The following is a 71,474-nucleotide window of genomic DNA, read 5'->3' on the forward strand; positions in this document are numbered from 1 at the left end:
AGTGTTAAACTCTATGTTTCACTACCCATGGTACCCTCCTTAGCTAACTTAAATAAAACATTAATACAACACTTCTACATCACATTCTCCATTAGCACTACCCCCCCCCCCCCCCCCACACACACACACACACACACACACACAGCTTTGTCTATTGTCACAGGCAGAAAGATGCCTTGTTATATTTACTTCCAACATGCCTAGGAACTGGCAGAAAGTTGTCAGTTTTTTGTGAATGAATGAGACCGCTACATGCAGCACACGCTCCTCTGCTCATACTTGAGATGACAGCTGCTCACGAAAAGCAAGGCCGAAGAGTCGGGGCTGCAATAATACCTACGGCTCAGCGGGCTCCTCTTTCACCGTTCTGTAATGCAAATTGTGCTGGCGCCCGGTGAGAAATGTAATTCATTTAAGCCTGCGTTACAAAGGAATGTGATGAGAGGTCTACGTGCCTGAAGACTTAAGTAAATCAATGTGCTGTTCTTTAGCTGTACTGTACTGCGGCTACAAGCATCGCATTTAGGAGTGTGTGTTGATGAGCAAGCTATAAGCTGCCGTAATTACATAACAGAATGCTAATACATTTTAATTCAGTGATACACAGTGAGGGCATTGAATGGAGAATAATAAATTGCTACCTTTTGTGACACGGCGCGCTGCATTGATCCGATAATGTACTAACAGGACACACTATGGGAGCTGGCCATGTGTTTGGGGTTATTACATAGTGAGAAATGCGTGGGGAGTAGGAGACAGAGAGCAACGTCCAAGCTTGTGGAACAAGGGATCAGAGATCAGTCACTTCAAACAGATCAGTGGACGCTGGGACGCCTGGCAGCGCTGACTGGCGGCTGTCTGACGGGGAAAACAAAGAACATGCAACACTGCAGGGCGGAGAGATAAGGGAAGGGGGGGAAGGAGACGCTAAAGGAGTGAAGAAGGAGGAACCCAGTGATGGACAGCGGAGAAGGCAAAGTGGGGATCTGGGTCAGAGAGGCAGAAGATAACAGACATGGGAAGGGAGCAAACTGTACATGCAATGTATAGACAGCTAGCTATAAAAGTGGTGGGGAAAAAGAGCAGGCAAAAAATAAAGTGTATGCAGATTTACAAGGAAATTAGCAAGTTTTTATTTTTATTATTTTTCTGCATTATTTATAAAATAATGTGATTGGCTCCTAGCCAAACAGACATCCACAGCCACTTAAAGAGGTTACCAAGAAGCTACCCATCACTTCCGCCTATAGGGACTTCCCTCTTTTTCTGCCACTTCAAAAAGTTTTTTTAAAAAAAAAAAAAAAAAAAAAAAACAAAACAGACCAAATCTTTCATTCATCAGCATGTCTTTCAGCTTATTATTTGTTCTAATTTTGAAACGGTCATGCCAGTACTATATAAAAAGTAAAACTAATTGGCAAAAGTGTCACCATTTTGCTATATCCTAGAGCTTCTGAAAGTCCAGTCCAGAGAGACAATTACCTGCACCAGTAAAGCCCATGGTTTACATCCTGTAAACTAATTAACTATTTTACACTAAATTTCCAAATGTAGTGGGCCACCTTTACAACTGTGAATGTAAGCAGGTGACATGAGACAGTTTACAAGATGCAATCATCTTAGGATATTAAAAAGAGCTTGAAATAAGAGCTTTTTTTGAGCCTGTGTAAGTGTATGACTCTAGGATCTGGAATTCAGGGACAATTATATCATACTATTTCCCTCCCTTTCATATCCCCCACCCTCACCAAAGTGAAGACAAAATTAAAAAAACATATAAAAGTTATTATAAGTCATAACATCACCATTATTATTACTACAAACCAAAAATCTGTCCATTTGTCCAAATCCATTTGACTTTGTCTCGTCCCAACACAATAAGAGTTACTGACTTTCCATGGGCAGGATGAAGGTAGCGAGTGACGCCTGTTCTTATGTCTTTCAATCTTCACATTTTAATCAATGCAAGGAGCATTTTACACTATTTCCATTGCAACAGACCTCACAGTTGCTTTGCCTACTTGCCATTTCTCAAGTTGCAGATTTATAAAATAAAGGGTCATAAAAAAAGCAAAGCAAAAAAGCATTATGCACATATCAATATCTGCTTTAAAAAGGAAGTTCCAAATTTCTGCTAAACAAAGGAAAATCACCATTATAAATCTCTTTATCTTCCTTGACAAGCTTTTATACTTGCATTTTCTTCTTAAAGACTCCTGAAACATGCCGAATTGTGAACGCAGACAAAACTCCACACAGAAGTCAGACCAAAATAAAAACAAGCCATTTCAAGCCAGACATGAAATTCATTTGAGGTTTAAGTGCTCACAGTTCCAGTTGGCCAGAATAATCCGGATAATCTGCCTCATCATCACATCTGGATCAAGTGACTTTCTATAGAGCAGAATGAAAATTTAAAATAATAAAATAAAAAAAAGTTTTAATAGAACTGTTAAGATGACAGCTTATAGAAAAGTGTCATCTGTACCTGTAGGTTTCTACTGTTAAGAGGAAAAGGGGTATATAGATTTTACTGCATTAAAACAAAAACTATACAAATCTGTAGCGTCTCTGGTTGTATATTTAGACTTTATAAATAATAAAATTATTTGTGGTTAGGCTTAAAGCTCTTCTATCCAACAACATGCTTTGTAGAGTTCACAAAATCAGCAAGGATGCTGTAAAGCATGGGACTTTTATTCGATGGACTATGCCAGTGATTTTTGAGCCATGTAATGATTGCATTTTTAAGAAACTGCTGACCAAATGAAAGACTCATTTCCTTGGTACTCTGAGCAGTGTTCAGCTGTACAGCGCTGCTCTACGGAGTGCTAAGCTGTGACATACTGTTCCACTGACCAGCAGCCATCCTTCTTGAACAGGTTCCTGCATGACTCCATGCTACATTGATTTCAGTGTCCTGCTTCCGCAGTCCTCCACAGCTGTGTAACTCTATGCTTAGACTAATAAATTAAACCAATGATTGCTACAACCCCCATAAAGAGGTTAACAATGAATGTAACAAACCACAAAAGTAGACAAAGTTAAAGCAGGAACTAAATAAACCCACAGTATGCTGAAAATTAAACCAAGGGGAAAAAAATCTCAATAATTAATCATCACTGTCCATAAATCAAAACTAAATAAATACTGGGGAGAAGTGGACTGGACTTCATGTGTTGGCCACAGCGCTGGTGTGCGTGACTCTGTGGAAAGGGTGTTCCTGCTGCCACCAACCCAGAGACAGCGCAGCCCGAGCACAACTGGTATCTCCTTGGGGTTTCCATTTCCGCCCGGAGAAGAAGTTTAAAAAAGGAGACAGAGAGCGCAATGGCTCTTCAGTAGTCATTCCTCTTTCTTCACTGTTCCTCAAGGTCCCTGCCGTCTGTCCCCGGGCGTTGCATATGTCCTCGTCTCACCCTTCCCACCCAAGCCAACCACTCTCCAGTCCTGCTCCCTGAACCTCTGAGCCCTCCTTCACTGCGGTGTGGATTCTCCCACTGTCTCAATTCCATGCTGCTGTAGCTGTGCTCTGAGCAGTGCGTTCTCATTCTTCAGTTCTTCAATCTGCAAGAGAAACACAAAAAAGGCTGCTTAGTAAAGCACAACTACTTACAACAGCTGAAACCAAGCTGTCAAATCCACACCTAAAATAACTGTACAAACACTGTAAATTAATGACTACGAAATGTAAAGTACCTGCTGCCGGAGAAGTTCGTTGTCCACCTGCATCCGCTCCACCTCCTTAAAGCTCTCCTGCAGCCTCTGGTTGTTCTGTCTTAGCTCCCGAATATAATCGCATGCCTTAGACAGGATGCCTCCTTTACTCTGTTTGCAAAGGGGTAGAAGGATGCCTTCAGTCCAAAAACTTGTTTATTCCCCGCCCCCCCCTTCCAGGCACTCTGATACACTTTTTCTCAGAACATGACAGGTTACAAGTGTACTGGAGTGACATTCATTTAACTACTCAAAAGCCCTTTGATATAAAGATATATTGGTCCATCTCAGTCAACACTATCAGTTATCCTAAATAGTTACATGTTGCTACAACTTGAGGAAATTTATTTCCTTTTTAAGCCACAGGCAAAATTCTTTTCATCGTTTTGGATCCTCAGATAGTTGTACATGACCACATCTTGAAATACAGTAATGGCTTGCACTTTTTATGTATGTACAGTGGCAAGAAAAGGTATGTGAACCCTTTGAAAATTACTTAATGATGCATAAATTTGTCTTAAAATCTGGTTTTGTGTTCATCCAAGTCAGAGTAATGAACAAACACAATCTGTTTTAACTAAAAACACACAAATCATTGTATTGTTCTTGTAAATATTGAAGATATTCCAATATTCACAGTGTAGGTTGGAAAAAGTACATAAAACTCCAGACTTCAACAAAAGCTAATTAGAGCTGGAAATTGGCAAACCTGGTGTCCAATGAATGAAATGAGATTGGAGGTGTGGTTTACAGCTACCTAACTTATAAAAAGCACTCAAAAATTTCAAGTTTGATATTCACAAAAAGCATCTGCTGATGTGAAGCATGCCTTGCAAAAAAAGAGCTCTCAGAAGACCTGCAATCAAGAATTGTTGCGTTGTATAAAGACAGAAAGGGTTACATCTCAAAGAGCTTAGATATTCATCTGTCCACTGTTAGACAAACTGTCTATTAATGGAGACGATTTAGTACTGTGGCTACTCTCCCTGGAAGTGGCCGTCCAACCAAGATGACTCAAAGGGCACATTGCACAATTCTCAATGAGGTAAAAAAGAACCCTAGAGTGACAGCTAAAGACTTGAAGAAATCATTGGAACTGGTTAACATCTCTTTTCATGAAAAACTAAGGCTGAGTTGTTTAGGAAGAACACGCAGCACTATGTATGGCATAAAAAGGGCACCGTATACCAACATGAAAACACCCCCCAATGGTTAAGTTCAGTGGAGGAAGCATCATGATTTGGGGCTGCTTTGCTGCTTCAAAGCCTGGACCACTTGCCATCATTAAAGGAAAAATTAATTTCCAAGTTTATCAACATATCCTACAGGATAATATCATGGTGGCTATGAGCCAGCTGAAGCTCAGTAGAAGTTATGTGATGCAAAACATGGAAGTAAATCCACTGCAGAATGGCTTCAAAAAAAGAAAATCTGTTTTTTTGGAGTGACCCAGTCAGAGCCCAGACCTCAAACCCAGAGAGATGCTGTGGAACGACCTCAAGAGAGCTGTTCATACCAGACATCCTAAGAACATGCTACTGAGCTGAAGCAGTTCTGTAAGGAAGAGTGGACCAAAATTCCTCCTGAACGTTGTGCATGTCTAATCCGCAGCTGCCGGAAACGCTTGGTTGAGGTTATTGCTACCAAAGGAGGTTCAACTAGCTACTAAATCCAAGTGTTCACTTACTTTTTCCACAGCACTGTGAATGTTAAATGGGATGTGTTCAATAAAGCCATGAAAGATAATTGTTTGTGTGTTGTTATCTTAAGCACATTGTGCTTGTCTATACTTGTGACTTTGATGAAGATGAGATTTTATGACCAATTAATGCAAAAAACCAAGTAATTCCAATGGGTTCACATACTTTTTCTTGCTGCTGTATGTGGATATATTTGCAATATCTCAGTGTACTGTAGCAACCCAATCGATTCGGAGAAGATCCCTGCCTTCAACCTCCATCAAAACAGTGAGAAGCATGAGCAGAAGACTCACCGCTCCCGTCTTGCTGCTGTCCATGTTACAGTCAGGGATGATTTTGGACAGTGTGACAATCCAGTTGTTGATCTTGTCTCTTCGCCGCCTTTCCACTACAACCAACATATATGAAAATAACTGATACGTACGTGAGTAATAATTGCAACTTTCGCTAACAAAAGATATCAAACATTTTCATTCCGTTTAGAGAAAGCTTTAGTAGTAGCGCCCCCTGCTGAAGCATTTTACATTTTTCATGGACACAGGTTAAGAATGTCATTTCACTTTTACAATGCTAGTCATACTAAGGACTTGTAGCAGTGACTCTAAAAGCAAACTGTAAAAAATAATGCTCACCTTCATTGTGTTGTGCTCTCCTCCTCTCGTCCCGTGGCGTCCGTGGTCCATCCATTTTCCTGGATATCAATAACATATGAAGAGATTCACATCAGATTGGCAGTTACAGTTTCAACCTGTCACATACTAAAAGTAAACCTTTCACATTGCAATTACAGATCGAGTTTTAATTCTTGTAACAGGTTAGAAAAAAGAAATGGGCGAGGTGACAGCAAATGGCACACCTTGTGTACTCTGCTGAAGGGGACCAACGTGACATTCTTTTTTTAACTGATTTCTGCATCAAATGTGTGAATGGAACTCAAGGACTCGTTTGAGCATGCACACACAAGCACGCACATACACGTACAGAGGTATATTGGCTTGCATTTGTTCTCTTCTCTATTCCTGGAGGACAGTTATGAATTCCCCAAATTTATCATGCTCCTGCTGCAGTGCACACAAAGCAGATGCTGCCTTTGTGAATCTGCAGGTCTGACTGGCGATATAAATCTGCTGGCACTCCACAGCACCCGTCCCCATGGTATACTTTTAATTACACCACAGCTAAGATTAAACCGGGAACGTCTCGCACTGCACCTGGTGTGCACACAGTTAGCCTTAGCACAGGCAAATGAAGTAATACTGAATGTACAATAAACATGACAATGAACAAGTGGGTCACATCGTTGTTACAAGAATGCTATTTCTAGCCAATGTCAGCAATAGAGGAGTCACCACAGGGCTATGGAGGGAAGAGAACATGGTGGAGGGACTTATTCTGTATTGTTTGGTAGCAGGGTTTAGTTTGGTTACAACTGTTAGGGGTGTGAAAAGTTGTCCTCACCAGTTTAAACCGTCATGTTGCAGCATCTCGTTTTCTTCTCTGCGGGTGGCAGGTAAGGTTGTTTTTTTCTTTCATTTCAAAGTTTGGTTATTCATATTTATATTTAAATTCAACAATGCAGTTGTTGAAGATAAGACACATTACAAAGGAGCAGAGCAAAATAAAAAAAAAGGGAAATTAAAAAAAATAAATAAATAAATAAAATTCACAAGCAATGTTCCCCAGTACAGAACATGGCTTACTGCACAGTGGCTTCCCACCACATTTGTTGTGTCTGTTTAACTAAACAGATTACTAAGTGAAGGTGAGGTACACTGTACAAGCCCAGGAGACATAAAAACACACTGGTGAGATTCAGGGATGACAGAGAATCAGCAAAAACAAGAATCTGACTTTGATGATTCATACAGATGTGGTTTGCATAACCAGTATAATTTCAACCAGTGTCAATTCAGTCATATACTTTTTAATCCAAAGACTGACCAGAAAACATTCTTTGTGTAATTTTTAAAGAAATCCCTGAACATAAATGCAACAAATATGTATTAAGTATGGCTGTACATGCTTATTGCACAACTGCGTGAATGATAAGTCAACATGATTAGTTATTTAGCAAGGTCAATTCAGTGATGAGAAAATTCAAACGAAGGTATGTAGAATTCTACTGTGCTGTAAGTTCACTTGCAGTGTTTAAACTGAAATTTCTACAAAAAATTAATAAAAAAAACACTTCAGTATGTTCATTCACTGAACTAATAAAGATTAGAACCGCAGTGAAACTAACTTATACAAGTCTTAGATTCAAAAGTCGAACTGAATTTCTCAGCACACAATTCCACTAAGGGTGTCACATTTAAGCGTATCCTTTGTGATAAAAAGCCTCCTTTTCTATATGGATACAAAAATGCTGTATTACTCCTAAAGAGAAATACTTGTCATAAATATTACTCAGTCTAATAGTCTGTCTTCTCACATTAAATCAAGATGAATTTCCAAACCCTTTCCCTTTAACAAAAAAGGGTTTTTGTGTGGGGGGTTGGCTCAAATTTCAAACACAAACACACATACAAAACATTATTTACAGACAAGTTTTACACACAAAAATCCCAAGGTCACCCCACATCTGCTGATCCATAGGCACCCCAATGTCCAACAGTATTCACACCCGTGTGCTTTCTCAGTGCAAGAATAATTAGAGGTACCACATGTCAAGCATTTCAAGACAGAAGCTGTTACCTTGTTACACATTTTGCTCAATTATGAAAGCAAACAAAGCTGAAAGGTTACCTCAACAATCATGTCAGGAACACAGGGTGTGAATACTTTCACCGTAACTGAACATGTCCAAACTGCATTTTGTGAACATGCTTAGTAACATAAGTGCTCAAGCTATCATAAGTAGGCACAGATCATATTATTTGTGTAAAAAAGGGCATCATTAAGAAAGTTTATATATGAATGTGTTATTCTTCAACTACTGGGCAAACGTAAGATGAAACAAAAGGCAGCCAGGACACGCTCAGAAACACTAGGCCCAGAAGTGACATGGACACACTTCTTCATAATACCCCAAGACACGGGGCACTGCCAGAGTCATTTCAGGTTCTTTCAGCAGCAGCGCATCATGAAGCTGTCACACAAATTCAGTCTAATTTAAATCCATAAAAGCATTCCAGGACTAGAAGACTAAACCAAAAGGCAATAGAAAAACATACACCATAAAAAGATAGGAATGCCAGCCACATGTACAAGGGATATACAGGAAGAGGGTCTCATGGCTCAGGCAGTAAAAACCTCCAATGACTCAAAGAGCTGTGTCTGTGGGTTCTAAGTACCACCCAAGGGGGCTAATACTCACGCAGAGTAAGGGTGTGTGCGGGGAGCGATGGTTCGGGGTGTGCCGGATGGCAGAACGTCAGGTGGTGTCATCATCACGTAGAACTGGCCTGGAGTGTAACCAATGGGAAGAGGAGGACGAGGAAAGAAAGACGCCACAAGAGACAGAGAGGATTAGAAGCGAGATGAAAGAGCAGGGAGAACAGAGGTACATTAGAGGAGGTCGCACACTACTGCTGCTGCTGGTCACAAGGCCTGAATAATGGCATTAGGAAAGTCTGAGTGGACTCCAGAGATACCCACACAATTATGCAACATAGGGCCCTTTCACAGAGGCAGGCAGTCTGAAGCCATGCAAGAACCAGAGACAATCTTTGCCAGTGTTGATGTTATTGGTTTGTTCCCCTCCTGGGATCCTGACCATGAACCCTGGTGCTCACTAGCTCTATATAATGTAATGTCAGTTTAAACTGGCAAACTTTTGCATCTCCCACCTAAGCTAAAAAACACTGGATTTCCCCTGTTTATATTAGGAACAGCATGGGTTGCCTAAGTGCTTCCTTATCCTACTTAAGAACTATAGCACATTTTCTTCTGCATTATTCTCCTTCTGTCTTTGTGGTTTTAACAATTCCATTGACTCCACTGACAGTATAAACCTTAAGTCATACTGCTCAAATCATCACACAAAGGCAGGCAATGAGGCACATCTGTCTAAAAATTTAAATTTAAACCCATCAAAGTCACATCACCCACAGTTATTCATTTAGAAGATGCTTTTCTCCAAAGCACCATACATGTCAGAGAAAAATACAATGAGTATATTACATCAACAGGAGGAAAGATTTGGATGCAGACATGTGATTCTGGAGTACAATTTGTCACAATCCCCCATATAAACAGTATACATCACATAAGTAGATGCATGAATCTAGAAATGTAGTACGAGAATTTGACGGCTGATGGTAGTTCTGCTCACTGCCAGTCATTCATTTAGCACTTCTGGGTAATCGCCACTCATACCAAACACTAAAATGGATAAGTACTTTTCCTTTAATTAGGTCCCTCTGCGTTGCTGGGCACACCATATTGTGATTAGTGTGTACAATGTACTACTGCATACTCTACGGACAAGACAAAGGCAATAAAAATCACCATGGTTTTAAAAGATTGAACTGGTTACTTAACTGATGAGTTTATTCAAAGCAACCATGAGAATTTCACTAATTTATACATTTGGGTTCATTTACTGGAGCAAATTCGGGGTAAGCACCTTGCTTACAATTACAACAGCAGAGGGGAGTGTGATGTGCATCATAAACCTTCAGCTTGTAAGTGTGTGGCCTAAAACACTGATACCTACTGCCCTTGTGAAAAGAGTTAAGGAGAAGCCTAATATGGTGTGTACAAGAATTATGTTGAAATATTTCAAGTGTCTGGTGTTAAATACATTATTTAAGTAAAGACGGTATTATATTTATTTTAGAGAAGTACTCTACAAAGACAGCTGGGAATAAAGGTCTGTTGTAATATCCACAAACTATTATTCAATGCCAACTGCTGAGCATTTCTCATGTTTATGTGATGAACTAATCATCTTCTTGCCACTGTAAACATACTTTTACTATATCCAGGTAACAGGATGCCTCTATTCACTAGTGCTGTTTAAACCAACACTTACAAATCAGATGCAAACTGTAAAATCTTAGGTGTAAATTAAAGTGGACCCACATTCATATTTGGTTTGTGTGCTCTACTGCCATCTACTGGTGTGGATGGTAAGCATTTTGCCTTCACTACAAACAAATTTCAGAACGTTGTTGAACAAGAAACTATTAAAATTAAAAGTAACTGGGAAAACATACTCACTCAGACACAGGCTGAAGCTGCTTGTCCCAAGCGGGGTCACGGCAAGCCGGAACCTAGCCCGGCAACACAGGGCGTAGGGTTGGAGATGGAGGGGACACACCCAGGACGGGACGCCAGTCCGTCACAAGGCACCCCAAGCGGGACTCAAACCCCAGACCCACCAGAGAGCAGGACCTGGCCAAGCCCTCTGTGCCACTGCACCCCCCTCTGGAAAATATACTATTAATATTAATGAATTAGCTATTCCCAAGGGGGGCGCAGTGGCACAGCGGGTCTGGCCAGGTCCTGCTCTCTGGTGGGTCTGGGGTTCAAGTCCTGCTTGGTGTGCCTTGCGGCGGACTGGCGTCCCGTCCTGGATGTGTCCCCTCCCCCTCTGGCCTTGTGCCCTGTGTTGCCGGGTTAGGCTCCGGTTCCCCGCGACCCAGCTCGGGACTAGTGGTTGCAGACATTTTGTGTGTGTGTGTGTGTGTGTGTGTGTGTGAGAGAGAGCTATTCCCAACCTGAGAAACTAGTGTAATATGTTAAGGATCACTGCATTACAAAGATGATTAAATGACTGTTTTTTGCAGTGGGTCATAAAATTACAAACAACTGGGACCAAAGTCAATCTGCAGCTTGATTTGTTCAAAACTTTATGACAATGCAAAAATTGACTAATCAATGAAAGATGAATAATACATACATGCTTCTATTTATTGACTATGTAGGCTATGTAAAATCATAAAAGAAACCTATAATATATTTTAATAAGTATTCTGTAACGCTTCCATCCATGCATAACCCCTTGTCCAAAGTGGGGTGACAGCATCTGCTGTACCCCAGAAGTATGCAGCACAACACAGGTCACTCCTCCTGGCCAAGATATTAATGCATAACTGTGTAACACTTATTGACTTCAAAGTACATTAAAATAAAAACTTTTAAAATCAGTGAATTTAAAAAAACCTTTTCTCCACAACCTCCTAGTTTCGTTAACTACACAATCAACAAAAACTTAATATAAAGCTTGCCCCTCTATTTGTGGGTAAGGTTATATAAATATCACGTTTATAGCTATACTTTGTAAGGTTTAATTTAAGCATTTTCATGAACTTTTAGTGGAAGCAAGCTGAATTAGTTCTCCTCATCTATTGTGTTTCTATCCTTTCGGAGTACACTTTGCTGCTACCTAACAGAGGGACACGGAAATGCAGGTTATTTTCGCTCCGCAACAGACAGACAGGTTAGAAAACAAAAAAGGTTAACTGCATAACAAATTAAATTGGAAAATATTTTCACCTTCCAAAAATCATTAACACCATTGCTTGTAATGTGAGAAATCAATGTGTTATTTCAAGTGGTCCTGAATATCCTGTTTTGTACCTTGCACTGTTCTAATCTTGAGAGTTTTCCAAGCAAACAGTTAATGTAACATGGCACACAGCAAGTTTAGTGCATTTAAAATAACGTGTTCCATGAAAAAAAAAGTTACACTCAGTTCATAATGTATGGTAAGAACATTTTGCTTTTCTGGCAGGTGGATGCTCCTGGTTTGTTTTTATCCCTGCAGCATGAAGACAGTGTTCACAACAAAATTATGCATTTCGAAACTAGGAAAAATCCTGGGCTCTGTAGACGTTCCTGTTTGTCAGTGCTGTTTTACAGTATGGCCAGCTGTGTGTTAAAAAGGTCCGGGCTGGGTTCCGTGCAAACTCACCCCCTGCTTGTGCAAGCGTTGGGTCAGCAGCAGCTTGCACCGAAACAGCTGTGCCGTCGCTCACTGCTGCGGCCGGGAAGTAGGCGAAGCGTGTCTCCCCTCCAACTGAGTCCCCTGCTGGGCTGCCACCATTACTGAAGGGGTTCTGGATCACTGCCTGGGATGGGTCATAGGGGCAGAACCATGGGGAAAGAAGGGAAATTGCATGGTTAGCTTTCTTGTCCACTATGAAAACGAACAGGAAAGAAAGCCATGCCCTGCTACCTGCGCAACTGCCTGTTGAGCCCCAGCAAAGGCAGCAGTGGAAACGACGCTGACTGCCCCGCCCCCGTCGTCCGCTCCTTCCAATTGCTGATCTGTTACTTGAACAACGCGGTAGGTTACCTGGTGATAGGGGAGGTCGGCAAGACAGCGGTGAGTCCATGATGTGGACCATCTAGACCCAAGCCACTTATCAAACACTCTCAAAATACCATGCAGGCATACTCTCCAATTAGCTGCAGTCATTCACATGGAAATCAGTAGATAACCATTACCAAGTAATCTGTTAAAACTGCTTTCAAATAAATAAGCATCTGGACAGCAGGGTGGCTCAGTGGGTAGCACTGTCTCCTCAAAGTGCATGCGGCTATTTGAGCGTTAGTCTGAAACCACTGCAGGCCACATGGAGTCTGCACGGGTTTCTCCCAGGTGCTCTGTCTGGTTTTCTCCAACATGTAGTTCAAAGGAACTAAACACTCTGAATTGATCGTATTGTGTGCCCGTGAATATGTGGCTACCCTTCGAGGGACTGGAGTCCCATCCAGAATGTAATCTCAGGCAGCCCTATGCCCAGTGATTCCAGGATAGGCTCCAGACCTGTGACCCTTACCAGTAAAAGTGCTTAAAGGGAAGTGAGGTGCTTGAGTAAACAGGGATCCAAAAACTTCTCATCTCAATGATGGAAGACAGCCATAGTTCAGGTGAAAAAGTCTTATTTGCAGGTACAATCGGAAGCCCTTGAAATGGTTGTCCTTTTTACCTTTGCTATAGCTCACTTTATTTGGCATCGGTTACTCTTTTTGATTTAGCCACATACGTTTGCTAAAATAACATTGGCCAGTATACACAACTTAGTATTACACTCCTTACATTACACTCCTAAATTGCTCGCCAATTAATATTCCATATTCCACACTAAGTTGATTTGTTTTATCTTCAAGCACTCGAAACTTCAGTCTAACCAGTACTTTAAAAGCTCATGGAATACGTATAGGAAAGACTGTCTGATTTAGTGTCGCTACATTTAAAGAATATTTTATCTGAAACAGCATAACTATTTCTTTAAAAAAAGATTCAGCTATGCCTAGAAGTAACACCACCACCCGTACACATCATGTGACACCCCCCCAAACATGTGACACTATCCACATGCCAATCCAGGAGAGGAATTGGAATCACATGACTTTTCATACCAGCTGTGTTTACAGGGAGCAAAAAGAATCAGCTACTTTATAACACTGCCACCCCCAACATCAGTATCTCCTCATCTCTAGTATCCACTTCACTAACAGAACACACAAACCGGCAAAATTAGCCAACTACCAGTAAGAACACGACTTGTCTCCAAACTGCTACTTGTCCTCTACGCCTCATGCCTATTTAAAGTTAAACACAAACACAAGGTTTCCAATTAAATTGATGAACTGATATTAAAGAAATAAAGAGCTGAGTTTCCAGGGACAGAGCATCATGGTGAAATTGACCTTATATACTCCACACAGGATTTAATAAACCCTAAATTACTTACTCAGGACAGAATAAAATGTGGCAGTCCTGAGCGCCACAAAACTATCCTGGAGTACAATTACTATCTACAAAAAAGGTACAGAAAAGGTTTCACCTGTCCACCACTGTTCTCCGTGCGGAACTGGTACTGGATGTTATGATCGCCGAATGCCGCTGCCTGCTGTACACTTGCTATGGTAACCGCCGCCTGTTCCCCTCCCCCTGCACTGTCTCCTGAGAAGACAGGACAAAAATGAAGGAGGTCAACTGGGGTGCTGGGACAGAAAAAGAGATGTAAAGATATTTACTGGAAATGCAAGAGTTCACAATACCTCAATCTTCCACTTTACATAAATATAATATTTTTCCAGCTTTAAAGACACTTGCAACAAATAATGATAACCAACAGCCCCGCATGCACTCCTGTCCCAACTCTTTCTGCATCTCCAGTTCAAGTTTGCCACACAAGTCACTTACTTACCCTCAGATATCTGTACAACCTCTTCTTCTTGTTTTTCGTGGCTGCAATAGAAAAAGAAAGACTGAAAGCCACTATTATAAGGGAAACCAGCAACAAATAATTTTTTAAAATAAAAATTATATGACAGATCAAGTGAGCCAAATTACACCGCCCGCAGTAGGCAGTAGCTGTGCCATGGCGAATTCCTTACGGGACTAAATCCAGAGCCCACACAGCAAGAGCACAGTACTCTGTGTAAGAAACGCACGCAGCACAGAAGGTAAAACTGAGCGCTGAGTCCAAGTGACAGTTAGACAAGAGACGTTGCAGAAAAAGCAGTTTAGGTGCTTGGGGGTTCTGGAACCTCCCTCTGTCCAAGTGATGGAAAAGTAACCACTTAAAAACAACCATATTAATAATAATAATAATAATAATAATAATAATAATAGGGCAGAAGAGATTCTTAATGCGTTACGTATCAATTGGACAAAACAAAGTGCTAACAATTAACGTCGACGATAACACTAGAGGTTTCCCCTCCACATCAACTCTCTCCCGGTCTCTACTATCCCCATTTCGGTTCGCGCACATTTGCTGAGAACAACTTGTGAACTGATGCCAGTTGCAGTTCTGTAGAAAACGGAGTGAGGCGTGAACAGCGGGGATCGGGTTCAAATCCCGCTCGCGCCCCTCCTGCCCTTGACAAGGTACCGACCCTCAACTTCTACTACTGTAACAGAACTGAACTGCCGCTGTTGTTGCAGCTGAGCTATGGAAATAATTCTAACGAAAGTTCACCTACACGTGACGGAAAGTCACCCTGGCGTGAACTAATAAATTATTATTAACAATAACTTTGCAGAGATTAGTGTCAACTCGCTGACCAGAAGAAGAACACTTAGTACGCCGCACGATTAATACAGCTAAATAATAATTATTACTGTATAATACTTCACGTCGCCGAAAATGACAGCAGCAGACCACTTACCTCGGGAAATAACTCTGCTAGTAATTGCTTATTAACGTGCGAATGTTGCCCTGCAAGCTCGTCGACTACCGCGAAGAAGGCAGCACTAAACTCTGCCCGTTAATTTCCAGATGTTTCTCTCACGCGTGCCCATACGAATCCGAGCGACCGAAGCGAAGCGCCAACGTGTATTTGTGCGTGTGTGCGCGCGCGTGCGTATGTGTATGCGTGTGTTTGTGTTTAACGGGCTGCCGGAGAAGACAACGTGAACGTGCGACGAGCTCGGTAGAGAAGATGGTGGTCCGGGCCGCGGAAGCCATTCAAAGAGCCGCGCGGGGAAAGGCGGCGGAGGCGCGCGCGTTACCTGGCAGCGCTGTCCAGGCTCTGCTCGAGCATATCCATGAGGCTCGGGATTTACAACGCGATATTGAGTGACACGGACGTGGAGATGGAAGCGCTGATCACGGGGACAAACACTCGGGTCATGTGAGAGACACAGTCCAGGACACGTGAGGCGCGCACCGGCCGTGCAGTTAAAATGGAGACCGCTGCCGGAGCCTGAGTTCGCGCTGCGTCGCTTCCCCTTCTGCGTTTGTTTTTGTCCTCTTTCTCTGTCCGGCCTTCTTTTTCGGGATTATAATTCGCGGGAGCCTTTTCCTTCTCGTCGGGTTATTGCGCTTCGTTCTGGTTTAGTCGTTTAAGTGGTAGGAAGCAGGGAAGAATCGCGTTCGCTCTCTTTCTTTCTTTCCTCCCTCCGTCCCGTCGTCGCCCTGTCGGCTCCCCCCTGGCGCCGTGCTCCGTTTTACGTATCCATCCGCTGTGTTGCTGGCCGCGCCGTCCTTGTCAGCCACTTGCGGGTAACAAAATATGGGATGGAGTTGTTTATTACCGCGGCGTTCGTGTTCTCTGTGTGCTGTCAGAAAAGAGTGTGGCTGGAGAGCCACGCTAGCGCTATTACTGTAGTTTTTCCTCACGGAGTGTGCGGTAAAAATCTATCAAATCACTCTCTTCCGCTGCTGGGAATTATGCCTGCGCTTTCAACTGCAGAAAACTCGAATTTGCCAAATCGATGAATTTCCAAACAAGTGGTGAGCTAGCGTTAACGTGACAATGTATTTTATTTCGGGTTTGGGTGTTCTAGGTAGATGTTCAAGACTGTTTCCAGGAAGTTTGAGCGTAGGCTTTCGGTAAACACGTTCATCGCCACTAAAGGTTAAATGATAACTATATAGGTTAAAGGAACTTAAAGGGCAATAATGGCAATAAATGGTTTCAGGGCCAGTATAATAACCTGGCACACCGTCACCACATTCATTCCCAGTAGAAGAAGCGGAATATACACAGGAAAAAGGAGAACTAGAGCAGGAATGATCACGCTGGTTCCCTCAGGTGACAGACACGATCCAATCCGGGTTTTCGAGGGAACCACATGACGCGGACGTGGACGCGCGCTCGCTGTACACACACGGCCCATTTGTATTACCCGCAAATCTGTCGTTATACCACTTGCAAATGCATTTTAAACGTGTAAGAGAAATTATTTGACCCAGAAGAATTCCATTTGATATGGGTTCGCGAGTTTTCGACCACTGTAATGATGCAATTTGAATCTTAGTTGGGCCGCAGAGTGGATGAAAGTCAGAAAGGAGTCCTTTGTGATGCGGTTAGTAGAACTGCGCAAGAACTATACTAAATTACGAGTGAAAGAATCGAAAACAATTTCTAATGTGGAGGGTAGTAATAATTCAGGGCAACGATTTTGATTTCACGTGCTTATTAATATCGTGAAAAACACTTTAAATATCTAAAAGAAAATAAGTTTTTACTAGCGCTAGTCCCGATACTGCCAGGAAGTTAAATATAAAACTTCCTGGAAGTTTTTGTCTCCTGATTCCATTTTGGCGGCAAAAGCATGATAATGAGGGGGAACAAACATTAATTATATGCTTTCGTTTTGCCCCTAATCAAGCACAATTTAACGTAACGCGAAAAATGGCCAAAGCTGTTTGGAAATTTCGCGTAAAGTTCGTCCTTAAGTAAAATTGCGTGTTTAGCCATGATTATAATGAAGCCATACTTCGTTTTCAAATATAAGTACTCAAATATTCACGAAAGTTTTGCATTCAACATACCCAGAACAATGTTACTCCCGATGTGTATATTACAACGGCTGTACGATGTACCATGAAGTCACGGAGAAAAACATACGGCATTGCCATCATACATCTTCATAGCTCAAGACCCAGTGGCTTAACTTCCTCTTCTAACCACCAGATCAACCAAATCTAGTCATTTTGTACAGCACTACAGTTCTCATGATGGTCAAAGTCAGCTGAGACCCTAATGAAGAAGTGTTTGATCTGGGCAGAAGGTGGATTCCTCACTGCTGGTCAAGGTTCCACTGATCCTCTCGTGTTTTTAGGATGAATTCTTCTGATGTCTGCTCAAATTCTTGGGTTTCTAAGATTCCCTGAAGGAATTTTTTTCAAAGGTATCCCCACTGCTGAAATGACTCCATTCCATAACAGTGCAAACTCTTTTCAAAGATGGAAATAAAATATTTTGAAGGGCACCTATATATTGTGTTTCTGTCCATCCATTTCAAGGTTTACCACTGAAATTTCCTGCTGATATCTAAAGTATGCGTATCTGACCTCCTTGCTTAAAATGCATTTTCATGACTTCATACACTGAACTATAGGTCAAATGTTCAAATCCATGTGTTTTCCTGTCCCCCTTTCAAAGCACTTGTTTCCTACACACTTTTCAGTAGTTTCCCATCACAGTACAAATCAATGAAAAACCCTTACCTATCTAAAGTACATGCTCACCTTGTATGCTTATACTGTAGCTCCTAACTCTTAAGTGGATGATGATGATGATGCTTCCTTTCTTAGCTTTTACTATTTTTTGCTCCAAGTGCTACATTGCTTGCCCACAGCAGAACTGTACCATTACAAGATCAACCCTCTTAGATTGTACACCTCTGATTTGGCCTATAGTTGTATGTGAGCTCAGTATTGGTCAACACCTGCTGAAGTTACCAGAGGTGCCTTTGTGAATTGTATTGGCTAGTTTACTTATGTTTCAGTGAATTGTTATAATTGCATATTAGTATTATAATTGCATATTAGGCCTATGTAGAATTGCTGCCAGAGACACTCATGTATCTGACATCTGAATCTGGCTTTGGCTTTGTTAGCAGTGTCATTTCGTTTAGTGTTTTCCCAGACAAGCTCCAGATGACTATAGTCCCAAGTGGTTAACATTTTTAAAAGCATATAGATAGATTAGTACAATAAATGAGAAAATCATGGTTTTAATACATATAGATTAACTAACATCTAATTTCTTTAGTAAAAACCCTTAAACAGAATTTTAGAAAAAGAGAAATCAGCAAAACTTTGATGATGTATGCTGTGGAATATAACCAGATATGATTTTATGTTTTGATTGTGTTTAAAGGCTAAGGGCTCAGTTTTTGGTGGTTAAATCAGTTCAGTTGTTTATTTTTAAAAATTTGTATTTATTTTTATTGCACTTTTCTCAAGGTGACAAACCAGAGTGCTGAACTAGTGAAATCAGTTTTTTTGACACAATGCAAAAGCTAACAAAAGAAATCAAAATAAATAGTGAATGTGGTTTGGTTGAGCCATTTGGCAACTGAAAAAAAGGAAAACAAAAACTACTAGATAGAAAAACTTGGAAAAAATAAAACATGGGCCTCCAAGTTCTGGTGGCTCCCCACGCCTCCAAGGGCATTTTGGTGTGATGAAATAGGTCTGTGTGAGGTACAACTGACAAGTGCAGATTCAGTGGACATGGGTACCCAGATATAATATGCATCAGTGTCCAGTTCCTAGGACTTCTTACATGGCTCAAGTGATGGATGTGGAGGTATCCTGTGGTGGTCCTGAAAAATAATGAAAATTGTAACTGTATTTTTGTCTAGTTCTTTATATGCAAAAATAAAAGGTAAATACTTTGCACACAAAGCCTGAGCTCTTTTGTACACTTTTAACTGAAAGAAAAATATCATTCAAAGTTTTGACAAAGCAAATAAAATAAATGGCTGTGTCCTTTTATTCAGACTATTATTTCATGGGCTTTAAAATAGGTAAAAAGAAAATCGTAACTGCGAGATGTCCAAAAGTCTGGACAACCTTCCAAATTGTCCAATAATAAAGAGTTTTTTGCAAGGTCCCTGACCCTAATGACCTCTTTAGGCTTTAATAATAGCCAATAACTAAGAGTTATCACCTGTTGACAACTGTAATTAAATAAAATGAAAGAAGATGTACACAAAGAAACGTTTATTTTTAGTGTGCAATCAGAAAAATAAACTTTTCTTTGTGTACATCTTCTTTCATTTTATTGGCTTAAAGTCTAACTACCAATGAAACGGTATATAACAAAGCAAGCAAAGTACGTTTCCACGTTGCCCCGAATGAGAACGCCTATCGTCGGGTGAACTTTACCCTAAATACGTTGAGCTTTTTTTGCTAGGAACCTAATATTGGTGAGTCATTGTTTACAACCGCATTCGTGGGGGCACATAGAGACTACCGTTGGTCAATTCAGTCCCTTTGCGCCGTCCTCTTGCATTGTCATTGGGTACAGTTAGTCTTTGATTGATTGGGTGCGGTGTGCTAATTTTTGATTGGTTTAACGCAGGGGTGTCACCATTGAACTCCCGCCTTTCCCCTTTATTCATGAGTCTCACAAAGAATTGTGTCCGATGATCTCTCCTTGAGTGGAAGTTAAAATTGTATTTGTTTTTAGCGGTCTGTCAGCTAGGAGAAGAAAATGTCTGCGCGGGTTCTTGTCGGTGTGAAGCGGGTCATTGACTATGCTGTAAAGGTACTGCATATATTTCCATTTCGGCTTGTATGTGTATTAACTGCAGATTTAAAAAAAAAAAAAAGAAAAAAAAAAAAAAATTCACCCATAGTACTTTGTTTCACGGTTTGTTGGCCATGGCATGGTATTCTTGGAGACTGATGATATGTCAGTTGTGGGTAGGTGACTACCTTAGCTTAGCATTAGCTTAGCTTGCTAGCCAAGGTCAGGAGGACTAACCGGCTTCCCGCCTGTGCGCAGTTGCGAATGTAATGAAGTGTTAGAAAATACACTGGAGTGGGAGATGATAATGGTTTTAAATAGTTTTTGAACGCGACACTAAACCAAGGAGAGTTGCTTGGCTTAAGTTAAATTAAAAAGCTATGCAGAGCAGATGTGCTACAGAAATTATGTAATATATTAATTAACACTTCTCGAACATTCGTTGAATTGACTCAGGCAGTGTTTTCCCAACAACATGGCATGCCATGCCTTCAGTTCACGTACATTTTGGGTTGTTAGAGTAAATGTTTGCATAACTAACTGTATAAGTTGCTTCTGTTGTGCTAAAGCCGTTTCTCCAAAACGACCTACATCTCATAGAAAATACAGTGAGTGTGTTCATTACACATAAGAGAAGAGAAAAAAGAGACATCATAGAGACAGATTCTTACGTACAGTTACTTCATATGAACCGGCGTTCATTACACAAGTAGCTGCATAAAACATTTTAAAAATAAGCTATATTATTTATTATGTCGTTTAGTCCATCGTCTCACTGTGTTTGCCTGGGTCAAATTACAGTGCACTAATATTAGGAATGATAGTTGCCAGCAAATGTACTCAAACTTTTGATGTTTCCAGGGCTCCATGCCTAAACTGTCATCTGACGAACATGTTGGAATGACAAAGACCTTTTAAACTATTAATCACCTTCATTTAATGTTCCACACTGGAATGCTGAAAAACTACAGTTATTAAAGTCTCTAAGATGTACGTCGCTTTGGAGAAAAGCGTCAGCTAAATGGATAAATGTAAACTGTCTTCAGCAATATGATGTAGTCTTCATTGTATGCATAATAGCAGACTTGGTGTCTATATCTTTTCAAGTTGTTTCAGGTAGAATCTGATCTACAGGAAATCTGAGGAACACTTGACTTGTTGGAGTAAGTTTGTGTTAGACATGAACAATATAAAACTGAGGCGTGGAGAAGAATAAAAGCTTATTGCTCATGCAGACCCACAACATTTTGAGTAGGTCAGTGAAAGTATGAAGTAGTTGGAATCAACATGTAATTTGAATTATTGTAACAGATTATTCTTTAAGAGTATAGGGAAGTACTTTGGATCACACTGGTGAGACCTAAAGGCTCTGCAACAAAGATGCTTTTGGGCTTGAGTTGTAACCACTGGTTGGAACCTTAATTAGTTTGTCTTTTCACCTGTTCAAAACACCATCTGTATACATCACCTGCCATGGGCCCTTGGAGTGTTGTTCAAAAGGTGTTTGCTTCAATGGAAGGGACCATGGGATTCAAATTATCATGTGGGATTGTGACTTGGTGAGAATCTTTGTCTACTGCAAGATCAGTTAAAAGCTTTCTCAGGACTGTCTGTACCTGGCAAACATTTTGCATAGGATAAATGTACAAATGTTGTTTTTTAAATATTTTGTCTTTTTTTTTTTTTTTTTTTAAGTCAAATTGTGTGCTTTATTGTAGTTATGGCCATGGCCTCAACATCCATAGGACCACACAGTCTTTAGTCCAGTGGCCTGGTATTGCGGTCAGAGTATTGGAATGGTTTGTGACCTACATGTTCTTCTGCCCACCTCACAACTGACTGAGTCTGCCTTTCTACCCAATTAGATCCGTGTTAAGCCTGACAACACTGGAGTGGTGACAGATGGAGTAAAGCACTCCATGAACCCCTTCTGCGAGATTGCTGTTGAGGAGGCAGTCAAACTCAAAGAGAAGAAGCTGATCAAAGAGGTGGTGGCGGTCAGCTGTGGTCCTCAGCAAGCACAGGTGGGTTGAAGCAGCCTGTGCAACTATGCAGGTGATAGATGTAATTGGCCCTTAATTCTGTGGCTTCGCGTAATAAGGAACACCACTGTCAGTGAGACAGAAAACTCTTTCAGTCTGACATGCATAATGTCATGGAAATTTCTGTGAAAATTTCTATGAAGTCAAATACCCTCCTCCCACCTACGCACAGAGAGCACTGCGCAATCGGGAATGTTTTGTTTTTTTTTCCTTTTTTTGCTGTGCACTGAGGGTTGTTCCAAGTTCAAGTTTATTGTCATAGGTACCAGTACCGTGTACAAGTATCATGAAATTCTTCTTGAATTCTTCTCCACAGACTATGGACAAAGATGACAAATACTGCACAAACAAAACAATGGCACTGAGTAATGCTAATAGCAATGACAAATAATGCTAACAATAATACCAGTGACAGTGGAATTTACCAATGTGCTTGGAAGGAGCAGTCTAGCTCTAGTTAGCAAAGGTGACACATCGGTGATTGTTGTATAATGTTACAGCACTGGGGTGAAAGCTGTTCCTGTACCTAGCAGTGCAGATTCGAATAGACCTGAGCCGCTTTGCAGACGGCAGAGAAGAGAAAAGTGCCTGTGCGGGGTGACTATGATCTTTCATGATGCGCGTCATCTTTCTGAGGCAGCGTGTGGTGTAGGTGTCCTGGACTGCTGGTAGCTGTGTGCCAATGATTCCCTGAGCTGTTTTGACCACCCTCTGTAGGGCTTTCTTGTCCTGTATGGAGCAGCTGCCACACCAGGATGTAATACACCCTGTGAGGACAGACTCCACAGCACACCTGTAGAAAGTGGTGAGGACTGTAGTGGGCATCCTGGCTTTCTTCAGATGCCTGAGGAAGTGGAGATGCTGATGGGCCTTTTTGATGGTTGATGCTGTGTGCTCAAGTCCATGTGAGTTTGGCAGTGAGGGTGACCCTTAGGAATCTGAAGCTGTTAACCCTCTCTATAATGTCCCCTCCAATGTAGATGGGTGCATGAACCATATCCTGAGTCAATCACCAGCTCCTTAGTTTTACTGACATTCAGAGACAGGTTGTTGTCCTGGCACCACTCTCCCAGGAGCCTCACCTCCTCTCTGTAGGCCGTCTCATCATTGTTGGTGATCAGACCCACGATGGTGGTATCGTCAGCAAACTTTATGATGGTGTTAGACCTGTGCCTGGCTACACAGTCATGTGTGAATGAGGATTACAGCACTGGGCTCAGGACGCTTCCTTGTGGAGTGCCAGTGTTGAGGATCAGTGGGTTGAAGGTATTACTGCCAATCTGCACACGCTGGGGTCTGTTGGTGAGGAAATCCAGGGTCCAGTTGCACAATGTGGCATTGAGTCCCATTCCTAGTAGTTTGTGGATCAGCTTGGTTGGGATGACAGTGTTAAATGCCAAGCTATAGTCCATAAATAATAGTCTTGCATAGCAGTTTTTATTGTCCAGGTGAGCCAGAGTGGTGTAAAGGGTGTGTGATATTGCATCTTCAGTGGATCTGTTGTGGCGTTAGGCAAACTGCAGTGGGTCCAGAGTGTCTGGGATGGTGTCCTTAATGTGTCCCAGCACCAGCCTCTCAAAGCATTTCATTGCAATGGGGGTCAGTGCCACTGGGCGATAGTCATTAAGGCAGCTCACTTTGTTTTTCTTAGGAACGGGGATAATGGTGGTGTTTTTGAAACAGGTGGGTGCAGTTGAGCTTTCTAAGGAGCTGTTAAATATGTCTGTGAAGACAGTAGCCAGTTGCTCACTGCATGTTTTTAAAACTCGCCCTGAAATTCTATCCGGACCAGCAGCTTTGCGGATGTTGACTTGACTAAAAGTTTTTCCCATTTGTGCTAGAGAGACGGTGAGACTTGGGTCATTCAGCACTATAGAAATTCGCACTGGGGGGGTCTTTGTTCGTGAGTTCGAAATGGCCATAAAATGCGTTCATTTCGTCAGGGGGAGACGCAGCGGCACCTGTCAATATTCATGTCTGTGGTTTATAATCTGTTAAAGTTTGGATTCCCTGCCGCAACCTATGTGCGTCTTGATTGCAGTTAAACTCTTGATTCCACCTTCCTGCTGTATTCCCGTTTCGCGATGGCTCTGCGGAGCTCATACTTACTCTTCTTGTACGCATCCATGTCTCTGGACTGACACGTGCATGTTCGCACGCAGATCTTATTTTGGATTTCAGCGGTAATCCACAGTTTTTGGTTATGGAATGAGCGTACTGTTCTTTGGGGTATTCAGACGCTAACACAGTACTGGATGAAGTCCGTAACCACTGTGGCATACTCGTCCAGATTGGAGGTTGAGTTTCTGAACATGTCCCAGTCCATGGAGTTGAACCAGTTCTAGAGGCTTTCCTCCGCTCCTGGTGTCCAGCACTGTACAGTGCGTGTCACGGGCTCTTCTCGCTTCAGTTTCTGTTGTAGACCGTGAGCAGTAGAATCGAGGCGTGATCTGACTGCCTGAGGTGTGGACGCAGCAGGGAGCGGTACACATCTTTGTATGAAGTGTAGTGTAGCAGTGGTCGAGGATGTTTGAGCCTCTGGTGGGGCAGGAGATGTGGTGATAGTACTTCAGGTACATGTTCCTGAAGTCGGCTTGGTTAAAGTCTTCAGAGATAAGGAACAGTCCATCTGTGTGCTTGTTCTCGTACTTAGTGGTGACATGGTACAGTTTGTTCAGAGCGCTGTGTTTGTTCCCTTGGGGTGGGATGCAAACTGCAGCTGTAAGCACAGCTGAGAACTCCCTGGGCAGGTAGAACGGTTGGCATTTGATCAGAAGGTATTCAAGGTCTGGACTGCAGTTCTCTGAAATCACTTCTACATTCGTATACCATGCGTCGTTAATAAGAAAGCATACGCCCCCTCTTTTTTTTTTCCCTGATGAATCGGTCCAATCTTTGTGGTAGATTGAGAGTCCCTCGGGCTGGACCGCATCGGCCAGCATGCTGGCGGTAAGCCACGTCTCCGTTAAGCAGAAAACACAGCAGTTCCGTAGGTCTCTTCGGAATTTAAGTTGTCCTCTGAGATCGTCCAGTTTGTTGTCCCGAGACTGAACGTTGGACAAGAAAATGCTGGGCATTGGATGTTGTAACCCACGTTGTTTCGTTCTCACCTGTACGCCGACCTTGCAGCCCCGTTTCCGAGCTCGCGTCTTCTGAGTGGTCCCAGGTGAGTCGTGGTCATTATGTTCCATAATACACCTTAAATTTATACTTTATGCAATCCATATAAGGCAAGACCTGTCGGTTTTGAATTGGAAATAAAGTTAGGGATATATGTTTTTCCACTAATTTTGGAACTTTTTGCATCTTAGTGGAAATTTCTTTTTTGTATTTTACATTTCATTTTGAATGTCAGTGGTTACAACCTTACTTTGGAATGGTTGAAGCTTTATCCCCCAAGGAGGGAGTCTGTTTTGTTAGTCGAAATGACCTCTTTTGTGGAATATTAGACATTACTGTTTGGTTTTTTTTTTTTCCCCCCCCACACATTCTTATCCAAAGTAATTTAATAGGCCCATTGATGGAATAATTGAAGGCAAGTTTGTGAAGAGTACAACGGCATTAGCAGGGAGTGGGGCTTGAACCAGCACATTTCAGATTAGTAGTCCGTAGCTTTATTCAGTAGACTACCTGTTGAAACCTGTTATAACTAGAATGAGAATTGTGAGTGTAACATGATTACAGCATATTTTTTTTTTTTTTTTAAGGAAACCATCCGCACAGCGCTGGCCATGGGCGCAGACCGCGGTATTCATGTGGAGGTGTCAGGGAAGGACTATGACAACCTGGGCCCCTTGCAGGTGTCAAAGATCCTAGCAGCTCTGGCTAAGAAGGAGGAGACCAGTCTGATCATCCTAGGAAAACAGGTAAAAAAAAAAAAAAAAAAAAGTATATCTCTTTGGGGCCATGCAGTCATTCACCGGCCTCTCCTTAGCATATATTTGAACATCTGCATTTCCCCAAGAATTGTTATATGGTGAGGGGAGAGTTGTCAACCTCAGGCTTCGATCTGTATACCGGCAAGAATTCATTTCAGGTTTTGTATATATAGCATTCAAAATGAAATTGTTTTTAGAAGTAGTCAGTAACTTCGCATGAAAAACACAATATTCACTATTTTTGCCTCTTCAGTTGTCTTTTAAGATTTTTATGGCAGTAGTCATGTTTATGTATAAAATGAGTAATGGTTTTATAGTTGCCCTATAACTATAAAACTATAGTATTGTCTCCAGGTGTCAGTTTGGGTGTAGAGCTATGACCTAAAGCTGAATGTTGCTTGGAACACTGTTATGCTATGGTCAAAAATACTGCACTCCATCATAGCCTCTTACTGTAGTAAATCCACTAATAAAACATTGCCTCTGTTTTTTCAGGCAATCGATGATGACTGTAACCAAACAGGCCAGATGACTGCTGCTTTGCTGGACTGGCCTCAGGTGTGTGTAATTCTCACTCACTATTGACTGCTTTGATTTGAAAAGTCAGGGTTAGGTTCATGACACAGAAAACATAGTCACTCATGGGCATAAACAGGCATTCTGTTGTATCACATCCTGACTGGTTCAATGTCTCTGTAAGTGACCCTTGTGTTGTGGAAAGTTTACATGAATCTTACAGTGGTTTAAAGGAATGCCCTGTGGACTAATAAAGTATATGGATTATCCATATCCTCACTTCATTGTAAGGCAATGATGGGTCGAAGAGATTCCACGGTCACAAAGACAGCTAACACGTGATTGAGGCCTTAAGATGTGTGGATCCAACAGTTTTATTTCTTTAAAACCAAAAATATCTTTAATAATAAAGATATAGTATGCACTTACCTTAACAAATAAACTGCCTGGCCAAAAAAAAAAAGTTGCCACCTGGATTTAACAAAGCAAACAGGTAAGAGCCTTCCATTGGATAACTACGCCAGTGATTAATATGTTTCAGTTGGCAAGTTATTTAACCCAAACTGATGCAGTGAGTAGCTTTTCATTTCTTAAATAACCATGTCGGAAGGCATATCCAGTGGTCATGGAAAAGATGTTACTCTGTTACACACATACACACACATTTTCAGAACTGCTTGTCCCATACGGGGTCGCGGGGAACCGGAGCCTACCCGGCAACACAGGGCGCAAGGCCGGAGGGGGAGGGGACACATCCAGGATGGGACGCCAGTCCGTCGCAAGGCACCCCAAGTGGGACTCGAACCCCAGACTCACCAGAGAGCAGGACCCGGTCCAACCCACCGTGCCACCGTTACTCTGTTTCAGAAGGGTCAAATTATTTGCTTGCCTCAAGCAAAGAAAACTAAGGAGACAGCTGAAACTACTAAAATTGGGTTAAGAGCTCTCCGATGCATTATTAAAACCTGGAAGGATAGTGGTGAACCATCATCTTCGAGGAAGAAATGTGGTCGGGGAAAAAAAACTTGAATGATTGTGATCGGAGGGCACCTAAATGTTTGAAATCAAATCGTTAAAAAAAAAAAAACAGTAGAACTCACTGCTATGTTTAATAGTAAAGGTAAGAGCATTTCTACATGCACAATGTGAGGAGAACGCAAGGGATTAGGACTAAACGGCTGTGTAGCCTTAAGAAAACCACTTATCAGTGAGGCTAATTGGGGGGGGGGGGGGGGGGAAAGGCTTCAATTTGCTAGGGAGCATAAAGATTGGACTCTGGAGCAATGGGAAAAGCTCATGTGGTCTGAGTCCAGATCTACCCTGTTCCAGAGTGATGTAAGCATCAGGGTAAGAAGAGAGGTGGGTGAAGTGATGCACCCATCATGTCTAGTGCCTACCGTACAAGCCTGTGGGGGCAGTGTTATGATCTGGAATTGCTTCAGTTGGTCAGGTCTAGGTTCAGAAATATTATGTGCTCAAAAAATTAGGTCAGCTGACTACCTGAATATACTGATGACCAGGTTTTTCAATCAATGGAATTTTTTGGTACAAAGGCACTCATTTGTTTTCATTAGACATGAAAATGTATGGCAGTTTTATATCAGGGGCTAGCCATGTCCAGGGGTGCCTGCCTATGGAGAGTAAATGATACACCATTGGAATTTTAGGAAGCTGAATTTTTGTTTTCATGGAGGAAAAGTATCAAGTTTTCTAAAACGATGGACTTCAGTGCTTCTAGGAAGCTTAAAAGCTTTGACTATCATTGTATAACCTTTTCTACCTTTTTTCCTCCTAATAACATCTTGTTTTGTGGGCAGCGTCTAGGTCTTCATGACAGTAGGTCTGATGTGATCCACTGTTTTAGCTGCAAGAATTTGCAAAGTCTGAGACAATGCACAATGAAGCAGTTGAATACAGGTGGATTGAAAATAAACACAAGTGTACCTTGCTATCATATTTAGTGTGAGCTTTCAAGGTAATTGATTACTTCACCCAATTTAGGTTGTTGGAACAAAGGGGATGAATACTTATCAATTTAGAACTTTTTTGGAGTTTTGTTTTTGGTATAATTCTAAAGACAACTAAATACTTTATTTAATATTATAGATAATTACTTCTAGCAGAGTGGGGGGGAAATCCCATTCAAATATACAGTATGGTGTGTGTTTTTTAACTTTCCACCACAGCAGAACAAGAAACTTGGGAGGATGGAAGGGTGAATACTTTCTGAAGGCACTGTAATATTTTGTCACTACATTGCAAAATGCCTTTGTTTTTGTAAAGTTTTAGAGTACTGATTAACTAAATTCTGGTTGAAAACTACATACATTTATGTTTAGGGGACATTTGCCTCTGAAGTTGTCCTGGAGGGAGACAAGGTGAAGGTGATCAGAGAGATTGATGGAGGCCTTGAGACTGTCAGACTGAAGATGCCTGCTGTGATCACTGCAGACCTTCGTCTCAACACCCCCAGATATGCTACTCTGCCTAACATCATGGTATGCATGCAAACTTAAGGGTCTAGTTACTCCTGTATAGAAAGAAATGTCTGACTTAACATAATGCATTTGTTTTGCATTGACAGTAATGCACACCCTGCTGTTGCAGCTTTGTCACCATGGTTTTCACTTGACTTCAGTGCACCATGTCCTGCCCTCTTTGCATTACTGATTTCTATGTTATACTGACACTGACGATCATAACTTTAGAGATGGTAGATACTGCATGTAGTTTCTAAAAATGAAAGCCATAGTAACCATTGGTGATCAACCAGACCTTTTTATGGAGCTCATACTGTTTTTTTTTTTCTACTGTTTGCCAATATTGCACACTTTTTTTTTTAAGCATGTATTGTGTACTGATTTGTTTACTATGCATTATACAGCCTCCCCAAAACATCAAAACCTAATTTATTCTTGAAAATCTGTCTGTGAAGTATGGATCCAGATACTATAGAAGCTATTGCTGTTTTTCATGAGAATAGTTTTAATCCATTCCTGAGACACGTTAACTCCCACAAGCATTAATCACATTCATAATGCACTACGATCAGTCCAGTATGATGGACCTGAAGTAGTGCATTGTGGATATTCTAGTGACAGCACAAGTTTCATGAGGTTTTTAAAACAAATGGCAAAGTAATTTTTTCCAACTTATTTGTTGGAATACATGCATAATGGAACTGCAAAGTGGAAAAAGGAAACTGTGAAGCACAGGCATTAATGCTCAAACTTTATGTAATCCTCAGACTTTACATAAGAAAGCCAGTTCTGCAGCGCTGTGGTAGGTACTAGTTAAAGCATTATCCGTCATCATACCAAATATGTTCCAACCCTAAAAATGACGTGCACATGAACACAATGCATTGTTTCATGTAAGCAAGGACTGAGATGGTATGCATTCTCAGCATCTGAACACAATTTAGTTGGTTTTTATAGTCACAGGTGTTACACCCCATATCTATATAACATGATGCAGGTGCATTTCTTACTGAAGAGAAAATGAAACTTTGAAAATGTAAATGGTGGTTCTGTGCTACATAAAGGTAGGCCTTTTGTAAGAAGATGAGTACATTCATAACTGTATTTTCCTTGTTTGATGAAAATTTTGCTATATTTGCATAACCTAGAGTAATCCCCCCCCCGAAAAAAAAAAAAAAAAAAATGCGTAGTGTTTATCATTTGATCATCTGTTTTAAAGACAGATTTTCAGGGTTTCAGTATTGGAGTTTAGGTTTATAGTGTGTAGCCAAATTGGCTAACAGACTTTTTTTTTTTTTTTTTTTTTTTTTTTTTTTTTTTTTTTTTTTTTCTTTTTTTCTTTTTTTTCTTTCTTGGTTATAGAAAGCCAAAAAGAAGAAGATTGATGTTGTGAAGCCTGGGGAGCTAGGGGTGGACCTGACTTCACACCTGGAGGTGCTACGGGTGGATGAACCCCCCCAGCGACAGGCAGGGATGAAAGTGGAGACAGTGGAAGAACTCATTTCCAGACTCAAGGAAGCCGGAAGGATGTAAAAGATTTGAGTACAGGAATGCACATAGGAGGGTAAGGCACAGAAATGGCCAAAGCAAATATGAAGGAAAACAAAATTACATTAAACTAATGAATGTCGATACAAAGGTAACATGACAGCGAAAGGAGTGGAGATGCAACTTGGAAGTTGCCAACTCAAATCATGTTCCCCCAAATGCTATAGTACTCCTAGGGTGGTGAAAGTAGTGACCTTCCCTGAATTACTGTGGGGTTTTTTTTATATATTTTTTTAAAAAATATATATATATATATATATATATCACTATAAGCAAAACTTCAGATCAAATCAAGCTTTGTCACATCATCGTCAACATAACATGTAGAGAAGAGTGAAACTCTTTAGTGCAGCTCCAGAAAATGCAGTATTAAGAGTATGTCATAAGTTATGTTAAAACCCAGTATATATATACAAAGATAAATACAGATAAATGTACAAATGCAGTTAGTTGGCGCTCAATGGGGAAAGTGTGGAATTCATTCATAAATGCTGAGGGGATTCTGCTTGTATTCATTACATCAGTCTTTTTTTGCAAGATTTCCAGGATGTCTAACAGCCTAGCGATGGCTTTTTTATAAAAAGTCATGTATTTAATGCTTCGTTGAATCCAGTTAAATCTTTTTTTTTTTTTTTTTTTTTTTTTTTTTTTTTTTTTTTTCTTCCTCTCCTCTCTCTCCCTCAACACTTGACATTAACTTCTCTCCATAAGGGTGATGACCAGGTACTGGACAAAGGTGAAGATGAAAAACATGACCAGTGAAGCAAGCTGCTGTGGGTGGTTCTCTCCACCTGGCTGGACTGAACCACATCCCAGTATGCGCTTGTATGCACTACTGATGCCCTCAGTACATCACTCATGTGTGTGTTGTTTAAGACTGTAAAGCAGGAGATTGTCAGCTGGGTGGAACCCATTTCTCATACTGTTTTTAAAGTAGCAAAGTTTTATGTGATTCAAGCCCTTTTGTAAATATTTGTAACAGCTACTTCATGTGGCTAACTTTCACAGCACTACAAGTAGAACAGTATCTGCCAGTATTCTAGCATCCGTTTAATAGAACAGTGGTAAACAGTGAGGTTTTAACAGGTATCCTGTCACTGTTAATATTTCCTGTTCACACAGATATCCCTTTTATTTAGAAACTGTAAAGGTGTATACATAAGTATGGCTGAGTTAGTATACTGTTCTGTTAATTGGTAGCATATCATTGATTGTGATGAACTGCTAAGAAGCTGCAGTCTCTTGGCCAGTATTTTTCTCAGTACTGAAGGGCAAAAGAAAGAAACTGACCAAGCAAGTCAACTCTTTCACCATAAGTGCCTAAACTCTATTGATTGTACATGATTTTACAGTAATAACAAACTTGATACTTTTCCACAATTTAAATATGTGGTAATTGTCATTCATCCTGTCTAAATTATGGGTTGTCATCTCTACTGCTGTTGGCCTCTTGTGTATGCTGGTTTATATTCCAACTGAGTTGTCATTTGTGAACTGTTTAGTGATTAAATCATAATGATTCAGATGTGGCCTGCTTCTTGAGGACTTGCTTTTCAGTTTTTTTTTTTTTTTTTTTCTCCCCCCCCCCCCCCCCCCCCTCTAAGTGCTGTGGGTTGGGGATATATTGCTAAATGCAGGAAGTTTAAATATTTAGTAATTAACTGAAATAAAGCATTGGTTAAATTAAACCCTGAATTGAGTATCTCTTAGTTGAAATTACTGGTTAACTGAAATCAAACACAATTTTTGGACAATAGAAGGCAAAAAGAAATTTAAATGCATTTACTCATGTCTTCATTATTACAAATATTTCTGACAAGTTTGAATTATGTATAACATACTGAAATTGTGCTTCTGTCATGTAATTCATTAACAAGATGAAAGGTCAGAACAAAAACCACCATACACAGGGGTGTGAGTAACATGATTAGGAACTGTTAGATAAATTATTTGTGAACCTGCACCACAATCATGTTTCTCTATTTGTAGTTGTTTTGAAATTTCCAGAATCATTCATAAGAGCCCACTTCACTAGCTTAATTGCGGTAGAAAAACATTTTAAAAAAAAAAAAATATTGCTAATAATGTTAGTAGTGTGGGTGGAACAATGGCACAGCGAGTAGCGCTGCTGTCTCACAGTGTCTGGGTGGTGTGAGAGGATGTGGGTTCAATCCCTGCTCAGTCTGTGTGGAGTTATGTTCTCTGCATGTCCAAAGACATGCTGTTCAGGTTCCCCCATGGTGTGTAAGTGACAGTGTATTACACTGATGTATGAGTGAGTGACCCACTATAAGTAGTGTATCTAGCACTGTAAGTCACCTTGGTGAGTAAGGTGTGTGTGTGTGAGCTGATAACACTACATAGAGCTCAGTGGAAGTTGCTTTGGACAAAAGTGTCTGCTAACAAATGTAGTGTGCCAAGCAGAGATTTCATTTACTCAGAAATTACACTTTTAATTTTTTTCCATTAACTCTGTGGTATTCTGTTTCAGTATCATTATCTAACTCAACTTTAACACATTCCTCCAGTCACATTGTTGTACTATTCAGGTAAAAGTTAAACTGGTGCTATATGTGTTTTGAAGGTGCTTAGTGGGGGAAACATGAAACTGGCACTGTGAAATTAATTGCCCAAAATTTGCATTTTATTACTGATCGAAGTTTTGAGGTATGTAAAGTACCTAAGAAGTGAACCTTTACTTTTTGATTACAATATCAGTGCTAGTGAGTAATTTCTTCCAAAAAATTTTAAGTCCTAAATGTTCATGAGCATGTTGTAACAGGATATTTCGGCTTTTAAATATCAGTAGTCAAATGTTCTATACTGTGACATTGGCGGAATTCTTATAGTTCATACCCAACAAATTTTATGATGCTAGCATTTTTTTTTTAATTTTTTTTAAATGCTCTCTGACAGGTACCTGTTAAACATCATGCATTTCTTGTCATAACTGAGGTGCTCAGGTTTGGTCTTACAGCACTACAGTATGTGCAGATTTTTCTGATCCTTTAAACAGTAAGTGTTAAGATTTAAAGGTCTTTGAGAGAATGGAACTTACATATGTCTCCCCCAGAACAAGGACTGGGGACGTTCCATATAAACCCATTTATTTTGCAAATTTATAGGGAAAGAAAATTTGTTGAATAAAACACAGTTCTTTCAGTGAAGATGAGACATTCTACAGGAAGTGTATACCGGAGTTTGCTTCAGCCCACAGATATATAAGAATATTTGCAGTCACTTTCTAAATGTTAAGAAGTAGATTTTTTTCAGAGAAACTGTAAGGATCTTCGAGGTATTGAGTTTTGATTTCCCCTGTCAATGAAAGATTTACAGCCTGCAACATGAACACACTGTAATTCCAAGAATGATGACTATATCAGCTGTAGGTGATAAAGCCTATAGTTACAGGGCCTCTGAACAATTGAATAATCTGCTGGATAATATCTTTTTGATCAGTACGTTCAAGTCTAATGTTTTTATTACATTTACATTTATTAATTTAGCAGACGCCTTTGTCCAAAGCGACGTACATCTCAGCAAATGTACAATTTATGCATTACATTATGAGAAAGAGACATGGCTGCAGACGTGACTCTCAAGTAAACCTAGTTTACCTTCCACTTGCTGCACCAATGTTCATTGTTCAAGTAGGTGCATAAAACACAGGATAGACAAATCCTGATACCTCCTACCATTTTTTTTTTTAATATTATAAGATACACAATCACAATCCCAGAGCAGCGGCTGAATTAAGGCTTATCTGGGGATGCTCATGAAGTTACGGTACATGAACATTTACACCGTACATGAGCTGGAGAGATCTTGAGCTAAATGGGTCCAGAAAAGGTGAGTTTTCAGATCCTTCTTGAATAGAGGCGGAGTTTCCGCAGTTCTGAGTAAATGGGAAGGTCATTCCACCACAAGAGTGCCAGAACTGAGAACCTCCGTGCTTTACCTTTCGTGTGCGGGACCACCAAGCGAGCAGAAGTGGAAAAGCGAAGGGGAGCGGCTGGGGTGTAGCGGTTGATCAAGTCTTGTAAATTGCTGGGAGCTGTTCTATTGATGCATTTGTAGACAATAACCAGGGTCTTGAATTTAGGAAGCCAGTGCAGAGAAATGAGTAGAGGAGATATGTGGGAACGCTTTGGCAAATCAAACAGAACTCGTGCAGCAGCATTCTGTAATAGCTGCAGAGGTTTGATGCCAGGAGAGAGTTGCAGTAGTCCAGACGGGAAGTCACCATGGAGTCAATTGTGAGGTAGGGACGGATCCTACGAATGTTATGCAGGATGTATCTGCAGGACCGGGATGTGGCTTCGGTGTGCTGAGAGAAAGACAGACTCGTATCAGTCGTTACTCCCAGACTCTTAGCCAAGGAGGTAGGCAAGATGAATGAGTCGTCCGATTTGATCGATAGGTCGTGACAGGAGGACGGGCCAGCTGGGAGGTGGTGAATCTCTATTTTGGAAAGGTTGAGTTGGAGGTGGGAGCAATGTGTGCGGAGATGTCTGACGTACCGGGTGGAAAGGAGAGGAAGAGTTGGGTATTATCAGCATAACAGTGGTATTTGAATCCATAGGAGGCTATAACCGGGCCGAGGTAGGAGGCGTAGTTCAAGAAGAGAAGAGGACCCAGTACTGAGCCCTGCGGGACCCCGGTTGAGAGAGGCAGAGGAGAAGAACGAGAGCTCCGCCAGACCACTTGATAGGATCTGTCAGATCGGTAGGACTGAAACCATCTTAGTGCCGCACCTTTGAAGCCAAGCTGATTAAGAGAGGAGAGTAGAATCCAGTGGTTGACTGTGTCGAATGCTGCAGACATTGAGGAGGATGAGGACTGAGGAGAGGGAGGCGGCTCTAGCGGCTTGGAGAGCATCACAGACTGCCAGAAGGGCTGCCTCAGTGAAGTGACTAACTTTGAAGCCAGACTGATAACCATCGAGGAGATGGTTCCGGGTGAGGAAATCAGTTGATCACAGGCTGCCCGCCTTAGGGTTTTAGACAGGAAGGAGAGGGGAGAGACCGGTCTGTAATTTTCAACCAGATTGGGATACAGGGAGGGTTTTTTTTTTTTTAACAGAGGTGATATTAGAGCAGTTTTGAAGGCAGCTGGGAAAGAGCCAGAGGAGAGCGAGGTGTTGATGATCTTAGAGATGAAGGTGGAGAGTTGCAGGGAGATGTTCTGTAGGAGTGACAATGGGATCGGATCAGGAGAGCAGGTGGTGGCTCTGCACAATATCAGGAGGTCAGAGATTTCAGATTTGGAGAGCGGCTTGAATTTCGAAAGGATAGCTTCACAGAGAGGTCCAACGCAAACCAGGCAGGTTGATGCTGAGAACTTGTCAGTGGTTGCTTTGGCTTTTTCTCTGAAAAACAAAGCAAAGTCATCAGCAATGAGAGAAGAGGGAGGAGGAGGTGGCAGGGGACACAGAAGGGATAAGAAGGTGGCAAAGAGTCTGTGTGGTTTTTTTAGATGCAGGCTGTATTTTGTTGTGGAAGAAGGTGGTTTTAGCTGAAGAGACAGCAGAGTGAAAAGCAGCTAAGAATGACTGGTAGGCATCCAGGTCCGATGGAGTTTTGGATTCACGCCATCTTTGCTCTGCAGCTCACAGTTTGGTCCTGTTAGCACGTAACGTATCAGACAACCACAACAAGAGTGATTGGGGCAGTGATAGAGACAGCATGCCATTCAAATCAGAATCAGAATCAGAATGAGCTTTATTGCCAAGTATGTTCACACATACAAGGAATTTGTCTTGGTGACAGAAACTTCCACAGCACAGACAGAATGACAGTGACAAGACACAGATGAGAAGATAGAATATGTGAATAAAGGATTAAAAAATATATAAATACATATATAAAATACAAAGTACACAATATACAAAAAAATAGCCACTAGACATTACATGTATGTACAGGTATGTTCTATACAAATGCAAGGGAATGTGAGTAAGACATATGATGTGATAAATAGATATAAATATAAATAACGTTGTGTACTGCACTGGTTTACTCTCTAGGGGGGATTTAGCTGTTCATGAGGTAGATGGCCTGAGGAAAGAAACTTTTCTTGTGCCTGGCTGTCCTGGTGCTCAGTGCTCTGTAGCGCCGGACAGATGGCAACGGTTCGAAGAGGAAGTGGCCTGGATGCGAGGGGTCTACAATGATTTTGCTAGCCCTTTTACTGACTCTGGACGAGTACAGTTCTTGGAGAGCTGGGGATCAGTCCGAACTATCTGCTGTAATCTTCTGATGTCTGATTTTGTAGCTGAGCCAAACCAGACAGTTATAGAAGTGCAGAGGACAGACTCGATGACTGCAGAGTAGAATTGCATCAGTAGCTCCTGTGGTAGGTTGAACTTCCTCAGCTGGCGAAGGAAGTACAACCTTTGCAGGGCCTTCTTCACAATGGAGTCTATGTGGAACTCCCACTTCAGGTCCTGTGAGATGGTAGTGCCATGAGGACAGATCGTGCCGGTGAAGAGGAAGAATGGGGTATTCCCACCGGGGAGAGATGAGCAGGCCTGTGCCTCCACCTCTGCTGGAGGAATGAGAGGTGTGAGAGAAGGAATAGTTAGTGGAGAGAGCTGCGGCTGTGGCTGAGTGGTCTGGGGTGATCCAGGTTTCAGTTAGGGCCAGGAGGACCAGTGAGCGATGGGAGGCGTAGGTTGGTATGAAGTCAGCTTTTCTCATAGCAGACTGGCAGTTCCAGTTTGTAAACACAGTCTAAATCATTCACTGTGAAAGCTGTTATGGTTTTGTTCACTGTTTCCATAACACCAAATATTCCCAAAAATACTACACAAAAGCAGAGGTATTTTGTGTGTGTGCCTGTGTATAAATATATATAATAAAATTGCTTTGTAAAATTATAATTTGTAAAATGCTGAAAAGGTCCCAATAGTGGATTTAAGAACTGCATACAATATAATGATGATAGGTAGTACTGGTGCCTCACAGCTCCCAGGCTTTGCATTCAGACATGGGTTTGAATTTGGCTCAGTATACAGTATGTTCACTTCAGTTTCAGTTTTCAGATTTTCCTCATTTTCCAGTTGGTTTTTCTCTGGGCACTGTTGTTTCTTTTCACAGTCCAAATATGCATTCCAGGTGAACAGATGACTCTAAATTGCACAACTGTGTAAGTGCATTGCATTGTTCTGCTATATTAATAGGTGAATGATTGCAGGGAATTTAGTTTACTGTACCAACTGAAGTTGCCAGAGACAGAGGTGTCAATTGCATATTAATCACTGGAGGTTGGTTGGGAGAAAATGTTAAATGAGTAAATGTCAGTAATGCATTAAATAACAGAAAAGTTTGATCTGCACAAAACAAACAAAAAACCAATAAGTGCAGTCGGAAAAAAACAATCCCACACACAGTGACCTTGATGCTGGTGGCCTGGGTGACCCTGTCTATGTGCAATATTTGTAACTAAACACAAAGGCAGCTGTACTTCCGTGAGACTGCTGACGTTAGGATTATATTGATACAATTTTCCAGTTTACATTTGGGATTACGTGACACAGAGGACAAACCTGACAAACTGGTTGAATGAAACCACGATAAAGGAATTTAAATTAGAGCTCGAAACTGCGTCCTTTGTTTGAGCTTTTCGCTGTGAATGTTGTCAAGGCACACCCACATGTACATGTTCACCAGCACTTCATCTCTTCATATTCCAGTTACTAGGCCACATACTGGACAAATGTGGATACCTTCAGGATCAGAATGCAAATAGTGAAGTAAACAAATCAATGTACCAGAGGTGTAACACCTCGTCTGAATGACACCTCTTTCATGTCCAAGGCCTTTGACTTTCCCAGCCCCAAACCATAATAATGGATTTGTTTAGAGTTTCTATATATTGTACATGACAGAAAGTTTACCTTTCAGGATTTGATGTCATTACTCACTTTTTTACACAGCAGGATAATTTCCTGGAGCAGTTTAAGACATACAGTATACAGTACCTTGTTCGAGAGCACTATGCGGTATACCAGTAGAGTGGAATTCAGATCAAAATTGACATTAATGTGAACGGCTGGGAGGAGCTGGCAACTGATCGTTGCAGCTGGAGGCGGGAACTTCATCAAGGTCTGGGACGTGGCGAACAAAAGCTGCGACTACAGGCTGAGGAGAGGCGTAGACACAGGAAGGTCAGGCTTCAAGTGGAACATACGAACAGCACCCAGCACATCTGTTGCAACTGTGGCAAGGACTGTCATTCTTGTTTGGGCCTTCACAGTCATGGCCGGCGATGCAAACCATCGTGAAGTGGACAAAACCAAGGCCACGCAATTCCATGGTCTTTCTAGACTGATGTATGCCAATGAATGATGGAATTCAGATGTAGTCATGTACCACCTGAGTGTGGAGACAGCAGCACTAGTTACCACTGTTACCTAAACATCTGTTACGAAATGCGAAGCTTTCGCATTTCGTAACAGATGTTTAGGTAACAGTGCCAGTGGTAAATTGGCGTAAGAATCGCAATCGTAGAAGATTATTATACAGCTATTGTGAATAAGAGGAGAAACTAGAAAAACGTCGAATTATTCTGAATTTCGGTTGCACGACTTATCTGCTGTGCAGCGCGGCTGTATTCCTAGACATAAGACAAGCGAACTGTCCAGTACAACAGGGAAGTCACTTCGAGGTATTATTATTTCTTAAAAGCTATGCGCTTTCAATGATGTCAGAGGACGAGCGGCAGTTGGCGGTGTCGCGCGCGCGCCTTCCCCCGGGGGCGCAACGAAGTGCGGGGAGGAGATGTTAGCCTGCGATAAACACGCGGAGCTAACATTCACAATGTGGAACGCCACTTTCCTCAGCGCGAGGAAGCGTTGAGGAAAAGCTCGATCGGTGCAGTTAGGCACCTGTTCCGCTCTTCGACACACTAAAAGAGGCTAATGATGGATGTGGAAAAAATGGGGCGCGCCTTCTTGTTACGCTACACCTTCTGGGGGAGTTTGATCATGGCTGTGCTGTTTGCAGGTGCGTCACAATTCTCAGTATGAGCATAACTGTGAACTTGTTAGTAAAAGCAGCGCTTGACAGCTGTGCTGAATGGGACAAGTTCGAGTGAAAGAAGCTGGTGACTTTGTTCTGGAACTCATTTGTGTTTCAGTCAGAACGAGTAACGACAGGTGTGTGCGTGTGGCTATATTAGATATTTCTCAGGACACACGTCATGATTATTTTTGTTTGAGCACTGAGTGAATAATAGGACATGTCATTTGTGGCCACACTCTGTATTTCAAGTCAGCAAAACAGCGAGGCTGTTCTGCGGTAACACGTTACTTGTGTTTAAAATGCAAATAATAATATATAATAATAAGCGTAGTGGTTAGAGCTGTTGCCTTGTGACCCAACGGTTGCAGGTTCGATCCCCACCTCTCGCTGTAGTACCCCTGAGCAAGATACTTGCTTCAGTAAGTAACAGCATTCCAGCTGTAAAATGGGTAAATAAATTCAAAATTGTACGTTTGACTAACACTGTAAGCTGCTTTGGAGAAAAGCGTCATTTAAATAAATAAATGTAAATTTGCAAATGAACATCGAGTATCTGTGGGGTAGTTTCAGTCAGATTTTATCGTACTCACTTCTTGTTCTGCGTTTGTATCTTAGTGCAGCTTGCAATGCAGAGTGCGTGCCTTCCGAAGGCTTTCATTTCTGCTGAAAATAATACTTTAGCATTTAATTCCGAAACGCATTAAAATGGAAACATGATCTCAATTCAACACATCCCATTCAAAAAGTTAAATATAATTTAAAATTTCGCTTAAGTAAATAAAAACGAACACAAATAAACGAGTTTTTATTACAGAAGCGACCCCCCAGCTCAAGAAATGAGAAGTTGTGAGCCCTTTGATTTATTTGGAAATATTGTTACATTGTTTTTGAAATATGGTCTGATTTTGTACTGTGTCACAAGAATAGATAAACACTGCATGATTACACAGGTAACACAAGTATTAGTAATTTCTTGGCAATTTCATATGTCTATTTAACACATTGTTTAATAATTCCTTTTGATTTAATAACTAGAGCAAACAAAAATGACCTTACTAGAAGTAGGTACCAATTAGAACTACACATTTGTGGGGACTATTTTCACAATAACTTTTTTAAAAAGAGTTCCAGAACAAATGAGTTCCAGAACAAACAAAGTCACCAGCTTCTTTCACTCTAACATACAGAACTGCTTCAGTTCTTTGCTTTTGTGAGGTTCTTGCATTTGTCAGGGGGATTCAGTTTGGTTAAAGCCAGAATTCTAACTTGGCTATCCTAAAATGAACATTTTCCTCTGAAGCATTCTGGCAGGGCCTTCTGTAGGATTTGTTATGAAGAAAAATAAAACCATATATAGATAAGTTTCCCAGTTCTTCTTGCTGAAAGATATCCCCATAGCATGATGCTGCCACCACTTTTCTTGACAGTTTGAATCATGTCTCCTGGGTATTTGCCTGTGTTTGATTTGTTCCCAACATAGCATTGTGCTTTCAGGACCAAGATCTCATCTTTACTCTTGTCAGAATTCTTTCACTTTCTTTAGGCATGATGCAATCGTTGCGTTTTTCAGAAGTGACTTAATGCCAAACACTCCCCCAAAAGAAGGTGACTGTTGTAGTACTGAAGGAATTGTTGAACTGTGGACTGTTTCCCACTTCAGCCTGTGAGCCATACAGGTGTTGAGATTTTGATAGAACAATCTGACCTTGATTTTGCCTGAGATGTATCATCGTTTATGTTGTCTTACAATTGACTTAACTGTAGGTGGCATGGTAGTACAATTGGTAATATGAATGTGTGTGTGTGTACTCTACGATGGATCCCATCCAGAGTGTCCCTCCACAGCCTTATGCCCGGTGATTCCAGGATATGCTCTAGACCTCTGAAACCCTGACCAGGACTAGTGGTTAGTGAAAATGAATGTAAACTTGTATAAAAGGATTTACAGTCAGTTAATTGGTTTTTATTAGAGCATGTTTGATCTGCAGATTTAGTTGTGAGATCTCACATTTCTCCACTTCTGCATCTGAATGCGGAAGTGTTTTGCCAACCTGATTTTTCAAGAAAATTGAGTATACCTGGCACAGTTTAGATTTGTTGATACAACATGGGAAAAACAACAGTAAAAAATGTTCAGGTGTTGATTTTTAATATACCTCTGAAAACACCTGCGTATTTGACACTGAAGTTATACTGCTACTTATTCATGAATAGAAACATTTCTGCTTTTGTTAACTGAAAACGTTGCTGCAATCAAGGCAGCTTCAGCATTGCTTTCAAAGAAGGTTTTTTTTTTTTAGTCTTTATATTGAAATCAAGATCTATTACTATGTTTTACTAAAGGGCTGTAAAACTTGTTCGTAAGAGCTGGTCTGTTGCTTCACCTGAGGAGTAGAAAGTATTTTCAATGTTAAAATATTCTTTGTAGCTCAGGTGTAAATATTACCAGAATCATAATTTCATTAAAAATTGCACGTGTGGGGTATGGAATCAACATGAAACAGGGATTCAAAATGACAATGTAGACATTTTTCATGTTTATCCGTAACAGTGTCATGACACAACTATTCTTGGATTATATATATGAAGTATGAGGTCATCAAGTAAGTATTGGTGTCATGTAAACAGATGTTTCAAACCTTATGTAATTCCGTTCTGGTAAATAATAGTAAGTTTGGGTATCGTTTAATGTGTTAGACATAGTTTCTGTTCTTAACTGATATTGATCCACTTTATTTGTATCTTGCATTGCTTTTGCATGTTGTAATTAAATTTGATTAATTAGTCTTTGTTCCTCACAGCAACAGTTGCTTTATCCATTCGTTTACTGCAAATTATATTTATTCAGAGTACTATAAAAGATTCAACATTGTCTTTTTGCTATACTAATCACATGTCCAGCTGGTTATATTTTAAAATTCTTTTTTTTTTTCCCCTATTCAAAGGTGTTGCAGACTGCGATCTCAGTATCAGCACTTTTAGTCCCCCAGCTGTGAATGCAATGGCTGGTAGCAATGTGATCCTAAACATATCGTTTAGTGGAGCAACAAATCCTTTGGTAGAATGGACCCAGAACAATGTGCCTGTTGTGACCTGGATCATTAATTCCACAACTCCTCCAATGATATATGATCAGAACCATGTGCTGGGTATTGTGAGTAATGGGTCACTCACATTCCAAAATGTGCAGGTTAGCTACAGTGGCAACTACACTGTCACCATCTTAATGGTTGGGGTGGGAAAGTCATCAGTCACATTCCAATTTAGAGTGTTTGGTAAGTAGCCTGATGCTGACCATAAAGTATATTGATATTTTGTTTGTAATTTTGTTTGTCAGTGTCAGAGATGGGAAAAGCAGTAACGCTCATTGTGAGTTACATCACCTCATTGAGGCTGGTGACAAGATGACATGAAGGCTTAGGGGTTTCAGGAATCAAAAAAAATCCTCAAATTGATTTTATGTTTACATATGCAACGCAGGTTCAATATTTGTGATAGGAATTGAATAAAATGTAAAAAACTGAATCCACAAAGGGGGGGGGGGGGCGCGGTGGCACAGTGGGTTGGACCGGGTCCTGCTCTCTGGTGGGTCTGGGGTTTGAGCCTCGCTTGGGGTGCCTTGTGACGCACTGGCGTCCCCTCCCTCTCCAGCCTCACGCCCTGTGTTGCCGGGTTAGGCTCCGTCTCCCTGCGACCCCATATGGGACAAGCGGTTCTGAAAGTGTGTGTGAATCCACAAAAAGTGTGTATAAATCCACATTCACAAATGAACAAACCATGCTTGACATAGACAGGCTTTCCTTAAATGACAGTTATTCAGTTAACATAAAAAGACAACTGCAGAATACTACTGTAATGGGTATAATTCGAGGGGGTGCGGTGGCGCAGTGGGTTGGACCGCAGTCCTGCTCTCTGGTGGGTCTGGGGTTCGAGTCCTGCTTGGGGTGCCTTGCGACGGACTGGCGTCCCGTCCTGGGTGTGTCCCCTTCCCCCTCCGGCCTTACGCCCTGTGTTGCCGGGTAGGCTCCGGTTTCCCGTGACCCCGTGAGGGACAAGCGGTTCTGAAAATGTGTGTGTGTGTGTGTGGGTATAATTCACAAGGGTGAATGTGATTGAATGTAGAAGAAATACTAAGACACCATTTGTTCCTGGCTAAAAAAAATGTTTTCTTTCCTTATCAGGATACCCTGTGTGTGCAGTTCAGGGAATAAATGGAATGCAGAAACTTCAGTACAGCTGCCAGATGATGGGTGGCAGCCCTGATGCCCAGCTTTCATTTCCAGACTTGAGCAACAGCACCAGTACAAATGAAAGCTTAAGCGTAATTGTGGCGGCATCTCAGAGTCTTAATGGGAAACAGATCATGTGTCTTGTCAGCAACCTTCCATTTCAACTAAACTGCAGTGTAATGGCTTGTAGGTCATTCCTCTGACTTTTTTTTTTTTTTTTTTTTTTTTTTTTAAAGCAATAATTGTACATTCTGTAAGCATATTCAGGAATACATAATTTTTAATTCATTGTTGAAATTCTGCTGGCCTGTTTGTGTGAAATACCTATTTTGGCAAAAGTGAAAATGCTAATTACAGATTTTTGAGACCATCTATATACATTGCTTGAAATCTGCTGAAAGAAGGTTAGGTAATTTTGCATGAATATGTTTTTTAAATGCTTTAGATCTTGTTAAACACAATGTGAATATTTTTTCATTTTGTTAGTTGTGTAATGCATCATAAACGCTCACTGTCTTCCCGCTTTTCCTGAGATCTTTGAAGTCTTTTCAGTACTTCACTGTTCTATTTTTATAGATGGACCTATGAGCTTCTTGCCCATAGTTACAACCACAGTGGACAGCAGTGGCAATATGGTAGTCACCATCAACAGCGACAGCAGTGCTGTTCCTCCTGCCAACCTTATTTGGTCCAAAGATGGGCAGATCCTGACCAGTGGGGGGCAGTATCAGATCATTAATAGCACGTCTGTGCTCACAATCCAGAACTTCAGTGTGAGCACGAATCTTGGCAACTATTCCTCCAGTGGCCAGAATCCTCTTGGCAACCAGAGCATGAGCATCCAACTGCTGGGTATGAGGTTCAACTCTGCGGGCAAGAGCGCAACATATTGCAGTTTAGTACAGTACAAGCTGTGGAAAGGAGTACTTGGGAACAGGCTCTGGTAGCAGTAGTTTGACGCTGAATGGAAGGATGGGTGAAAGGGATTTATACATTCTGTGTTCAACTTGTTGGAGTTTATTAAAAAAAATCAGCTTATACCACATTATTTTATTTATTTATTTTTTTTTGGGTTGTCCTTCCTGTCTAGTCCTTGGAAATTATTCCGAGAGCAAAAAGTGTACCACTGTGTTTCGCTCCTCAACTTTGCATTGTCTTGTTGCAGGACCCACCATATCCAATTTTAGTAGTTTTTTAAATCAGGCAGGCACAGTGGTGACGCTCACCTGGGATTGTCCTCGTACCTCTATCATCACAGGTAGGAGTACACATGCATTCACATTAGCATACGTAACTATGTTACTCATGCGAGAAGTCATACTGTTAGAAGACCAAAGTTGAACAAGAAGTTTTAGTGTGTAAATTGCTGATAAAATTCAGATTTGTAAAGCTGCAGTAAAAATATTAAAGAAAATCTACCTTAAACCTACGAAGATTTCTTGCTTATGTCTTGTCAAATGTCTTGTCAAAACCTATACAGGATTTGAACATGGAAAAACTTATTTTTTATATTTTAATACTCACATTTGTGGCTTCTAAAGTCATATCAGTGTTTTGTCACAGTTTTTTTGCCTTATTGTTTGAAGCTTTTAAAATCCAAATGAAGGGACTCAACGTCACAGTGGGTACGAGTGACAGCAGGAGAAAACGTGCAACTGAAGACTTCCGCACAATTTCCATTAAACCAGCAAGTACCCGCAGCCAAGACCTCTCTGCACTGGACCCCAAATCCACATATTGGTTCAGAGTTGTCCCCGTTGCTGGCAATACCAATGGTGCACCGTCCACAGAACTCAAAGTTGGACCAGGTCTTTCTTGGGTCTTTGAGTTAATCTTTATAATAGGTTTCTTGCATTAGACAAATATGTCAAATCTATGTTACTAAACTGTAGACCTGATAGCTGCAGAACTGCTTCTTCCCATTCACAAAGCCAACTTTTAAAGCATCACACATTGAACTGTATAGGGCACCTGGTACAAAATAGTTCTAATTGTTCATAGTTCTTGTGGGCATAACATGTTTTTAATCAGTCAGACGCTTTGGTTTAATAGTGGTTTAACGACATCAGTGAGGACCAGTGCTCTAAATAAGCTTTGAAGATAGGCAAGTATTTAGGAGACTGTTGCCTTTCTTGTAGCATCTGGAGGTTTGAGTCAGGGAGCCATCATAGGTTTGGCTGTTGGAATCCCCTGTGGAATCCTCCTGCTCATTATCATCATCCTCATTGTCTGCTGTCTCTGCAGGACGAGAAGACGTAAGACCCCATTTTTTTGTCTTGATTCTAATTTTTTCTTTTTTTTTTTTTTTTTACTGTTTGAATACATTTTTATGCACCTGTTCTGTTTTGTAGACCAGGAGCCAAGGTATCCAATGACTAGAAATGCTGGAAAGGTGATCTTTTGAATTTTTTAAAAAAAATTTTAACAGGAATATTCTGAAAGCTTGTTAGCGTATGTTCTTATGTCCTGCGTACATGGTGGTTTTTTAATTTTTTTTTTAAATAATACCACTCACAGGATGTTTCTCAGAGCAGTATGATTAAAAGTCAAGGTAAATGATCAGGGAAGAAAAATAACTATTTTTGCCATATGCTATCAGGTGGAGAAAACACAGCCTAACCCACCACACACACTGCTGACTGGAGGGATGAGAAACACAAATCAGCCTCCTGGTTATGATATCCAGGTATTTTACAAAACTGTATAATAAGTAATTGCAATAATTGCAATTGAAAAATGTTTCAATCCTGTTGAGAATTTTTAAAAAGCACTAATGAATTTTAAATGTTTTTTTAAAATGGGATGCTTTTATAAAAGAATACCCAAAAATGCCATAACTTGGTAAACATTAAAAGCCTTGTCTTAAATTCATCTTAAATGTGATGTATTCAGATAATCATGTATTCTGTTGAAAGTTCTTTGTCTTTCATAAAATACAGGTAAATTTGATGATACTTTTTTTGAAGATTTTAAGTCTTTTTCATTTGAGACCTTTTGGGTCAAGCATAAATTTTCAATATCATTAAAATCATAAATTATAAAATATTTTAATAGTATTCCCTTTATCATGTAAGTATAGAGTATTTAATTGTAGTATACACTGTATCTGCAGCTGCAGTGACAGTCTGGTAGAATAAATTACCCAACTGTATTTTTTTTAAATCACTTTTATTTCATTCTAGATATGCACCATGGCATTGATTTGTTGATTTTACCCAACATATGCTTTTCTTTGGAGTGTCGTTCAAATTTAGCAGTACCACCTGTACAGTTAAATAGTTAAAATTTTTAAAAATAACTTTCTGCTTTTTTCCTTCTTCTCTGTATCAGTAGCATATTGCAGAATTCTGCTGCAATGATTATATTACCACGGTTTCTTTCAGGCTACATCAGAGCGGTCAAGCCCTCTTCCCTCCATGCTGACTCCAGCACAAATGCGGATTGCTACGACAGTCTGAGAAAGTTTACCTGACCTGTGCCATACTATTAAAAGACTCTTTGCAATGTTTACTCTAAGTTATTTGAAAGGATGATACACTGATCAGTGTGGATGAGCTGTAATAGAGTAAAAACTTTGACAGCCAAAGAACAAATCTGTATGAAGAATGTTCTTGACCTTCTATTGTGCAACTCTAATTTTTTCTTTAAAAATTGCTGTGTTATATTTTTATATCTCTCTCATTTGTGAGAACAGAAAAATTCCAGTTGTATTCTGTTATTGAAACATTTATATGGGGGAAAAAAATGTATTTTAATTTAAGAAATGTCAAAATATTAAAGATTTTTAACAACGGTTTTTGTAGTATGGATTGGCATAATATTGTTTTTATATTCTGTTTAAGGGGCAGGGGGTGCGGTGGCGCAGTGGGTTGGACCGCAGTCCTGCTCTCCGGTGGGTCTGGGGTTCGAGTCCCGCTTGGGGTGCCTTGCGGCGGACTGGCGTCCCGTCCTGGGTGTGTCCCCTTCCCCCTCCGGCCTTACGCCCTGTGTTGCCGGGTAGGCTCCGGTTCCCCGTGACCCCGTGAGGGACTAGCGGTTCTGAAAATGTGTGTGTGTGTGTATTCTGTTTAAAGTGGGAAGGGCTTTTGTACAATATATGTGAATTGTAATCAGCTGCAAAATGGGAACTGTTGGTAGCAAACTCAAAATTAATATTAAACTTATACACTGTAAGTCTGTCTGAGTGGTACATGTGATAAAGACTGCCATAACTAAATAGTGTTCATTGACTGTCGCTTTGGAGAAAAGCGTCTGCTAAATAAACACTCACACACACACTGGCTGAAACCACTTGTCCCTACGCCTTGTAACTTGGCAACACAAGGATTAAGGCTGAAGGGGGAGAGAACACACCCCAGAGGGGATGCCAGTAAAGAAAAACTTTTAGCCAAGTAAACATCCGCAAAGCTGCTGGACCGGACAGAATTTCAGGGCGAGTTTTAAAAACATGCAGTGAGCGACTGGCTACTGTCTTCACGGACATATTTAACATCTCCTTAAAAAGCTCAACTGTACCCACTTGTTTCAAAAACACCACCATCATCCCCGTTCCTAAGAAGAACAAAGTGAGCTGCCTTAATGACTATCGCCCAGTGGCACTGACCCCCATTGCAATGAAATGCTTTGAGAGGCTGGTGCTGGGACACATTAAGGACACCATCCCAGACACTCTGGACCCACTGCAGTTTGCCTACCGCCACAACAGATCCACTGAAGACGCAATATTACGCACCCTTCACACCATTCTGTCTCACCTGGTTAATAAAAACTAACTAAAAAGGCTATTGTTTGTAGACTGCTCCACCCAAGCTTATTGGTAAATTACACTTTAATCACTTTAAGCATTCTCATTCTCTCCTTCCAAGTTTTCTGACTGTCAACTGGCATTCTTGTTACTACTGTTACCATTATTTACTGTTATTGCTGTCATTGCTGCTATTGTTAGTTACTGTGATTGACACCGTTTTATTTGTCATTGTTTTGTTTGTGCAGTATTTCTATTGTCCTTGCCCATAATCTGTGGAGGAGGATTCAGGAAAATTTTCATGATACATGTACATGGTACTTGTATCTATAACAATAAACTTGAAACTTGAACTTGAAACAAGTAGGTTGATAACTTATCCATAGAGTCACTGTTGACTCGATGGCACTTAACAACAACAGGTTTATAACTTAAACCTGAAAAAACTTATTACATAAAATACTTATGTTGTTACATCTTTACCTTGCATTCAGATTAACAATTTCTACTTTAGTGTAGAGGGGGGGTGCAGTGGGCTGGACCGGGTCCTGCTCTCCAGTGGGTCTGGGGTTTGAGTCCCACTTGGGGTGCCTTGTGACAGACTGGCATCCCATCCTGGATGTGTCCCCTCCTGCGTTGCCAGGTAAGGCTCCCGCTCGCTGCAACCCTGCTCAGGACAAGCAGTTGTTGACATTGGTCGGTTGGTATAATACATAGATTAAAACTATAAAAAGGCAACACTCATTTTCTCAGGTAATGTATCATCAGTGGAGGGGTGTGGTGGTGCAGTGGGTTGGACCACGGTCCTCTTCTCCGGTGGGTCTGGGGTTCGAGTTCCGCTTGGGGTGCCTTGCGACGGACTGGCGTCCCGTCCTGGGTGTGTCCCCTCCCCCTCCGGCCTTACGCCCTGTGTTGCCGGGTAGGCTCTGGCTCCCTGTGACCCCGTATGGGACAAGCGGTTCTGAAAATGTGTGTGTGTGTGTGTATCATCAGTCTTGCCATTTGGTGTCAATCAGTGTTGCTTCTGGGGTGATTTCTGCACTCTCTCTACACCCCCACACCATTTTTTGTCTCATCTGTATCTGATCTTAGTTGTGCTTACTGCATGGTAGCAGAGTTTTGAGTATACATCTTGTTCCTGAATCTCATGCTTTTGGTACCTGTCATTTTTGTAGTGTTCTGGTATGTTGCGTGTATTTCTTTTGTGTTTTGACTACAATTTTGTGACAGGTAAGTTTTCAGTTGGAGGAGACCCTGGATCAGACTTGGTAAACGTTGCATGGAAATGCATCTCTGTCAGCTTCTGTCTCCTATAGCTCTCAGCTTGGGTGGCATCACCTGAGGATCCCTCAGAAGAAGAATGAGACTGTAGCTAGGGTAAAGAAATTTGGGTTTGGCCTGTGGCCTGTGGCGGGTCTGGGGCTCGAGTCCCTTTTGGGGTGCCTTGTGGTAGACTGGTGTCCTGTCCAGGGTGTGTCTCCTCCCCCTCCAGCCTTGCGCCCTGTGTTGCTGGGTTAGACTCCGGTTCAGCTCAACGCTGCTCGAGACAAGTGGTTTCAGACAGTGTGTGTGTGTGTGTGTGTGTGTGTGTGTGTGTGTGTGTGCATGGTCTGGCTTTCATGGTCATACTTTTGCAAGTAAGAAAAAAATGAATTTAACTACAACAGACATTTTATAAATTGGCCAAAGATTTGCTAAATCGTCAATCTGTGTTTTAATTAAATATTTTAAACTTTTTTCGTTATTAAAAAAACATTAAAAAATGAAACTATAAAGGTGAACCACTCCAACAATGGCTGCTCCCTTCTTGTTTCCTTACAGCATCTTGGCTGTTTTGATGTCGGTTCAAATCCAGCTTATTCTGTGTGGACATTTTCCTGTGTTCATGTTGGTTTCCTCATACAGGTGCAAGATATTTGCTTCAGGTGGATTTGTGACTCTAAGCTGCCATTTGTGTGTATGCTGGAGTGACTGAGCATGCATCAGACTACACAGCAATAGACTGGAATCCTGTCCAGGATGAACCCTACTTATCTGTGACACCAGTGAAACATAAGCATGGACCTTACGAATCTCAGCCAATGCTCTTAATTTTTTTTGCATGCCTGTTTGAGTTTGCTTTGTTCAGTTTTTCTTACCTGTCTGATCCTTCCCTTGATTCATCTGTTCCCTGTGTACTCCCCCTGCTTCCTCATCATCAATCCCTGTGCCTTTAGTGTCCTTCAAGTCACCATGTTGCTTGCATTCTAATGTCACATCCATTGGTATCAAAGGCTTCACCATTCACCGTTTTTGCACTTGTATAAAAACCTGGCACTTGGGGTCACCTCCTCACCTCTTCCAACATGTTTTTCGCCTGTATGGCCTTCTGGAAGTTATTGTCTCTGATCGAAGGACACAGTTCACCTCACAACTCTGGAGGGCCTTCTAGCAGAAACTGGGAGTTGCAGTAAGTCTTACATCAGGGTATCATGCATAGGCGAATGGTCAGGTCAAAAGGCTGCACCAAGACCTGGGACGGTACCTTGGGTCATATTGCATCCGAAAGCAGCACCAGTGGGTCCGATATCTGCCCTGGGCAGGGCACGCTCATAACTCCCTGCTGCATTCCTCTACTGCACGGTACCACAGTGACTAGTGCTGCTGTCTCACAGTGCCTGGGTGGTGCAAGAGAATGTGGGTTTGATCCCTGCTCAGTCTGTGTGGCGTTTGCATGTTCTCATGTGTCTGCGTGGGTTTCCTCTGGGTGCTCCGGTTTCTTCCCACAGTCCAAAGACATGTTGTTCAGGATCCCCCATAGTGTGTGAGTAACACAGAGAGAGTGCGTTTCATTGATGTATGGATGAGTGACCCATTATAAGTAGTGTATCTAGCAGTTTAAGTCACCTTGGTGAATAAGGTGTGCGGGTTAGTAACACTACATAGTTTCCATTGTAAGTCGATTTGGAGAAAAGTGTCTGCTAAGTGTATAAATGTAAATAAATATACTGCACTCACACCCTTTCGGTGTATCCTAGGGGTATCAGCCTCTCCTCTTTCCCTGGCATCAGGAGCGTACAGAGATCCTGGCCGTTGACGAATGGTACTGCAACAGTGAGGAGACCTGGAGAACAGTTACAGCCTGGCTGCACCACAGTTACCTCCTGTAATTTACCGCTTGCGTCTTCCACTGTCTCTCCAGGTACATCCATCCTTCTATATATTCCTGCTTAAGCTATATGAAGTGTTGCTCCTCCAGGCCCCAAGGACTCGCAACCACTCCCACCAGTACAGGTGGATGGAACCCCGGGATACTGAGTCAAGGAGCTCCTGGATTCCTGACAGCGTCGCAGCCGGCTACAGTATCTAGTCGATTGGGAAAGGTACGGTCCGGAGGAGCACAGCTGGGTACCGGCAAAGGACATCTTGGATCCGGACCTGATTGCCTCCTTCCACAGGGACCACCCAGATTGCCCGATGCCTTGGCCTAGGGGGGCGTCCTTCTCAGCCTCGGCAGGTGCTGCCTGTAGGGAGGATACTGTCACGCCCCTGGGAACAAATAGAGCGACAACACCTAGGCTCAGTTAAGAAGACATGGATAAAAGGAGCTCCATGTCCACCTGTCAAAGCAGATTCTTGCAAACACCCTCGTGGTTTTGCTTTCTCAGTGTCTTTGTCTTGTTACGTGTCTTGCTTGTTCTCTTATTCCTGGTTTTTGACCCTCACCTGTTCTCGACTATTGAATTTGGATCGCCTGTGTTGTGACGTTCGTGCCTGGAAAGACCTTTGCCTGTCCCTGACCTTGATTGTGTCCTTGTCCTACAAACCTTGTTAAAAGATTAACACCAACCTGCAATTAGGTCCACTACTCACCTGTCTCCAGCCTGCCTGTCCTCAGCATAACACTTATTTATTGAATAAAGATTTAATTGCTGGAAGTAATAAAGAAATTTGTACCTGTCAAGTTGGACAGTGTGTAGAACCAGACACCTTTCGTGGTCTGGTAATCCATTCTGATCCGTAGAAAAAAGAAAATACAAAGAAATATTACTAGTCATCATACTTAATTTATATGATTATTTAATTTCTGTTACTACTAAATTTGAACACCACACTCCCCTATTTGAGCATGAATTGCTCACACAAAATCAAACTCCACCTCATACCCTCTCATGACAGAAAAGTGTTAATACGATTAAGTCCGTCATCATGCAAATGGCACTGAGCAGTGACCTCAGCTACTGCCAGGCAAAACAAGGCCGAAAGAAAATTATGAAGTTCATGATGACAGGGGAGCCGTTATTCTCCTGCAATGAGATAAATGAGTCCAAGAGTCTACGTGTCCAACGCTGACCGCAGGTGGAGTCGACAGGAGCACTTGATAAGAGCCTCTCCATGGGGGTTGTCTCCAGTGCTTTCTCCTCACCAACCGGACGCCAGGCGTCAGCTCAGTCAGGGAATCAGTTCCAGCCTACAGTGCTTTCCACCAGTCCCGAACCTGCTGATGAACTGCATTCAGACTCTTCTTTAGTAATGTAAGATAGAACAATAAATCACCATCTAGAGTTTCTAACGTCACACAACCACCTGGCATGGGGGCCAGCATCGTTCGACCTGTCAGAACCTCAGCAGGAGACACTCCCAAGTGCCCGTGAGTTCTCCTGAGCTGTGCTGTCAAAACAATGGGCAATGCATCAGGCCAAGACAGCCCAAGTTCTTCAAACACCTTGGCCAGCTAACTCTTAGCTGTTTGATTATGCCGCTCGATCATTCCATCACTGGGGGGGGGGGTGGTAGGAGCAATAGTGGTGCAGGTCACACCCAAGCCACTCTGATAGACAATATACAAATGAATTCACAAAATAAGTCCCATTGTTATTAGAAAGGTGTGCAGAAACACCCCATCTCAGAATGATATAATTCAGTAAGTGTTTGGCCACAGTATGTGCATTTGCGAGCATGCGGTACTTGTAGCTGATGCCCAGGAAAGGCGCACACAAAGAGCGCTTGAGAATGTGGCACGTACTTGGGCTTTGGGCACATGAAGCAGAGCACACCTTTGCCTCGCTCTTGTAAAAAAATTATGAGACTCCAGTGAAAAAGTAGTTATGACTTTCAGTATCTGCGAATGATGTTATACATTAAAATCACGCAAAAACAAAAAAAAGAAGCTAAAGAGAAGAATAAATAGTTGTGAATAAACTCTGAGTGTCAAAAAACTATTAAACACAAGGAAGAATTAAAATTGAATGAAATCCTACAACAATGAAAAATTGAAGATTATTTCCAGACAATAATCGCTCTTCTCCTTACATTAAAGCTTAAGTGTAATTTATGTAGGTGACCCAGGCAAGAATAAACAAAGCTCCGGTATATGCCCTGGGATACAGTCTAACTCGGCTTTCTTACTTTGTAATGAAGTCTACTCGCATTTTCAAACTATCCGAAGAGTCTGGTGTGTCGTCTCTGAAAACCATGACGTAGAAACTTGGCATCACAAACAGGATTGAAACGAAATGGGTCGCTGCTGTGTGGGGGGCCTGGACAGCGTGCACAAATGGTGGCCACTTAAAAAGGTAAGAAATATTTTGCTTATTTAGTGAAAGTTTATGCAACTGTCCTGGCACCAGATGCAGTGGTAAGAGTGTTAAATTTCCCCAGAGTGAAAAAACCTTTGTTGTTCAACCAGACTCAGGAGCTTGTAAATGCAAGAGTGTGAGTGTTGCATGCAAACCTGTTGTACTATTAAGTGGGCCTTGATGGATAATAGTACTGGAGAATGATTATGAATAAGAGTTGTTGAGTCACCAAGTCTCAAACAGGGATTAGAAACCCTGGTGAGTTAGAGTAAAAAACCTACAGATACTACTCCACTGTGTCAAGGAAGTGTATCAGTGAGAGGTCTGCACAGGTAAGCTAAGGTAAAAAAGATCTTGCGAGTGTCCCTTCATTGTGTTGAGGAAGTGCATCAGTGAAAACACTCGGCAAGTCAAAAACATGGCTTCTGTTGTGTCGAAGAAGTGTATCAACAGAAGAAACCATCTTCAAAGTATAACGGATTGATAACCCGACTGTAAGAAGTTGTGTTACTGTGTATGTTAAGAGAATGTGCCTGAGAGAAGTTTTGTTGTTGTGAAGTAAATGTATCTGTGAGGAGCTGTGCTCCTCAGTGTGTTGAGAAATATAATAATGTGATAAAAGAAAAAAGAAAGTCCTGCAACTTAGCCTGCAAGTTGCAGGACTGACTCAACCATGGGTCATCTCCTTTAGCAGCTGTGTGTGTTGATGGGTCTGTTACTCATTCTGGTACCAGTGATTGTTTCTCATGTGATGGGGTTTCTTGTGCCTTGTCCAGTGTGGGCGTCAAAACTTTAAATAAAAGCGTTAAGTGCAGCCAAAACATACAAAATATTATAAGACCACGGCATTAAACTAGACTTAGTGATAGGAACGCTTGCACCGGAAACTGTAAATACATTAAAACAGACATTCTCAACTTATCACCGAAGCAAAACTGTAATATAAAAATGCTGTCTGTTAAATATATGTTCACTAACAAGTAAAGCTGGTGGTCCCGCGCACAAAAGGTAGAGTTCAGAGGTTCTCGGTTCTGGGTCTGTTGTGGTGGAATGACCTTCCCCTGTCACTCAGAACTGCGGAAACTCTGTCTACTTTCAAGAAGGGTCTGAAAACTCACTTTTTCCAGATTCACTTCGTTCAAGATCTCTCCAGCTCATTTACGGTGTAACTGTCCATGCATCGTAATTCCATAAGCATCCCCAGATACAACCTTTTTTTCAGCCACCGCTCTGGCATTGTAATTGCTTATTTGCATGTCTTATAATATCTCAAAAAAAAAAAAAATTGGTGGGAGGGTATCGGGATTTGTCTGTTCTGTGTTTTATGCACCTACTCGATTGATGAACCTTGGTGCAGCAAGTGGTAGGTAATGAACTAGGTTTGCTTGAGACTTTCATGTCTGCAGCTATGTCTCCTTTTCTTAAAGTAATGCATAAATTGTACTTTTGCCGAGATGTATGTCGCTTTGGACAAAAGTGTCTGCTAAATGAATAAATGTAAATGAAAAAGTAAAGCTGTTCTAGTAAACAACTTAATACAAGTTACAAGTCCAATCTACTCTTTCTTACCAAAACCTGGCTCAGAAAGTCTGATATGTAATGATTGTGTCAAGGGTGTCCTGCTGGATGAAAAACTGTCATTTGAATCGGATGTAAATGCTTTGAGGGGGGGTGCGGTGGCGCAGTGGGTTGGACCGCAGTCCTACTCTCCGGTGGGTCTGGGGTTCGAGTCCCGCTTGGGGTGCCTTGTGACGGACTGGCGTCCCGTCCTGGGTGCGTCCCCTTCCCCCTCCGGCCTTACGCCCTGTGTTGCCGGGTAGGCTCCGGTTCCCTGTGACCCCGTAAGGGACAAGCGGTTCTGAAACTGTGGTGGGGGGTGCGGTGGCGCAGTGGGTTGGACCACAGCCCTGCTCTCCGGTGGGTTTGGGGTTCGAGTCCCACTTGGGGTGCCTTGCGACGGACTGGCGTCCCGTCCTGGGTGTGTCCCCTCCCCCTCCGGCCTTACGCCCTGTGTTACCGGGTAGGCTCCGGTTACCCGTGACCCCGTATGGGACAAGCGGTTCTGAAAATGTGTGTGTGTGTGTGTGTGTGTGTAAATGCTTTGACTAAGTCGTTCTTCCTTCAGTTAAGAAACATAGCTAAATTGCGGCGATTCCTATGTAGACGGGATTCTGAGAAACTGGTTCATGCTTTTGTTTCCAGCAGGCTGGATTACTGAAATGCTTTATTGTCGGGTTGTCCATACCAGACTGTATCCAGGCTACAGTTGGTACAAAATGCTGCTGCGAGAATTGTCACTAGAACTAGGAAGTTTGACCATATAACACCTGTACACATAGCTGCTAAAGGAGATGACCCATAGCTGAATCAGTAAATGATAACGCCGAACTCACCGTCTCTGTGGCACAGGTGAGAAAAACTTTTAGCTGAGTCAACATCCGCAAAGCTGCTGGTCCGGATAGAATTTCAGGGCGAGTTTTAAAAACATGCAGTGAGCAACTGGCTGCTGTCTTCACAGACATATTTAACATCTCCTTAAAAAGCTCAACTGTACCCACCTGTTTCAAAAACACCACCATTATCTCCATTCCTAAGAAAAATAAAGTGAGCTGCCTTAATGACTATCGCCCAGTGGCACTGACCCCCATTGCAATGAAATGCTTTGAGAGGCTGGTGCTGGGACACATTAAGGACACCATCCCAGACACTCTGGACCCACTGCAGTTTGCCTACTGCCGCAACAGATCCACTGAAGATTTAATATCACACACCATTCACACCACTCTGGCTCACCTGGACAATAAAAACTACTATGCAAGGCTATTATTTATGGACTATAGCTTGACATTTAACACTGTCATCCCAACCAAGCTGATCCACAAACTACTAGGAATGGGACTCAATGCCACATTGTGCAACTGGATCCTGGATTTCCTCACCAACAGACCCCAGCGTGTGTGGATTGGCAGTAATATCTCCTCCCCACTGACCCTCAACACTGACACTCCACAGGGAAGCGTCCTGAGCCTGGTGCTGTATTCCTTGTTCACACATGACTGTGTAGCCAGGCACAGGTCTAACACCATCATAAAGTTTGCTGACGATACCACCATTGTGGGTCTCATCACCAACAACGATGAGACAGTCTACAGAGAGGAAGTGAGGCTCCTGGCAGAGTGGCGCCAGGACAACAACCTGACTCTCAATGTCAGTAAAACTAAGGAGCTGGTAATTGACTTCAGGAAACAGGATACGGTTCATGCACCCATCTACATAAGAGGGGACATTGTAGAGAGGGTCAACAGCTTCAGATTCCTCAGGGTCACTGTCACAGACTGAGCTGTGACAGGCAGGTTGGTAGCAAGGAATCAGTAAGATGCTGGCAAAATACCATCAATGAAGTGCTGAACCTTGTTGCTGTTGTTGCCTGTCACATGCATTTCACCTTGTACTGCTACATTGCTTGTTCTGGTCTAGTATTCCATTTAACACTTTTTGTTTGAACTAGATTGGGTGCCGGGAAAGGCCTACCGGTATCTGTCTGTTTGTCATTAACTAATAGCATTTCTTTTATCAAAGTATGACAAGTACATGTAATTGGTTGTGAAAAATAAATGCATTTATTGTTTTTACTAATCATTCCTGTAAACTTTTTGCTTACCATACAGCTATCTGGCATTCTGTGGTGTTTGGTACTTTGTGTTGTAAACCAGATGGAGTGAACCATTTGGAGTATATCTAGGTGGGAGTCCTTGGGCACAACCAACTAGACAGAGATGTTTTATTGTGTAATGTGATAAATGTTTTTATAAGTTGTAACGTAGGGATATTTATAGTAGAAAATGTTTTGTATCGTTTGTATGTTTTAGTATTTATGTTGGATGTAATTTTTGGGGAAATTACTTTGGAATAGTTGAGGCTGTTATGGTATAACCAGAAGGGTGGAGTTACTGCTATAAGTTTGTATTAGGGCACTAGGGGTTGCTAATTGATGCAAACTTATGCAGACAGACTCTCATGCAGTAAACAGGAGAGCTATGCATTGCTCTTGATACAAGGGGTTAAGCCCATGGCTCATAGGCCTCATGCTCTTTGTAACTTAATGTTTGTTTAGTACTTGGCTGGGGTTAATGTGTTTTGAAGAATACCTTTTAGTAAAGAAAATAAACCTTTTCTGGTCCAACTACTTCAATTCTCCACTGCTGCTGTTGTTGTCACGAACCACGTTGCAGCCTTTCAAGTTCGCAAATGACGAGACCGACTCCTGGGTTTCTAACAAAACGTTACATTTAATTAAAATACCAACAAATATCCGTCGCTCCACTTGTACACTCTGAGGCAGTACACTCTTCTTCACTACTTTTACATTTACGCAAAAAGACCAAGGAACGTAATTAACGTATGGACATCTAGTGGCAGTTCTATAAATCGCATTTCAAATTGTACAATTAAACTCAATGCCAATCATTCATCAGCAATTACAAGTTAACAACCAAATACAAACAATAAAATACAACATCCTCCCCCCCATGAAGACCGTAACACCATCAAATTTCTAAAGGATATAAACGCTGAACAGGTCTTCTTAGCACAGTCCCAGCTGGAAGATGCACAGTGCACGACCTCACACGTCCATCTCTGCCTGGGATCAGCTCCTTTATTATCCCAGTTTTCCAGATCTGTCGTGGCATTCGGTCATCTCCAACCAAGACCAGATCTCCTTCCTTTAGTGGAGTAGGTATCTTATTGGCATGTGCAGACTTCAAGTCTAACAGATACTCCGTTCTCCATCGCTTCCAGTACTCATTCAGAAGCCTCTGACGATATTTCCATCTTCGTGTGAGTTCCTCTTTGCCAACGTTGGTGGCTTGACTCTCAATGTGGAAAGACTTTGGTGGTAAAGAAGTAAGTCTTTTCCCAACAAGAAAATGTACTGGTGTCAACGGTTGAGGCTCTTCCAACTCACTGTACACAAATGTGAGCGGCCTTGAATTGACTATCGCCTCCACCTCTGTCAACAACGAAGACAATTCTTCAAACTCAGTGAAGCTCTCCCCATCACTCTTTTCAGGCTTGTTTTCACTGATCGGATTAACCGTTCCCAGAATCCACCCCACCAAGGTGCTCTTTCTGCAATGAACTTCCACCTGATGCCGTTTGAGGAAAAATATTCCTGAAGCTCAGGCTCTTTAATTGCTGCCCACAGTTCTCTGAGATCATGATCAGCCCTTTTGAAGGTTTGAGCATTGTCTGAGTAGATGACTCTGCAGAGGCCACGCCTGGACACGAACCTTTTTAGAGCCAGGAGGAATTTTTCTGTGGACAAGTCTGACACCAACTCTAAGTGTACCGCTCGTGTCACAGCACAGGTGAACAATGCAATGTATGCCTTTTCTACGGTGGTCCGAGTTTTCACATAAAGAGGGCCAGCAAAGTCAATGCCTGTAATTTCAAATGGAGGCGCTTCAACAATCCTGTCCCTCGGTAGGGGTGCAGTCACCTGCTGAGCTGGGGTTGCTGTGAACCTTTTGCAGATCATGCAGGCAGATATGATCTTCTTTACCTTCCGTCTGGCACCTGGGATCCAGTATCTTTCTCTCAGCTGGACCAATGTGTCCCTGACCCCTGAATGCATTACCTTGTTGTGGCAACACATAACCAGCATGTCAGACAGTCGGTGGTTGGTAGGTAGCAGCCATGGATGCTGCTCTCTCTCACTCAGTCTTGACTGTTGCAACCTTCCTCCCACACATATTACTCCGTACTCATCAAGGAAAGGGTTAAGGTCTCTGATTTTTGAGTCCTTGTGAATATTCTGCCCTGTCTTCAATTCATTTATTTCTCTGGCAAACACGTTGCCTTGTGCCTCCTGAATCCACAATCTTTCAGCTTCTGACAGCTCCTCTGCTGTGAGGTCTCCTCGTTTCTTGTCTTGAGCACGACAATTATGGACAAATCGTCTGATCCAAGCAGTGACTCTTAAAACAGTGGTAAGCTTACTGAATGCTTCTAGTTGTAGTAGTGGTTCAGCCTGAGTCACTTCAGTGTTGCTAAGCTGGACTGTCACTTGACATGGCTTCATCTCAGACTTCAATTCTTCCTCAGAACACCCTTCCACTGTTGATTCTGGTTGTGTTGGTGATGTTAGGAAAGGTGGACCTGACCACCACAACCCATCTCCTTTCAGCTTGGATGCTGTCTGTCCTCTTGTGATAAGGTCCGCTGGGTTGAGCTTACCACAACAATGTGACCATGATTCTGGTGCTGTCAGTGACTGTATTTCTGTGACTCTGTTCGCAACGAACTGCTTCCATTTTTGTGCTGCGCCACGAATCCACTGAATAACTATCATGGAATCTGACCACAAACAAAGCTGGGATGGCATCATGTTCAGAATCTTTAACAAGTTGCTCCCTACTCTAGCTCCAACTAAAGCTCCCATCAACTCCAAACGTGGTAGAGTTAGTTTCTTTATGGGAGCCACTCTCGATTTGGATGCAACAAAACTGGTGACAGTTCTTCCATCCTTAGTTCGTCCTTGGAGGTATGCAACTGCTCCATATGCCCTTTCACTGGCATCACTGAAGACATGAAGAAGTGGGGATTGCGCATTCTGCCAGTCGCTTACTCCGTACCACCTCGGAATGGCAATCTGATGCAGCTGTGGGAGCTCCATGCACCATTGTTGCCACTCATGACTGAGGTCTTCTGGCAGCTCCTCGTCCCATCCTAAGCCCCTTTGCCACATGTCTTGGAAAAGGCACTTAACTCGTATAGTGAATGGTGCCAGGAAACCTATGGGATCGAATATTCTAGCTGATGATTTTAGGACGCTTCTTTTCGTGTTACCCTGCTCCTTTAAGATGCTCATCAGTTGTCTAAGGTCAAAGACAAAATCATCACTATCTGGCCTCCACACCAACCCAAGCACCTTTAGCACGCAACCATGTGCTTCAGGTTCTGGCATACATTCAAATCCACCATTCAGCCACTTAGCCTTCAGTTCTGCAGAATTCGTCATCCACTTACACAAGTTCATGCTGGCTGTGGACAAGATCTCCTTTGCTCCTGATGTCAACATATAAGCCTCGTCAATATCCTCTGCGCTGGCAATCAGATCATCTACATAAAGGCAGGTTTCTAGAATGTTAACAGCATGTGGACGGCTGTTTCTGTACCCTTGTAGATGATGCCGGATAGTGGCTGCTAGCAGGAATGGGCTTGAGGAAACCCCAAACATGACACGAGCCATCCTCATCTTGCGTGGCCTTGTGTTCTCAGTGTCAGGTGGTCCTGTTATCCATAAAAATCTTAAGGCATCTCTGTCTTTCGTTGCAATGGATATCTGTAGGAAAGCCCTTGTAATGTCTGCTGTGAATGCAACTGGATGCAGTCTAAATTTCACTAAAATGCTTAAAAGGTCTGGATTAAGGTTTGGACCGGTCAGTAAACAATCGTTAAGAGATGGACTGCCACGCTCATAAGAGGAGGCATCAAAGACCACTCTCAGTTTAGTTGTCATTTTGTCTTCTCTGATAACGGCATGATGGGGCAAGTAATACATTACATTGTCCTCCGTCACCTGTGAACAGTCGTCTTCTGGGACATCTTCACACACCCCCTGCTGTAGATAATCCTCAATGACATCATTATATCTCTTGAACAACACTACATCGGTTCTCAGTTTCCTCTGCAGTCCATCGAGTCTTTTCTGGGCAATTCTGAAATTGTCTGGGAGGTGTGGGGCATTTTGCTTCCACGGTAACCCTACCTCATATCGCCCTCTAATGTATTTGACTGACTCCTCAAAGCTCTGTCTAGCTTCGCGGTCATCTGCGCTGTCCCCATCTCCCTGTGTTATGCCAAGGGAATCCAATTCCCAGAACATGCGCAGCTGCTTTGAGACTTCATTGCATTCACTTATTCCAATGTTCATACAAGCAACCTCACCCATATTTGAAGCAGAGACTGGTCCCTGTACTGCCCAGCCAAATATTGTTTCTACAGCTACTAGGGCTTCTGATATTCGCTCTACTCTTCCTGACAATATCCTCCAGTAGTAATCGGCGCCAATCAGTACGGATATTTCTGGCTCCTCCCTGCTATCGACTGAGACATCTGCTAGTGGTAGGCCTCTCTTCTCTAGCTGGTGTCGAATGTGTTCACCAGGCACCTTCATAATTGCAGTGCACACTTGCGGTGTCTCAATGGCTTCAATCTCTATTTTCTGTTCCTTATTCCAGACATTCTCCAGCACTAATTTTACAACATTTCTCACAGCCGTTACCGGGTTCTCAGAACCAAAGGTATGCAACTTTAGAGTCTCCCTCCTTTGAACTGGTAGACCCAAAATCTTTACCTGCTTCTCGTGGATGAAACTTCGTTGGCTCCCACCATCCATTAAACAGCGCACCGCCTTCCGTCCGCTGGGTCCTTCAGTCCATGCTCTCACTGTTTGCAAGAGCACAGTGTTCTGACCCTTCGTGTGTGTGTTTGCAGTACGGGGCATAACGGATGAAATTAGTGCATCTGTAGAACCTTCAGTGTCATTGGGGGCTTCTGCTTGTTTGGCCTTGTCACACAATGTAGCATGGTGTCTTCTGCCACAAGCAGTGCATGACACACCCTTTGTTTTGCAAACCTTTGCGATGTGTCGTGGTCGTAGGCAAATAAAGCACCTCCCCATTTTCTTTAATTTCTCTTTTCGGGTGTTCACTGTGTCATCCCTGCACGCTTCTGATTTGTGGCTTGTGCTATCACAGAATATACAAGTAAGAGGCGCGGTCGAACCGCCTGTGTGGAGAGCTGCGGCTGTAGGCACATTTGCCCTTCTGACCCTTGTCTCGCTCCGTACATCTACTTTACAGTGTTGCTTGTGAGAAGCCTGTGCATCCTTGGTTATGGTTCCTGCGTTAGTCAAGTGCATCGCACGCTCTCTACTTTCAACCTCCCATTGCAGAAAAGTAACAAGCTCAAGAACCTTCCATTCATGACCTGGACTCATTTTGCGGGTGTACTCAAGGGCAAGATCATCTGCTATCATTTGAAGCAGTATGGGGCACAATAATCCTCCATAAGTGTCTGATACAACACCTAAGGATTCTAAACTTCTGATCTGTACCTCACATTCGTCATACAGTTGTCTTAATGCTTCAACGTCGGAAGATTTCTTTACTGGAGTCAATTTCAATAATTTGGACATGTGCGCACTCACCACAAGGTCCTTTCTTCCAAATCTTTCCTTCAGCATATCAACTGCTGTGTCATAATTGCTGTCCGATATCTTTAATCCTGCAACAGCTCGGGCAGCAGGTCCAGTGAGGTATGACTTCAAGTAAGCAAATTTCTCCGTTTTGCTTAATTCTCTGTTTTCATGGATAGCAGTTTCAAACTGATCCCAGAACTCTTGCCAAAGACATACTTCTCCGTTAAATTTACTTATAGACAGCTTCGGTAATTTCACCGACGATCTATTAGTTAATCTGTCTGTATGCGTACTCACATCACTTAGCCGGGCCGCCCTTACTCCTTCCGCCGCTTCAGTCTGACGTTCAATCAACCTGGCAGCACGGGTTTTCCACAGACTGATGTGGTCCTGATAGTCTGCGGTTTTCGCGACATCTGCATCTAGCTCGTCTATTGGTATTTCGTCTTCTATGTCTTTATCCAATTCGCGGAGATTCTCCTCCTTAATGGAGAGCATGGACAACAACTCTCTCATACGGTCGCAATTCACGTTGTCCTTACATGTTTCTTCTTCTAGAGACCGCAGTAGTTTCGTTGCGGATGCCCGCAAAACTCCGCGTTTATGTTTCAGCCTCTGTAGTTGGTCCGACATTTTCTCTTTCACCTTCGCAGCTAGGTGCAACGAGCTATCCGTTTAGTTCGCCTCTTCCCGGGTTTCGGCACCAAAAATGTTGTTGTCACGAACCACGTTGCAGCCTTTCAAGTTCGCAAATGACGAGACCGACTCCTGGGTTTCTAACAAAACATTACATTTAATTAAAATACCAACAAATATCCGTCGCTCCACTTGTACACTCTGAGGCAGTACACTCTTCTTCACTACTTTTACATTTACGCAAAAAGACCAAGGAACGTAATTAACGTATGGACATCTAGTGGCAGTTCTATAAATCGCATTTCAAATTGTACAATTAAACTCAATGCCAATCACACACACACTTTCAGAACCGCTTGTCCCATACGGGGTCACGGGGAACCGGAGCCTACCCGGCAACACAGGGCGTAAGGCCAGAGGGGGAGGGGACACACCCAGGACGGGACGCCAGTCCGTCGCAAGGCACCCCAAGCAGGACTCGAACCCCAGACCCACAGGAGAGCAGGACTGCGGTCCAACCCACTGCGCCACCGCACCCCCAATGCCAATCATTCATCAGCAATTACAAGTTAACAACCAAATACAAACAATAAAATACAACAGCTGCCTCCATCTGTCGTCCATACCCCCACAGTCACCCTCACTGCCAAACTCACACGGACTGAGCACACAGCATCAACCATCAAAAAGGCCCATCAGCATCTCCACTTCCTCAGGCATCTGAAGAAAGCCTGGATGCCCACTACAGTCCTCACCACTTTCTACAGGTGTGCTGTGGAGTCTGCCCTCACAGGATAGATAGATAGATAGATAGATAGATAGATAGATAGATAGATAGATAGATAGATATACTTTATTGATCCCACAAGGGAAATTATTATGTTACAGCAGCAGAACACAAGTCAGATAAATACTTGCAATATATATTTAAAAAACATATAAAACAAGTGGAAAAATACAAATTAAAAATACAAGATAAAAATATATATGCAATTATGTATACTGTTGGAAAAATAAAAGAATAAAAAGTATATTAAATAAATTAAAACAGTATGTAGTGCAACAGTGAAGTGCAAGTTGTACAAAACGGTAATATAATCAGTAACAAGATGAACTAACAATAGTGCTGAATAGTTCATCTGTCACACAGAGGTGAGCTGTTGTACAAAATTATTGCGAACAATAGAAATGATTTCCTGAACCGTTCTTTATGGCAGCGGAGCTGAATGAGTCTTTTAGAAAATGAGCTTCGCTGTCTCTGCAGCATGCTGTGCAGTGGGTGGGAAGGAGTGTCCATGATGGAGAGCAGTTTGTTCAGTGACCTCCTATTCCTCACTGACTCAAACGTCTCCATGTTCTGTCCAATGATGCTGCCGGCCTTACGGATGAGCTTGTTCACCCTGCCTGCATCTTTGGCATTGATGCTGTTCCCCCAGCAGACCACGGCAAAGTAGATGGCGCTCGCAACAACAGACTGGTAGAAGATCTCCAGCATCTTTCTGCACACATTGAAAGATCTGAGCTTCCTCAGAAAATAGAGTCTGATCATTCCCTTCTTGTACACAGCATCAGTGTGGTCCCTCCAGTCCAGACTGCTGTTCAAGTGGACACCTAAGTACTTGTATTTCTGAACAGTCTCAACCTCCTCCCCCAGGATCTTTATGGGTCTGACTGCAGTTCTTGTCTTCCTAAAGTCGACGACCATCTCCTTGGTCTTCTTGACATTTAGGAGCAGATGATTCCTGCTGCACCACTCCACAAAGTTATCCACCAGGTGCCTATACTCCGACTCCTGTCCATCCCTAATACACCCCACCACTGCAGAGTCATCAGAGAACTTCTGTAAATGGCATGATTCAGTATCATACTGAAAATCAGAGGTGTACAGAGTGAACAGGAATGGTGACAGAACAGTTCCCTGTGGCGCTCCTGTGTTGCTAACCAAAACATCAGACAGGAAGCTCCCCAGCCATACAAACCGAGGCCTGTCTGACAGATAGTCAGAGATCCAGGAGACCGTAGATGCACTGACACCCATCCCCAGCAGCTTCTCACTCAACAAAAGAGGTTGGATGGTATTAAAGGCACTGGAGAAGTCAAAAAACATGATCCTCACAGTGCTGCCACTACCATCCGAGTGTGAATGAGCTCGATGCAGCAGATAGGCGACAGCATCATCCACACCCACATGAGGCCGATAGGCAAACTGAAGAGGGTCCAGACTAGATTTAACCTGTGGTCTCAGCTGTATCAGCACCAGTCTCTCCAGTACCTTCATAACATGTGATGTTAGGGCAACTGGTCTGAAGTCACTGGAGCCAGATGGGATGGCTATCTTTGGCACCGGTACTAAACACGATGTCTTCCATAGCACAGGAATCCTTTCCTGCAACAGACTCAGGTTGAAGATGTGTTGCAGGATGCCAGACAGCTGGGCTGCACAGGACCTCAGGACCCGGGGGCTGATGTGATCCAGGCCTGCCGTCTTGCCTTGATGGAGTCTCTCCAGCTGTCTTCTCACCTGGCCGATGGTCACATTCATAGGGGTGGGAGTTGGGGGGTTGTGGTCAGACGTACACTGTGGGGAGTGGGAGTGGGTACGATGCAAGGCATTAGAGGGTGACAAAGAGGGTGTGAAGACTGGTCCGGTGTGGGGAGGGCCAGCAGGGGGTCCAGTGCTGAACCTGTTAAAGAACAAATTCAGCTCATTGGCTCTGTCCAGGCTGCCGTCCTGCTGGCGATCTTTGATGTTATATCCTGTGATCTGCTTCATGCCTCTCCACACATCCCTCATGTTGTTCAGCTGGAGTTTATTCTCCAGCTTTTGTCTATAAGAGTCTTTACACTTCCTCAGTGCCACCTTCAGTTGGCGCTGTATCCTTCTCATCTTGTCATTGTCACCAGACCTGAAGGCTCTCTTTTTTTTGGTTCAGCAAACCCTTCTGGTCACTGGTAATCCAAGGCTTGTTATTAGGAAAACAGCGTACTGTCCGGGTTGGAATGATAGTGTCCTCACAGAAATTAATATAGTCCGTGATGCAGTCAGTGATGTTATTGATGTCATCCCCATGTGGTCTGCAGAGCACATCCCAATCTGTTGTTTCAAAGCAGTCCTGCAAGACCTCACTGGCCTCCTGAGTCCACCTCCTCACATTCCTTGTGGAAATAAGCTGCCTTTGAACTGCAGGGACATACTGAGGTGTTAAAAGGATAAGATTGTGGTCTGATCTACCAAGTTGGGGCAGGGCAGTGGCGGTACATGCATCCTCAACATTTGCATACAATAGATCCAATGTTTTGTTTTCCCTCGTAGTGCAATCAATGAACTGATGAAAAGTTGGAAGAATTGAGTCCAATCTAACATGATTAAAATCTCCAGTAACGGCCACAAAAGCATCGGGGTGCTGAGACTGTAGCCTAGCAATGGTGGTGTGTACCGCGTCACATGCCGATGCCTCATCAGCTGATGGTGGAATGTAAACCCCGACCAGTATGACGGAGGAGAACTCCCGTGGTAAATAATATGGACGAATACTCAAAGCTAGGAGTTCGGTGTCCGGCGAGCAGAAACGTTCCTTCACAGTAATATGCCCAGGATTGCACCACCGTTCATTCACAAACACTGCAATGCCACCGCCCTTCTTCTTACCGCTCAGCCTGACGTCTCTGTCTGCCCGAACCGTCCTGAAGCCGGGTATGGAGGCACTGTGTTCCGGGAAGTCCGGTTGCAGCCATGTCTCCGTAAAGCACAAAATCCTGCTGTCCCGGTACTCCCTCTGGGTCCGAATCAGTGCCCACAACTCGCCCATCTTATTTCCCAAAGACCTCACGTTCCCGGTGATGATCGACGGGACAGATGGTTTAAATCTCCTCCTTTTTACTCTTCTCTTTGCTCCGGCTCTGCACCCGCGGCGTCTCCTCCTGAGCTCCTCCGGGATAACAGGCCTAGATCCGGGCAGGTATCCTGTATAGGAGAGCGCTAGCAGCTGATCGCGTGTGTACACAGACACAACACAACGCCACTCCGCTCAGCATGGCCCCCCATTACAAAAAGTGAGGAAAACAGCGATACGGTCATTAAAAAGTAATAAAAGTGATAAAAAGTAATAAAGAAATGAAAAAGTAATAAAAGTCAACAATCAGTTTGACAAGCAACAAGTTTAAAAAAACAAAGAATCTAATGAGCTGCTGCAACAAGCTGCCACTCGGCTGGCGCCATCTTGTATTACATCCTGGTGTGGCAGCTGCTCCATATGGGACAAGAAAGCCCTACAGAGGGTGGTCAAAACAGCTCAGGGAATCATTGGCACGCAGCTACCAGCAGTCCAGGACACCTACACCACACGCTGCCTCAGAAAGATGACGCGCATCATGAAAGATCATAGTGACCCCGCACAGGCACTTTTCTCTTCTCTGCCATTTGCAAAGCAGCTCAGGTCTCTTCGAACCTGCGCTGCTAGGTACAGGAACAGCTTTCAACCCAGTGCTGTAAGAGTATACAACAATCACCGGTGTGCCACCTTTGCTAACTAGAGCTGGACTGCTCCTTCCAAGCACATTGGTAAATTACACTGTCACTTTAAGCATCTGCATTCTCGCTCTCACGTTCTGAGTTCTCTGGCTGTCTACTGGGATTATTGTTATTACTCTTACCGTTATTTATTGTCATTGCTATTAGCATTACTCACTGCCATTGTCATTGTTTTGTTTGTACAGTATTTGCATTGCCTCTGTCTTGTCCATAGTCTGTGGAGAAGCATTCAAGAAGAATTTCATGATACTTGTATATGGTACTTGTACCTATGACAATAAACTTGAAACTTGAAATTTTAAATGCAGACAACTTGTCTGGCAGCCCTTAAGCCCTTGAAAGAGCTATGAAAATACTCTTTACCACCCTCAAGTGGCAGACCACAGTGCTACACTTGATCTTAGACAAAAGGCCAAGAAGCACTTCCCTACATCCATCACTTTAAACACACACACAGTCTGAAACCACTTGTCCCAACCAGGGGTCATAGCAAACCAGAGCCTAACCCAGCAATACGGGGTGCAAAGCTGTGTTGGGGACACACCCAGGATGGGACACCAGTCTGTCGCAAGGCACCCCAAGCAGGACTGCAACCCCAGACCCACCGGAGAGCAGACACAGGCCAAACCTGCTGCGCCACCATGCCATGCTAGGTCACTTTAAACACTTGTTTCAAAATGAGTAGTAATAGGAACTCCACCACAGTAAAGACACAGAGTCCCACTCATGGTTGAACGGCTATTTACACTGCCCAGCATTCTATATGCAAATCACAACTATTTAAGGGTCAGTAGATCACTTCTACTCCTAAGGGGTTTCTTGAGTGGCATGAAATGCTACATTACTCCCTGTTAAGAAAAGCCCAGTGGGGACCAGTCCCCCAAAAAGTCCCTAGGGTGACCCAATGTCCAGCTCTAACTCTATGAGTACCTCCAGTGGGAAGGGAGAGAGTTCTGAGTGTTGGTCAAGGGCATAAGGACAACATAACGTAAGCATTATGATATTCACTGTCCCTGGCAGTAGTTATGTGCATTTTGGTTAAATGAGCAAAGACTCCAGTTGACTTGATCCTTTCAGTGTTTGCACAACCACACTGTACAGCACACAGTGTGAAGTCTGAAACCTGGATCACCCCAGACAACTCAGCCACACCTTGCACTGGAGAAGCTATTATCAATAGCGAGGAAGTGTAAAAGTGAAATGCGAAACTTTTAAAATTGGGGCCGGCTGTGTCATATGAAGTTTAGCATTTTTATAAACTCTTATTTGAGCTCCATGAAGCTGCCCCCCCCATAAACAGCAGAAAAAAAGGAAAACACATTTCTTGTAAGTGCTAAGATTGTGCTGGATTGTGTCATTTCAAACCATGGTAACATTTCTCATACTTTTTCTGATGTTAGTAATTATATGACACATTATTTCTGGTGATATTCATAATATAGATATTATGACTTCCAGTCTGTGTAACACTACTGCCTTTTACCTCTCCCACTTCACTCACCAGTCCATGTTGAGGGTGAACACGATCAAAGAACTGGTGCAGTTCAATGAAGGGTATCACTTCCTCCCAGGTCGACACAACGAATGGAAAAAACCAACAATGTACAGTTTACATGAATTTTTTTTTTTTTTAAACGAACATGTCATGGTCGCGTCTGAGGGAAGCGGCGGACCCAAGTGCAGAGAGGTAATCGTGGGGTCTTCGGGGAAATCCAAGAGAGGAGGTCAGAGGACGGGCAAAGGGTCTTCGAGGTGCGAACGTCGTAACAGGGAGGATCCAAAAGGCGAGGTCAGTGTACAGGCAAGAGGTCGATGATCCGAAGGAGGCTGTAGATCGGGGGAACAAGGGACGGGTTCGGGGAAGGCGTTCGGGAACAGGAAATGGCTGGAGAAGGTCACTAACGAGGAGGCAGATCAAGGTTCCGCATCAGCTGGTTGTCCGACGCAGCCTTTTATGCTGCGGTCTGGGTTGGGTCACAGGTGTTCCATGTTGGCCCGGAGGTGTGGGCGTGGCAGTACCCCCCCGAGGATCGGTCCCGAACACTCGAGGGCGACCAGGGGGACGGCCTCGAGGCCGAGGTGCGGGCCGATCCGGATGACTGCTGTGGAAGTCGGTGAGGAGGCTTGGATCAAGGATGTTTCGTGCCGCTACCCAGCACCGTTCCTCAGGTCCGTATCCTTCCCAATCCACCAGATACTGGAGTGCCCTTCCACGACGGCGGGAATCCAGGAGCGCCCGTACCGCATACACTGGTGCACCACCGTCAGGCAGGAGAATTGGGTCTGGAGGCGTACTTGCAGGCTGGTGTAGGGAGGTGGCCAAGGGTTTGAGGAAGGATACATGGAACGTCGGGTGTGTGCGTAGGTGTTGGGGCAGTTGCAGGCGATATGAGACCGGGGTAACTCTGCGGATAATCTTAAAGGGTCCTATGTACCTTGGGCTGAGTTTCTTTGACATATACGGTCCTTGGAGACCCCGGGGTGACAGCCACACCCTCTGTCCGGGTGTAAGGGAGAGGTGCCGCCGATGTCGATCGGCTTGATGTTTGATACGGGTTTGTGATTCTTGGAGATGTCGTCTGACAGCTGCCCATACCTCGCCGCTGGTTCGGTACCAAGAGTCCACAGCCGGCACATCGCTGGATCCCGGTTGCCATGGGAACAATGGTGGCTGGTACCCCAAGATGCACTGAAAAGGAGAGACACCTGTAGAGGTATGGGTGAGCGTATTGTGGGCGTACTCTGCCCACGGAAGGTATCGAACCCAGTGAG

At 42.6% G+C, this 71,474-nt stretch overlaps 3 protein-coding genes across 4 annotated transcripts; 2 read left to right on the forward strand and 1 right to left on the reverse strand.

The window, feature by feature from the left end:
* Nucleotides 1–1,932: 1,932 nt before the first annotated feature.
* Nucleotides 1,933–18,396, reverse strand: usf2l (upstream transcription factor 2, c-fos interacting-like). 2 transcript variants are annotated; one of them, XM_018727003.2, is made up of 11 exons: nucleotides 15,835–18,396; nucleotides 14,525–14,565; nucleotides 14,159–14,277; nucleotides 12,541–12,660; nucleotides 12,277–12,433; nucleotides 8,734–8,821; nucleotides 6,876–6,914; nucleotides 6,050–6,108; nucleotides 5,711–5,805; nucleotides 3,700–3,828; nucleotides 1,933–3,567 (listed from the first exon to the last, which is right to left on the reverse strand). In XM_018727003.2, the coding sequence occupies exons 1-11, from the start codon at nucleotides 15,870–15,872 to the stop codon at nucleotides 3,478–3,480; spliced, it is 975 nt and encodes a 324-aa protein (XP_018582519.1). In that variant the 5' UTR covers nucleotides 15,873–18,396; the 3' UTR covers nucleotides 1,933–3,477. The 2 variants fall into 2 exon arrangements, with proteins under 2 accessions (XP_018582519.1, XP_018582520.1); XM_018727004.2 differs by lacking the exon at nucleotides 6,876–6,914.
* A 1,802-nt stretch (nucleotides 18,397–20,198) lies between these two features.
* Nucleotides 20,199–32,294, forward strand: etfb (electron transfer flavoprotein subunit beta). The gene is made up of 7 exons (XM_018727034.1): nucleotides 20,199–20,330; nucleotides 22,178–22,336; nucleotides 26,062–26,220; nucleotides 26,728–26,790; nucleotides 29,088–29,246; nucleotides 30,591–30,792; nucleotides 31,488–32,294. Exons 1-6 carry the CDS (start codon nucleotides 20,277–20,279, stop codon nucleotides 30,759–30,761), a joined length of 765 nt encoding a protein of 254 aa, XP_018582550.1. The 5' UTR covers nucleotides 20,199–20,276; the 3' UTR covers nucleotides 30,762–30,792; nucleotides 31,488–32,294.
* A 7,205-nt stretch (nucleotides 32,295–39,499) lies between these two features.
* Nucleotides 39,500–47,760, forward strand: vsig10l (V-set and immunoglobulin domain containing 10 like). The gene is made up of 10 exons (XM_018726876.1): nucleotides 39,500–39,781; nucleotides 42,745–43,074; nucleotides 43,981–44,214; nucleotides 44,605–44,880; nucleotides 45,194–45,286; nucleotides 45,615–45,836; nucleotides 46,167–46,283; nucleotides 46,380–46,420; nucleotides 46,628–46,714; nucleotides 47,412–47,760. Exons 1-10 carry the CDS (start codon nucleotides 39,697–39,699, stop codon nucleotides 47,484–47,486), a joined length of 1,560 nt encoding a protein of 519 aa, XP_018582392.1. The 5' UTR covers nucleotides 39,500–39,696; the 3' UTR covers nucleotides 47,487–47,760.
* Nucleotides 47,761–71,474: the final 23,714 nt, after the last annotated feature.

The sequence above is a fragment of the Scleropages formosus genome, chromosome 18, assembly GCF_900964775.1.
Source record: "Scleropages formosus chromosome 18, fSclFor1.1, whole genome shotgun sequence".
Taxonomy (NCBI): Eukaryota; Metazoa; Chordata; class Actinopteri; order Osteoglossiformes; family Osteoglossidae; genus Scleropages; species Scleropages formosus.

Excerpts from the sequence above, each read along its gene's own strand:
- usf2l (XM_018727003.2), bottom strand. The coding sequence starts at position 15,872 with ATGGATATGCTCGAGCAGAGCCTGGACAGCGCTGCCAG. Across the intron at positions 12,661-14,158 it reads CGGAGAACAGTGGTGGACAG|GTAACCTACCGCGTTGTTCA; the intron begins GTGAAACCTTTT and ends CCCTATCACCAG. Across the intron at positions 5,806-6,049 it reads GAGAGCACAACACAATGAAG|TGGAAAGGCGGCGAAGAGAC; the intron begins GTGAGCATTATT and ends TGTTGGTTGTAG.
- vsig10l (XM_018726876.1), top strand. The coding sequence starts at position 39,697 with ATGATGGATGTGGAAAAAATGGGGCGCGCCTTCTTGTTACGCTACACC. Across the intron at positions 39,782-42,744 it reads CATGGCTGTGCTGTTTGCAG|GTGTTGCAGACTGCGATCTC; the intron begins GTGCGTCACAAT and ends CCCTATTCAAAG. Across the intron at positions 46,421-46,627 it reads TGACTAGAAATGCTGGAAAG|GTGGAGAAAACACAGCCTAA; the intron begins GTGATCTTTTGA and ends ATATGCTATCAG.
- etfb (XM_018727034.1), top strand. The coding sequence starts at position 20,277 with ATGTCTGCGCGGGTTCTTGTCGGTGTGAAGCGGGTCATTGACTATGCT. Across the intron at positions 22,337-26,061 it reads GTGGTCCTCAGCAAGCACAG|GAAACCATCCGCACAGCGCT; the intron begins GTGGGTTGAAGC and ends TTTTTTTTTAAG. Across the intron at positions 26,791-29,087 it reads CTTTGCTGGACTGGCCTCAG|GGGACATTTGCCTCTGAAGT; the intron begins GTGTGTGTAATT and ends ATTTATGTTTAG.